General features: G+C 37.1%; 5 protein-coding genes and 1 non-coding gene across 10 annotated transcripts; 3 read left to right on the forward strand and 3 right to left on the reverse strand.

Annotated features, from left to right (window-relative positions):
* Positions 1 to 9,850: 9,850 nt before the first annotated feature.
* LOC111878691 (E3 ubiquitin-protein ligase SINAT2) lies at positions 9,851 to 12,352 on the reverse strand. 5 transcript variants are annotated; one of them, XM_023875203.2, is made up of 4 exons: positions 12,252 to 12,352; positions 10,885 to 11,190; positions 10,431 to 10,808; positions 9,851 to 10,316 (listed from the first exon to the last, which is right to left on the reverse strand). In XM_023875203.2, the coding sequence occupies exons 2-4, from the start codon at positions 11,080 to 11,082 to the stop codon at positions 9,996 to 9,998; spliced, it is 897 nt and encodes a 298-aa protein (XP_023730971.1). In that variant the 5' UTR covers positions 11,083 to 11,190; positions 12,252 to 12,352; the 3' UTR covers positions 9,851 to 9,995. The 5 variants fall into 5 exon arrangements, with proteins under 5 accessions (XP_023730971.1, XP_023730970.1, XP_042754173.1 ...); XM_023875202.2 differs by having other exon boundaries at positions 12,110 to 12,254; XM_042898239.2 differs by lacking the exon at positions 12,252 to 12,352 and adding an exon at positions 11,936 to 12,071.
* Positions 12,353 to 28,110: 15,758 nt separating this feature from the next.
* On the reverse strand, positions 28,111 to 29,275 carry LOC111878635 (probable gamma-secretase subunit PEN-2). The gene is made up of 2 exons (XM_023875145.3): positions 28,843 to 29,275; positions 28,111 to 28,410 (listed from the first exon to the last, which is right to left on the reverse strand). The coding sequence occupies exons 1-2, from the start codon at positions 29,258 to 29,260 to the stop codon at positions 28,250 to 28,252; spliced, it is 579 nt and encodes a 192-aa protein (XP_023730913.2). The 5' UTR covers positions 29,261 to 29,275; the 3' UTR covers positions 28,111 to 28,249.
* A 597-nt stretch (positions 29,276 to 29,872) lies between these two features.
* Positions 29,873 to 33,053, reverse strand: LOC111878634 (GDP-mannose transporter GONST1). The gene is made up of 9 exons (XM_023875144.3): positions 32,514 to 33,053; positions 31,692 to 31,920; positions 31,466 to 31,605; positions 31,254 to 31,383; positions 31,073 to 31,171; positions 30,830 to 30,984; positions 30,628 to 30,744; positions 30,400 to 30,497; positions 29,873 to 30,115 (listed from the first exon to the last, which is right to left on the reverse strand). The coding sequence occupies exons 2-9, from the start codon at positions 31,905 to 31,907 to the stop codon at positions 30,057 to 30,059; spliced, it is 1,014 nt and encodes a 337-aa protein (XP_023730912.1). The 5' UTR covers positions 31,908 to 31,920; positions 32,514 to 33,053; the 3' UTR covers positions 29,873 to 30,056.
* Positions 33,054 to 51,529: 18,476 nt separating this feature from the next.
* Positions 51,530 to 51,636, forward strand: LOC111878705 (small nucleolar RNA R71). Its single transcript, XR_002845856.2, has one exon. It is a non-coding gene; the product is annotated as a small nucleolar RNA R71 (small nucleolar RNA).
* Positions 51,637 to 64,532: 12,896 nt separating this feature from the next.
* On the forward strand, positions 64,533 to 67,124 carry LOC111878661 (gamma-tubulin complex component 3). Its single transcript, XM_023875178.3, has one exon. It carries the CDS (start codon positions 64,601 to 64,603, stop codon positions 67,064 to 67,066), a length of 2,466 nt encoding a protein of 821 aa, XP_023730946.1. The 5' UTR covers positions 64,533 to 64,600; the 3' UTR covers positions 67,067 to 67,124.
* A 3,379-nt stretch (positions 67,125 to 70,503) lies between these two features.
* LOC111878689 (flavonol 3-sulfotransferase) lies at positions 70,504 to 71,653 on the forward strand. Its single transcript, XM_023875200.3, has one exon. The coding sequence runs from the start codon at positions 70,519 to 70,521 to the stop codon at positions 71,470 to 71,472; it is 954 nt and encodes a 317-aa protein (XP_023730968.1). The 5' UTR covers positions 70,504 to 70,518; the 3' UTR covers positions 71,473 to 71,653.
* Positions 71,654 to 72,089: the final 436 nt, after the last annotated feature.

A 72,089-nucleotide genomic window follows, 5' to 3' on the forward strand; every position in this document is an offset into this window, starting at 1 on the left:
ATGGGTGTACACTCACACCCACCGCTTGCTTGATCGGTGGAGGGTCGTTAGCCGAACGGGTAGGATAGGGAAACCTCATCCTCTCATTAAAAGTATAATAAGTAATACAAAGTAACTACACATATTTTAAAATTTCCCAATCATAGTTACTTTAGGAAAAGTGAATTGATGCAATCCCATGAAATTACACTTTGCACCCTTGCTAAGAAGTTAATGGAGCGTGTGTGGTTTACCGGCACACTAATTGGTTCTAAGCACAGGTGGCAAAGGGTGATTCATTGTTTATCATAGTTCGATGGAGCGTGTGTGGTTTACTGGCACATCGAATAGGTGATCGTTACAATGAAGGCACCATGTGAATTTGCATGGTAATTCACACCCGCTTTGTGATCCTCGGTATCTCAGTCACAAACTAGAGGGGCATATCGAGATTTAAACATGCCATTGAATAGTTTCAATGAATCTCATCCGAACCTAGGAATTCTCAATACATTTAGGACTAATAGTTAGGTTTTATGGTGGAGAATTAGTGAATCTTCATTCACTTACCTTCAATTTATTTGCATGTTAGATTACGGCATCCCTTTTCTAATATGTAAATGTTGTTGTTGGATCCTAGCCCTAATTTTTCTTATTTGGTGATAATTAGTGATTCATATTCTAATCTATCTTTGTCCTTTCTATTTGTAGATGTCGAACGCTAACAACGCTGCTGCTAGTTCTTTCACGTTGATGAGCCTTTGTCAAAAGGTCACCTTCGATGGAACGAACTTTAGCGAATGGATAAGATACATTCTCACCATTGCTCGCTATGAGGATAAGGAGTATGTCCTCGATGAGAAGCTCGAGAAGATCAACCCTGAAATCGCTACTCCGGCTAAAATTACCGCTTTTGAAACCCATGAGCGCGATGCAACGAAAGTACATTGCATCATGATAGCCACCATGAACTCCGAATTCCAAAAGTCCTATGAGGACATGTACCCGTACGAAATGCATCAAGACTTATTGGAGAGATACCACCAAAACGCGAGACAAGAGCGTTATGAGATTTTCACTAACATGATTTCTGCTAAGATGGGTCACGGAGAGTCTCTTACCGTGCACCTGCAAAAGATGCAAAGGTATGTCGACCGCCTTCGCAAGTTAAATGTTGACTTTGGGGAAGACTTGGTGATCGACATGGTGCTTCACTCTTTGCCTCCGATGTACAATCAATTTAGGATGACCTACCACATGAACAAAGAGGAGGTCACCCTAAGCAAACTCCAAGGTCTATTGAGGGTCGCTGAGAGCAACTTCAAAGACAAGTCTGTTGCACCAACTCCCAATCCACCCGATGCTCCTATCTTGGCTATTGGTCAAGGAAAGGGAAAGAAGAGGAAGGCTTCGTCTAAGAACTATCGCAAGGTTAAAGCCCGAGATGGTGCCTCTCCTAGTGGGACCAAAGTTGATCCTGCTAAGCCCTGCCCTAACCCTAAGGAGGCAGAGTGTCACCACTGCCACAAGATAGGACATTAGAAGAGAAGCTGCCCAGAGTACCTGCAAGCCATCAAGGAAGGAAAGATCAAGCCGTCTTTCGCAGGTATATACACAATTAAATCTAACGATTCTAATCATGCTATTTCTTGGGTTCTTGATACCGGTTGTGGTTATCACATTTGTTCTAATGTGCAGGGACTAAGAAGAAGTAGGGATGTGGAGCAAGGAAGGATCAATCTAATCATGGGGAACAGAAGATCGTCGCCTGTGACCAAGATTGGAGTGTATTCTTTAGTGCTTAGGAATAATTTATGTTTAGATTTGAACAATTGTTGCTATTCGCCAGAAATGGCTAGAAACATCATTTCATTTCATGGTTTATATAGACAAGGTTTTAGATTTTCTTTTAATAATGAGAATGGTTCTATTTTGGCTTATCTAAATGGTGTCTTTTACTTTGAAGCTATACCATGTAATGGAATTTATGAAACTGTTATGATTGTTGATAACTTAGGAAATGATGTTTTGAACATAGATTCTTCCAGTAGTATGGATAAAGCATCCTTGTGGCATTGTCGTCTTGGACATGTCAACAAGAAACGCATAGCCCAACTCCAAAAGGATGGAGTGTTGGAGTCATTTGACCTTAGGGAAGATGACACGTGCAAGTCTTGTTTGCTTGGAAAGATGACTAAATCACCCTTCACGAGTACGTGTGAAATGGGTGAGGGTCTATTGGACCTAATACATACCGATGTATGTGGGCCATTTAGATCAACCACGAAGGATGGGAACCGCTTCTACGTGACTTTTACCGATGACTATAGTAGATATGGGTATATCTATTTAATCAAGCAAAAGTCGGAAACCTTTGAAAATTTCAAAGAGTTCAAGAATGAAGTGGAGAATCAATTGGGCAGGAAAATCAAGATGCTTCGATCCGATCGAGGAGGAGAGTACCTAAGTCTTGAATTCCACGATTATCTCAAGGAGTGTGGAATAGTTTCACAATTGACGCCTCCTAGGACACCGCAATTGAATGGTGTGGCAGAAAGGCGTAATCGAACCTTATTAGATATGGTTCGCTCTATGATGAGTCGTGCTTCACTACCTATCTCTTTTTGGGGGTATGCCTTAGAGACTGCCGCCCATATCCTTAATTGAGTCCCTACTAAGAAGGTTGCCAAAACACCTCACGAGATGTGGACAGGGAAAGCTCCCTCGTTAGCACATATCAAGGTTTGGGGTTGCGAGGCTTTCGTAAGACGAGATACTCACGACAAGATCGAACCTCGTAGTGAGCGATGTATTTTCATCGGCTACCCGCAGAAATCCTTTGGATATCTCTTCTATAGACCGAAGGACAATGTTGTCTTTGTTGCGAGGAGAGGAGTCTTCCGAGAGCAAGAACTCATAGGCCAAGGAGACAGTGGGAGGCAAATCGAGCTTGAAGAGATTCAAGAGTCGATAGATGAAGGAACCTCTACCGCTGGCACTCAACCCGAGGAGGAAACTCCGGTTGAACCGATTGACGAGTCCTTACCTCTTATACGTTCCGATAGAGTTACAGTTCATCCCCAGTTTTATGGTTTTCATATTACTACCGAAGGGGACACGTATATTAGTGATGGTACACTAATAAACCTTGATGAACCTAATAGCTATAAGGAAGCCATGGCAGGCCCGGAGTCTGCAAAATGGAAAGAGGCAATGGATAGCGAGATCCAATCCATGCATGATAACCAAGTTTGGAATTTGGTTGATAATGAGCCGGACGTAAGACCGTTGGGTGCAAATGGATCTTCAAGAAGAAGACCGACGTGGATGGAAACGTACACACATATAAAGTGTGATTGGTCGCGAAGGGCTTTACTCAAACTCCCGGAGTTGACTATGATGAGACCTTCTCACCAGTTGCGAAGATAAAATCTATTAGAGTGATGCTAGCAAATGCCGCATTTCATGATTATGAGATTTGGCAAATGGATGTCAAGACCGCTTTCCTTAACAGAAAGTTGGCCGAGGATGTATACATGGCTCAGCCAGAGGGGTTTGTGGATCCGAAGCATCCGAATAGAGTGTGTAAGCTTGAGAAGTCCATTTATGGACTTAAGCAAGCGTCTCGCAGATGGAATCTTTGCTTCGATGAGAAAGTCAAAGAGTTTGGATTTGTACGAAGCGAAGATGAGTCATGTGTATATGTCAAAGCCAGTGGGAGTATAGTTAGCTTCCTCGTTCTATATGTCGATGACATATTACTCATAGGAAACGACATCCCGACTCTGCAGGAAGTTAAGTCCTGGCTCGGGAAGTGCTTCGCTATGAAGGACCTCGGAGAGGCTTCTTACATTTTGGGAATAAGGATAGTAAGAGAAAGAAGTAAGAGACTAATTGGACTTAGTCAGAACACTTACTTAGAGAAGGTACTGAAACGTTTTAGTATGGAAAACTCAAAGAAGGGAGAATTACCGATACAAAGTAATGCCAAGTTGAGTAAGACTCAAAGTCCGAGTACAGAAGCTGAAATAGCAGAAATGAGCCGAGTACCATACGCTTCCGCAGTTGGCTCAATCATGTACGCTATGACTTGTACTCGCCCTGATGTAGCCTTTGCTTTGAGCATGGTTAGTAGATATCAAGGGAATCCTGGCAGAGCCCATTGGATTGCAGTGAAGAATATCCTTAAGTACCTTCGGAGGACGAAGGAATGGTTCTTAGTCCTCGGAGGGAGTGATGACTTAAAGGTGCGAGGGTATAGTGACGCCAGCTTTCAGACCGACAGGGACAACTACCGTTCGCAGTCGGGCTGGGTCTTTACCCTGAATGGAGGAGCAGTGACATGGAAGAGTTCCAAGCAGGAAACTGTAGTTGATTCAACGTGTGAATCAGAGTACATTGCAGCGAGCGAAGCGTCGAAGGAGGCAATATGGCTGAAGAACTTCATCGGTGATCTTGGAGTTGTACCTGCCATAAAGGAGCCCATGGAGATTTTCTATGATAACGAAGGAGCGGTTGCGTTGACCAAGGAACCGAGGGATCATGGTAGATCACGACATATCGACAGAAAATATCACTTTATTAGATATCGTGTAGAAGAAGGACAACTCGTAGTGAAGAGGATATCATCGGAGGATAACCCAGCAGATCCGCTTACGAAGGGACTGAGTAGGGTTAAGCACTTGTAGCATGCTAGGAGTATTGGGCTGAAGGATGATATTAGCATAGATTAGATAGTATTAGAAACGTGTAATAGATAAATGTAATTAACATTTGATGATTATATAAAGGAGTTTTATTTATGAGTAATGTTACTGTCTTATGTTAATTATTTAACTATTGTTTCACTTTGCATGTTTTGACTTCCAGAATAATTGAGTTTATTAAGAATAATCTAATTATTCAAATTGTCCACAATCGTTCATATGTTGGAAGTAGATATGAATGAAGATTGTCATGAATTGGTGTGTAGATTGTCTAAATGGTGTTAGACATAGCAAAGGGTTGCTTCAACGCTCATGAGTGCTTATGAACTAGTTTTGAGCATTGGAACAAACCCGCGCTTGCTGGAATCACCTTATGGAATATGATATAAAAGGGGTGATTGCAAGATGATAATATCATATAGTCTTAAAACCTAGATATATGGTTTGTTATTTGTTAATTGATTGTACATTGATAATGCGAAAACGCATCAGTAACTCGGTGTTATAAAACGCATTGTTGTGTATAATTGGTTAATGAATAAGTAAATGCATATAAGTCGAAGTTTATCTGTAACTTTTATCTAAGAAGGTAAAAGCGATATCTCGTCCGCTCGATGATTTGATTTGACTTATGTGTCGGGCCTGGTCATAACTGAATTGATGTGTTCGATTAAGTTCTATGCCGAATAAATCAGAGATCGAGAAACCTAAATTCTTGACTAACCATTCCATAGGATTGTCAGCATGATATCTAACAGAGGATTGTACGATCCCTTATCTAAAGGACAAGATTGATTAGATCAGAGTTTGACAGCGTCTTTGAGAGCTATGATTGTAAATCAAATTGTACTTGTGCATATAGTTACTAGACTTATCCAAGTGGGAGACTGTTGGAATAGTGTCTAAGGCTGCAACTATATTAGGCAAGTATTTGACCCGGTTGTGCATGGTCCTTTTGGGTTGCCTTCACCATAGCAACTTGATAGGATGATTTATTAAGAGAGAATAAATATTATTAATATATTTATGAGAATAATATAAAGAATAATAATATTGTTATTTGATTAATATAAGTCATAGAATTAATTAGAGTTAATTTGGTGACTTAAAGAGATTAATTAAATAAGAGGGTATAAATTGTCAATTGTTTGATAGTTAAACTTTAGACTGTAAATCCATATTGGATAGATAGTGGACGGATTCTAGAAGCTATGGATAGCTTCAAATCGTCCAAGGTTATCTAAGGAATGGATTTGGATTGCTTTAAGAGAAGATTATCCAATTAAGGTTTAAGCTGTAACCCTTAAGGAGTCTACAAGTATAAATAGACCCTATGGCAAAGGGAAATCGGCACTTCATCTAAAGTAGAGAACCCCTGGCCGAATTCCCTCCCCTCTCCTCTCTCCCAAATCATCCTCCTTGCTATTTGGTGTTTGTAAGCCATTAGAGGAGTGACAATTGTGACTCTAGAGCTCCAAGACAACAAGATCAAACAAGAGATTCAAAGGTATGATTCTAGATCTGATTTAGTATTGTTCTTATTCCCAATTAGTCATTGGAAGTCTTGGATTCAAAGCATTTTTAGTTAGAAAGCCTAGATCCAAGCATTAGGGTTTTGCATGCGCACATAGGAAAGTTCTTATGGCTAAAACCCATCAGAATATAGTAATTTACCTTTTGATTTTTTAAACTTCAAACAACTCAAGAATTAGAATCTTCAAAACCTAGAAGCTGGATTGACAAATTTTTGATTCTGATATCAAGAAAATAGGAATCATAATAAATGAATGAAAGGGAAAAACAAATTTACTTAAAATTTTGAGATGATATTTGTGAGAATATACCATTGTTTTCAAATCTTGATTTCTTCTTATTAAAAAAAATATGAATTCAACAAAAAAGAAACTTAAATTATTGCCATATAACCTCTAAACAATATCATATATGTATCATATAGATAAAAAAAAAGCGTATAATTTCCTTTAGATTTGTGTCCCTATTCCCTGAGACCCAAATTCTGATTTTCAACACCTCCGATCAACGATGGAAGGCTTTTGGTTTCGGTCTAATTTTGAAGATTTATAACGATTTAAAAAAAAAAAAAGAAACAAGAACTTAATGCTTCTTAAATTTGTCTCATGTTGTCCGAAAATTGAAGGGTTTCATATGAATGATTTTTCAGATATTATGCAAAGAATGAAAGGAGACTCTTACCAAGGAGCTCGACGTTGATTCGCTATTTAGTTGGCATCATTGATTTGTTCTCGTACCCTAAATTGTAATCAATGTTTGCGATATTGAAGGAACCTAAGAATCATTTTTCCCCAAAACTTTTAGATCCTTCGTCATGATTCTCGCTTGCGTCGTTCATTTCCTTCGTTGATGCATCACTTAATACTATTTGGGCTAAAAAATGATCCTAGGCCAAAAAAAATTTGGGCCCCTCGATTTCAATGACCATGTTCATAATCATACTTTGAAATCCTCTTGGGTCGGCCCTACCGATATGGTACTATCAAAGGGGAAGTGGGACCTAATTGTCCACATCTGCAATAGCACAATTACATAAGAAAGTTACATTCCTCCCAAGAATAGATAAGATGAACTATCTTCATCCCTGGAATGGTGGATGATGTCCACGTCCACCCAAATATATATAGATAGTGGAAGCTATCAGAAGTAATTTTCGGGCACTATTTCCAGCATTTCCCAAAGTTATAAAAACATAGCTCATGCCTCTTAACACAAAGACACCATTACTCCCCAATTCACTGTGGAAGATTATAAATGAAAGGTCATGAAGATTGTAGATGTTAAGTTTGTTGTGGTTCCAACATTTTCACTATACACTATCATCCTTGGACGAACTAGAATAAAAGTTTTCAAAGCCATCTACATGGAGTGGTTAAATTCACCACACCTAATAGAATAAGCATTATCATATGTGTTCCTGTAGACATCCCAAATTACAACGATATAATTGACCTAGATGAGACGAACCAAGGTCGGAAGCATCACATGGATACCATATAGGAAGAGGAAGAGGTTATTTAATAAGAAATATCATGATCAAACAACTAATTAAGATAGGATCGTTGCCCCTAGTACTTGAGAGAGAAAGAACTTTGAAGGCTCCTACGGGATGGAAATGGGACGGGTTTGGGGCGGGGTTGACCATCCTTGTCCCCATCCCCGAGTGTCGAACCTCGTCTCATCCCCATCCTCATCCTCGACAAATGCGGGGAATCAAATCCTCTCCCCTTTGTATTTTGGGTTTTTTCCCAGCCCATCCCCAATCTACTCTAATAAATTTTTTACCACATGTCACACATTCATTGATTTGGCTACATGTCATTTTGTGGTTATTTTCAATTAATGTTTTTCCACATGACATTTTGTGGTTTTTTTCATTTTATTAAATTTCATATAATATTTAAATATAATAATTACAATAAATGTAATAAGAAATGCATATCAATTTCAATAATTGATTTTCCTTTTAATTTCAACATTTCTAATGAAAACTTCATTAGTTTCTTTTCTTTATTTATCTAAATTATTTGTTTAAATTTAATAGATAAAATATCACATTAATTTTAATAATTCATAATTTTTTTTAACTTTTCTTATAAATTCAAACTTTTTCAAATATTTAGAATTTTCATATTTTTTTTTAAATGAACTCATGTAATACATGGGTCTTACGCCTAGTCTATCAACATAATAAACTTGACTTACACACACACACACACACAAAAAAAAGTTTAATAAGTGATCAAAACCATATGCCACAATCAGATTCTATTTACATCAATCATTAAGTTTAACAAGCATCAAAACGAAAAGTGACGATTTGGTATACAAACCTATGAACAAAGTGACGATTGATGAACTCTTGGAATTAGGAACATAATTTGGTATATAGACTATATCTTTATTAATATAATATAGATCAATTCATTTTTAGTGGACTTATTTCAAATTCAATAAATGATTGATATATATATATAGTCATCAAAGCGGGGGCGGGACGGGTTGGGGATTGTTATACCCGGCCTCGGCCCTATCCCCGGTTTTAACATAATGGGAATCCCCGACCCCGTACCCGGTACCCGTTTTGGCGGGGAATACCGGTCCCCAATTGGGGCGGGTCAACCGGGTTCCCCACCGGGTCGGATGAAAATTTCTATCCCTACTCCTACGGAATAATATGGACATCTTTGAATGGAATGCATGTCATGGAAGGAGTATTCAGAAAGTTATCATAGGATAAACTCAACCTCACCCTAGAGATCAATCCCACAAAGCAAAATAGAGTAGGGATATTGATGGAGCCTACCTTCCCTATATACAGTCATGGTTAAGAAAAAGTGGAGGGTCCTAGCATATGCGTGGACTATGGAGACCTTAACAAGGATTGTATTAAAGACTACTAAACAATGTCAGAAATTAACCAAAAGTTGTGGTTTCTAGAAGGGTTATGGTGGAAGATCTTCCTTGATCCATATAAAGAATATCATCAAATCCATATAGCTAAAACCCACGAGGACAACACATCCTTCCACACTAATCTAAGCACCTTTTCATGAAAATCGCATCAACAATGCAGGAGCTATCTATCGATATATGGTACACAATTAGGTGTTTAAACACCATATAAGGAAAAACATTGAGATCTATAAGGACAACATGGTAATAAAAAAAACATAGGGGATGATACGTTCGTTACTGACATTAAGGAGACATATTCAACATATTAAGATGAGATGAAGTCAATATTGGATTTAATGGTTAGAGAACAAGGAATCTTTGCAAACAACAAACCCCTTTTTTTTTTTTTGCTAAAGCTCTCCAAAAGAAAACCGTTTACATAATCCCCAAAACAATACATATATGTATTTAACATGCATTTGATTAAAACCATGAGTGAAACCATTTGTCAATGTGACAATTTTACTTTATTTGTGTCCCATAAAAAAAAGGTAGAATGAGGTGATATAAGGACTCGCTCTCTCTTTATATTTGTTTTGTTCAAAATAAACACCCTCTCATCCTTATCATCAAAAATAGCCTTACAAAGTTTGCCCAGTTTATAGTCTATAGTCGGATCCCATCCCATATAACAAACATAGCCAAAAAACAAACTACCAACACAACACAACATGTAAAGACAAGATATATCTTACTTTAACCCCATGAATCTTACATAACAACAACTCACATACGCCATAATATAACACAAGCATAATCACATAAATGCCCTCACATTTGAGAACCGAATGTTTCACAAAAAGTGGATTCTTTTAGTTTTTACTGCTCTTTCCATATACGTCCTATAACACGTAACTTGAGTTCTTTCCTGTTTCCACCTGAGAAAAAAAGCGCGAGTTTCCTGGGAATGATTAAACCATCTTGACTGTCGCGAATTTTCTGATGACTGTCGCGAATACTCCGCGGGACCCCTTGCCATGTTAATTTACGTCCATACCCTCCTACTTCAAGTGAGTAGCTGAAATTTTTGGCTTCATTGTCCTCACCAATGAACCTTAAGAATGATATGTAGACAGGAGCCATTCCCAGGTGAAATGCTTCAAAGTGCAAACAGAATTGTCTTCCATAACAATTAAACACCTACACATTTCATTATATATTTATTTAGTTAAAACTTTTTTCATTATGGAATCTTACTTTTCATTTCTTCTTATTACAATGAACAGACATATAAAATATAGGCTAGCAACTTACAGTTAGCATCCATGTTGCATTTTCAACTTCATGTGGATTGGATTTGACATATCGATGATTGAATGTGCATCCATCATGCATGTCCACATTGTGATCATTTTTCAAATGTGCAACAAGATTTGAAATGTCACCTGTGACCGAGCATTTGGATCCAGCATAAGGACAATTGTAAGGGCGAAATCGGCAATTTTGCTCGTGCTTCAGTTTGCTATAATAAGGGAAAATATCATGGCATCCATGGCGACATGGAAGCTCCAAAGATTCTGCTACTTTCTCCAAAGCCAAACACCTTATGTTTCCAAGCTCAGAATGACATGATGGACAACAATTATGAACTTTTGATTTGCAGTTTGAGCACAAAGTATGGCCATTTGGACACTACATGATCAAAAAGTTAGCATTTTTTTTTAATCTTTAACAAATCAAGAAGTAAAAAAATATATATATAACAAACCTGATGAATTGGAGGATACATTAACTTTGTGCACATGGGGCATTCAAGAAGCTCATACACCACATTAGTTGAAGGCATTGTATGCTTTTCGTTTGCTCTACTTGTTTTTGTGATGTTTATGCTTTTATCTGATACATCATGCCTCAAAATTTTAGGATGAGACTCAATAACCTCTTTGCAAACACCACCTCGAGTCATTCTATATCAATGAATTTTAGTGCAAATGGTTGTTGTAGTACTTAAAGCATGATGAAAAACCGGAAGTTTTTGCTCTCTTTAAAGTTTAACCACTGTTGTTAGCAACATCTGTCAAATATAACACATAAAGGGAAGTTTTAGAACATCTAGTTATGATGGAATCTAAACGTACATCATATCATGTGACAAAAGACCCTTTAACACTAAAGAAAAGGGTGATGTGATTAAGTTGGAAAAGAAATAAGTCAATAACTAGCAGAAAAACGATAGCCCAACAACTATTAATATCAAAAGATGAAACCTAACGGAAACAACAGGCAGAAAATTGATAGCTCAACAATAGTTTTATCCAAACATGAAACCAATCAGCATCTAACCACCAAATATTCTGCATTTGGCAAGACACCAAGAAAGTAGGCAAAAATGAAAGGAATCTGATTCTTTCCATGAACGAAGTCACAGATTCACGAATTTGAGATCAATCAGGTTCCATAAGAGGAACACAAAGACATGAATTTCCTTTTAGAATCAGTAAAAATCTGCAAAACAAACCCTGAATGGACCTGCTTTTGAGTTTTGAGAGACGCTTATCCAGTTGAGTAGCGAATTTGCTTTTAAATAAACATCAAATGAACCCTAAACAAAGAAAGAATCTAAAAATTTTGTAATCTGGTTTCGAAATTAAAGAATTGGGATTTTCTTTTTCCGACTACCGGATCAAATGCCCATCTGAATGATCAAGCATAAAGGGTAAGGCAGTGAACCGACACTAAATACCCTTTTCACAATGCTAATAATTATAATAAATTAGAAAATAATATCCGTTTGAGTTTTGACATTCGCAATTTCATACCCAATCTCAAATCCCATAACTTTATGACCTTTTATCTGCCTTCGAGATACCGACGATCAATTCCACAAAAACCCAATACGAAAAAAGAAATTAAATAGCTAAACGATGGAAAATACAATTAGAAACAAGGAACCCAGAATCAAAAACACGAAACGAGCGAAAAGAGGGAGATACCAGTTGCGATTATCAAGCACATTGTCCGAACGTATAATCTAATGAACCAGTAAAATCAAGATTTTGATGGAAAGTAAAGGGAACAAAATGAGCAAGAGATGGAAGAAAAAACAAAGTCATGTCCGGAAACGACGCATATTACCCGCATACAGTAGAAAGTTCAGAGGCAAGAGTCACCATTTTGTTTTCCTGTCTCCATCTATCAAATCTTTAAAATACGAGCCCTAATATATAAAATCATAATTTTCTTTTAGGTATTTTGTACGTGGCAATTAATATTCTATAGACAAAATTGCAAAAATAGACCCTGTGGTTGGCAAATTTATACGATTTTGGTCCAAAACAAAACCTTGGTGCACCACCGGTCCAAAATTGGATCTTTCTATTGTTTTTTTTTGTTCCCTCACATTAACTCCCATCCATTTGTGATGTTAGCTGCAATAAAGTCGAGGGTATTTTCGTCTTTCCACCTATAGGGACCTTTTTTGCAACCTTATTCAAAATAAAAGCATGAACTACCTCACTCTTCCATCTTCAACCTTCATGAGCTTCATATTCTTCCCACTTTGTGTTCGCAACTTCTTAAACATCAACAATTTAAATGGTGATGTGTTTCTATTGTAGGGTTGCGGTGGTTCGCACCTCCTGGACATCAACAAACCCTGGTCGGAGGTTTCTTTCCGGACATTAACAAACTTTCTGGTAAGTTTTCAGGTTCACTTGCACCATGTTTATGTTTCTGATTATCATACTTTTCATATGCACTTCTCTTTCTCGTGGTCTTCAGTTTCCCAGGTTGAATGTGATGTGGTGGTGGTGTTAATTTCATTGGACAGGTACTTTTTGGCCACATGGATCTACCCTTTATAGGGTCCACATTATAAGAGTAAGCTTCCTTCCAAGTTTGAAGCCGATACACTTTGTTGACATAAGTGTAAAGCTCCCTAACTTTGTCTCCACTATCAGCCATGTCATGTATTGTAGTTATGGCATGTCTGCATGGAATCCCATTCAACTCCCACCTTTTGTATGTATATGACATATTTGTCATGTCAACCACATGCTAGTCATGTCAAGGACCATAAACTTCATACTTTGTAGTCCCATTCCCTCTAGCCCTATAGTGGACTGAAGCTTCCATGTTTATCTCAAGTAACTTTGATGTTGTTGGAGTGAGTGGACATGGAGCTTTGGACATCACTTTCATCACATTGTAGATCCTCTTCATAAGGTATTGCTTGATGTAGTCAAGACAACTTATGATGGGCTTATCACTACCATGAATAAGCTTACTGTTGAATACCTCACACAAATTGTTGAGCAATATATTTGATCCTGCTCTACCTGTATTAAACAAGTACATTATATCAAATAAGTAAAATACAATGAGCACTAGTAAACCAAAACCTAAGGTAGGCAATATAACCTGAAAAGTGGCTTGTGGCCCAATGGTGAGGGGAGATTCTCTTCAACCACTCAAAAGCATCCTTATCAAACTTGCTAAGTTCATTCATGCAGTGTTCAAATTCCGGTACTGTGGCTGTTGTTTCATAGTGTCATAAGTGATATTTATACTCTTTTGTTTTCTATTTTTTTCCTCATGTTCTCATTAATATGTCTTAGACAGAACTGATGCTCAACTTGTGGGTACAGTTGTGCAATAGCAGGTAAGAGTCCCTGTAAAAGATTATCCCACATAATTAGTCTAACATTCATATACAAATGAACTATTAGTTATAAAAAAAAATAGTACCTTTTGTCTATCACTCATGAAAGTAAAGTTAGAATTTGAATACAACTCTAAGTCGTCTCCTAAGCATTCTAGAAACCATTTCCAGCTACTCAAATTTTCAGTCTCAACAATGGCATACGCCAGTGGGTATATGCCATTGTTTGAATCCAATCCAACTGCAGTGAGTACTTGGCCTGGAAATGGTCCGTTCATAAAAGCAACATCTAGTCCAAGAATATCTCTTAACACTGTTTTAAACCCTTTCTTTAATGCCCCTAAGCAAACATATACACTCTTAAACTGCCTTGTTTCTCTAGCACCGTTAGGCTCATTAACAACCTCAAGTTTCACAGTTGTATCCACATTAGTTGTTTGTAGTTCCATAAAACAACATCTTAACACCTCGTATTGCTTTGTGTAGTCACCAGTCACTTGCTTTGTAGTTGTTGCTTTTTCCCTCTGTAATTTGTGTATGGACACACCAACTTGAAGCCTCTTCTGAACTTCATCTTGAATGCTTCGAATGGGTACTGTAGGGTTATACTTGACCATGTCTAAGATTTTTGTGGATATATATTTCGCAGTGCAAGCCCTAAGTTTTCTAGTTTGAACACAAGTATGTTTGTCCAGTAAAGTTTTCACATACCAATAATCACTATCTTTTGACCTTGAAGTCTGCATTGACCAAGAGCAAATCACTTTATTACCCTTACCTACCCCACTTGCATTTACATTAGGTACATTACCTTTACACACAACCCTAAGCCTCATTTTGTTGTTTTTCTTGAAGCCAATATTCCTTCTAGTTTCAATGGCAAGTTTGCAGACTTGGTCCTTAATTTCCTTTTTACTTTTATACTTTTGACCCACTTGAAAAGTAACTGCATGAACTTCACCAAGAGAGCACTTCTTCTCCTTCACCAAATGTTTTAATATTGCTTTCCTCTTCTCATCATCAGTATCTTCGCTAAGGAGTCCCATTCATCATTATCAATTACTTCAACATATTTAATATCAACATCTTTATTAATACCCTCAACACCTTTTCCTCTGTCAACATACTCAACATCCAAATCAACATTCATATAGAAATCACTCATGTCCACCTCAACATCACTTATATAATTTTCTTCATCTTCAAGAAAGTCACTATCTTCCCCACTCCCTTCACTACCCCCTTCACCAAGTCATTCATAAACTCCCTCACATTTAAATTGAACTTCATCAAGTCCTGCACCAACTCCCATACTCTGATCATTACATTCATTAAAAGTATATTGCTTAAAGAAAGGATCAAAGTCTTCAAATTGAAATGGTTGGTCATAAAAGGTATCATACACTTTTGTATTTACTTCTTGATCACCAAGAGTTACACCTTGATCATGAACTTATGTATCCTGATCACCAATAGTTGCACCTTGATCATGAACTTCTGTATCTTGATCACCAATAGCTGCACCTTCATTACCAATTTCAACATGTGGATCTTGATCACCAACAGTTGTAGTGTGTTCCAAGTTGAAACACAATTTCTTACTACATGATTGACTCCCTTCAACTAACTGCAATCTCCTATTCTTATTGTATTATGGTGTTTCATGCCTTACTAAACACAATTCAAGATTTGGGACCTCTTCCTGGTTTTGGTTTATTGGATGCAAATTAACCACTGTTGAATTTGATTTTGGTAAGGGCACATCATCTGCTATTTCCTAAATTATGACCCTAGGTTTAACTCTTGGAGACATAAAGTATGTAAGTAAATTAGTTTCATTATGTTCAGTGTATACCTTGATGATCTTATGATGTCCAATGTAGTGTGCAAGACTAAGTACATCAACATCATTACCTAGAGCTCGAAGACCAAACTCCAAATCTTCATTTGGGAGTTGATAGTGGTAGTAAATGACTGGTGGTACCTCATAACCAAGCTTTAGCATCACCTCGTCCAACTCATGCACGGAGAACTCATCCATGTCTACCAGGTGCACATGGTATAATTTTCCTTCAATGTAGCTTATCCCTGGGAATTTTATGAACCTCCCTCCATGATGGAGCTTAATAGTGAACATCGTGGGATATCCTTCTATAACAAATCATGAACCAAACCAAAAAAAACATTACTTTATATTGATTGTAAAAGCTTTTTATTGTTTCAAATAAATATATAAGAAACAGAGTACGTTACCATAAATCCGGATTGCATCAAAACAGTGATTTCTTGGCCTGATTTCCCATATTTGGAGCATACTCGTGGATTCGAACTTACGATTGAAGTTGATGATCAAATGCACGAGTTTAAGGAACGATTAGGGTTTTTTGATCAAGAAAGTGGGTTTAGTGGGTAGAGAGTGAAGGTTCGTTAACTCTAACTAAGTATATCCTTCAATATGGCGGTAATCGATGACATAGAGGTAGAAAGATGAAAATACCCTCGTCTATATTGCATGTAACGGAACATATGGATGGAAATCAGTGTGAGGGACCAATAACAATAGAAAGATCCAATTTTGGACCAGTGGTGCACCAAGGTTTCGTTTTGGACCAAAATCGCATAAATTTGCCAACCACATGGACCATTTATGCAATTTTGTCTATTCCATATTTAAATTGGTTTGAAAAGATAGACAAAATTGTAAAAATGGTCCCTGTGGTTTTCAAAAATATATGACTTTAGTCCAAAAAAGTTTGGTGGTGCATCGGTGGTCCAATTTTGGCTACCTTGCGTGGTTTTGGTCCCTATGGTTTGCATTTTTTATGATTTTGGTCCATATCCTACTTGAAATGACGAATATGCTCTTCACTAATACTTTTTTAGTTTCTTTTAATAATTTTCTTACTATTTTAATTAAGAAAATGAAAAAGGAATATCACACCCCACCTCTTTTCTCTATTTCTCACCTTCTTTCTCTTTTCCCTATTTTCGATTAGCATCTCTCTCCATCTCACACTCTCTTCATTGTTGCCGACCACCACCACTTGTCAGACCATTGCCGCCTGTCGGACACCACCACCACCATTACTAGATCATCACCACTATCTATTGGATCTGCCTTGGAAAGTCCAAAAAACCCACCTCTCTCTCTCTCTCTCTCTCTCTCTAGTAATCCAAGGTTACCACCGGCAATCCATAGCAATCAATTTTGGAGAATCCTTAAATTTTAGCCAAGCTTTGAGGTGTGTAAACTGTCTGTGATTTATGTATTCATATTGATGCATGGCTACAACAACTAGATCGATATCGCCTTCGTATCCGTTGTTTATAACAGAGTTATAAATTTTGGCGAACTTGCGACATTTTACCCTCATATAGCGATACTTGGAACATATTTCATCAAGATTACAACTTGGACCACCCATTAAATCGTGGAAAACGTTTCGAACTCTTCCCCAAAAATCTCTAGACACACCACTACTTATGTCTTCCGAAACTGACATTCATGCTACTGCAAACTTCTCTTCTTCCTCTTCCGTCCAATTCTGCATTTTGGGAGTCAGGGTTTTTAAAAGATCAAGAAACACAAATGTGCGATTGTGAGAAAAGAATTGTGTGAGATAGAAGAAGGTGTATTGTGGTATTTATATATTAGGTTTATAATGATTTTTTATTTAGGTAAAAAAAAAAAGGAAGCCCTAAACTGGCCGTTAGAAGCATTAAATCGCAATTCAATTTCATTGGTCGTTGCTCTCCGTTGTATACACCACGAACGGCCACGAAGAATCAAATACGGAGAACCACGGAACCTCGGGGTGGTGTGCACGGTGGTTTTCCGTGGCCACATATACCACGGACTCATGATTCGTGTTTTGTATACAATTTGGTCTCATAGGTGAGAGAGTTAATCTTAAATAGTTCATGTTCATGTCAAACGTTATAGTTTACTTCATCTAGGTCCATAACAATTGGGACACAAGCCATGATGTTGGTTACACCGAAAGGTTTTCTAAAAGCTCACTGATAGCAGTCATGGAAGCAAAACACGGTGGCTATGGTTTTGCTAGAGTTTGGCGTCGTGAATGGGAAGGGAGAGGGAGAGGATCTTAATTGGAGAGTGAAAGAGAAAAGAGAATTGGGAAAATATATTACAACTCTTATGCCAATTACAAAGTGTATTTTCTCGTAATGTTGTCAATTCTCATTAAGGAGTATAAATACACAACAAGTATAATTACATGGCTGGATATATTTATACATAAAAGCTACTACATGGGCCTAATACGTTACAATGATATACATAAGCTGATATATACTAGTCGATGGCTAAAAATTAACTTTTAATTTGAAAAGTTTGAAAGATAAAGAAAAAGTCACGCATTTCAATTTGGATTTAGGTAGCAATTGGCATGTGACTTACGATATGATGATATCTTATTTGTTTATTACATCTGTTTGGAGATATTGATAATTTCCAGTTATGTAGATTTTGGTGTGTCTATTTGGATAACGATGTCTGAAATAAAAGGTCAAATAGAAAGTGACAGTGAAATCTTTTTAACTAAAGTTTATTTGGCCAACGTTGAAATTCAGAAAATGTTTTCACTCGCAGATTTTGTTTAAATATTTATTAAATAGTAATTTTATTCAATATTATTTGCATATAAATTGTTAAAATGAACTTTGTTTGTTTGTTATTTATAATAGTTATTTAACATATAAAACAAAAACTAATTGTCCATTTAGTAAAGCACTCCTTTATAAAGCCCACATTTCAATTTATATCCATTTTCTATAAGAAATATACATTATGAATCAAAAAATTACATAACAATGTGTGTAAAAAAATGAAATGGAGATCGTTTTCTTTTTAGCCAAAACAATATAAAGGAGAGTCGAAGTTCTCATAAATACGAATTTGTCGATATAAAAAACGTCAAGAATGGAGTTCGTATGAAGAAATTATGAATTTTGCAAAGTCTATTATTGTGTAACCCTCATAGACTATAAATTAAAAATAGAATGCTTATTGGCTATTGGGATCTAAAGAAAAGTTGTAGTACTCGTCAAACGGAATCGGGGATATAAGAAGGTCGAAAATAGAGTTCGTATGCAAGAGTTGTGGTTTTTCGAAAATCATGAATTTTTACCCGGTAATGGTGACGTCGCACGATCTAAGCCTGACACATGGCACGAGCTTAGCCTGACATGTGGCACCTCAAATGGACGAAGACGACGCCACGACGTGGTGTGCCCTCCTTCGCAACCTATAAATAGTGTCAATTTCTTGCTTATTTCTCACTCATTTCACCCCAAATCCTTTGGAAACCTTCCCGCACCTCGAGCCCTGATAATCTTGAGATCCTAGCTACTTTAGCAAGGCTTTGAAGCATTAGTGAGCCCGACAAAAAGAAGTTTTCAGAGTCGGAGTTCTACTCATAAATTTTCGAACTTTTGCCAAAATTCATAGTTGTTATTATGAACCTATAAATAAGATTTATCAGTGATTCCAATCATAATACTGATTGATCTACTTACCGGAGTGATGTCTAGGTTAGATGTAGTGAGGTGTTTAAAGTAGATTTTCCAAATAATATATTATGTATACCAAACGGATCCTACCTTCAATATAATCTTACCTGGTCATTCCTTATCAACTAGAACTTGAAGTATTCATTGAGATTATTGAGGAATCTAAATTATTGTTATTATAGTTTCGAAAAAAATATAAAACAAAGACAAAGACTGAGTGATATTTATATCCAAGTCTTTTGAAAGGAAAAGCAAAGCTATTAGGGGAAGCGCTAACCAAACCACCAATCATCCACCTTTAACAAGTGAGTGCATAGTTATTTTCATCTTACACATAGATACAAAGTATTTATTGCTTAATTGATACGTGTGTTTATTATCATATATGTGTTATATAAAATAACTTGACTGATTTTATGTGCACCTGAATCATATGTTGATACAGTATTGATCCACTTTAAATATCATACTTAAATCATACGTAGTATTAGGTAGAGAAAGGTCGTGAAAGATAAAATAATGGTGTGAGGTCATGACCATTATAGTACTATTGTATTGATGAACAAGTCATCTAGTAGAGTATAGATGACGACAACAAACTATTCTAGACATTCCAATGGAACACTGGCAAACTCGCAAATTGTAGGTGCTAATGAACTATGCGTTCATTCGATGTACTCTATCCCCCTCATGGTTGCCTTATACTCGTTGCTTATAGTGATCCTTTAGGATATGTCCCTTAATTGTTTGGTGTGATATATATATATATATATATATATATATATATATATATATATATATATATATATATATATATATATATATATATATATATATATATAGAGAGAGAGAGAGAGAGAGAGCTAGGTTCAAATGTTTCTAGCAACTATTGTGTGCATGAATGCACCAATAGGAATTTAGGAAAAAAATAAATCATTTAAGGGTATTATAGTAATCTTTGCATAGTTAATTATGGTAGATCAACAACAATTCTTTATATCACGCAAGAAGCAAAGATAAATTTAGAACATTAGCCCTAAATTGAAATCACCATCGTTCCGCTTCTGCTTCTTCTTCTACGTGTGTGGTCTCAATGATTTTTATCTGTTCAATTTTCATCAACAACAATATCAACAATATCAGTAGTCATACCAACCATAAACAAAGAATCAAGATTCGTTTTTTGAATCCGGGTTTCATAAAGCGGTATCGATGCATTCTCAATCTGTTGCGGCTCATATTCAAACCTAGAATCAAGAAACTGAAAGATTCATTAGTTTATAGGTAACCTATCTTGGATTATTCACCAGTTTTTCTATAATTTGGGTGTATTCTCAAGAATTTTAATGACCTCTGTTCTCGTACGTCGTTCATCGAATCATCATTCATAAAGGTTTTAATTTTATATATTTAATGAATTTATTGCTTAAACTCTTTTTGGAATTTCTGATTATGTATGAACTAAGCATAGTTTTTTCTTTTTTTAGTTCTAAACCCGTTCTTGATTTATTTCTTAAGCCCTTTTTGGCCTTTTCTACAGATCTATACATTACGGGGTACAATGTACGTACTTTATGGCTTTCTTGATTGCATATTGTATTTGCATTTAAATTCTTTTGTGGTATTGAACACAATTGTATGGTTGGGGAAAATAGAACGAAAGCTATTGGATTTAATGACTTTATTAGTTTTGTATGTTGAATATGAGTTCTTATGTTTAGGAGGTGGAATATGGGTTCTTATGTTTAGGAGTGAATTCTTGAATATATCACAAACAACCCCACCAGACTCTTTATATTAATATTTATATACTTAGAATCAATAGAACTTTTAATACTAGACTAGACTTAGATTAAATATGCTTTGTTTCTACATAGTCAAATCGATGAAAAAAGGACCTGGGGTTATTATTTCTTACTAATTCCTATTTTTGACATTAAGTTTAATCAAAATGTTATGTAAATTCGTGTGTATGTTCAACACTAATGCAATGAACAATCAAAACATGGCCACTGTTACATTTTTTACAAGTCAATGATGATCAATTTCTAGAAAATAAATAACTTGATGGTGGAGTTACAACTTTTTATCTTATCACTCAATTGTGAAAGACATTGTAATTTCAATTATTTCCATGTGATATTTGTATAATAGGTTTTATTGCTTTTTTGTAGGTATTCTATGTGAAACTAGCTTATTGCTTTTTTTTGTAATTTCAATCATTCTTACCGATCGATGCTATTCTCATAGAATGTCATTTTCGTAAGAATTTGCAATATTCTTTTAGAATAAAGAAGGCTTTAGTTTGAGAAAGGCTACTATTCTTTCAAAATGAAGAAGTTAAATATTCTTCACATGTAATCCTGCAAATTGATCAGACCTAGACAACAAAAAAAGACAGGGAAGCTTTAATTTTATTCTTTTACAATGATTGTTCTCTAAGAATGAACTCGAAATTTATTCTTTAATTTTTTTTTCATATCAGAAGTCAGACACATGTTCATTCTATGAGAATATAAATATTACATAAAACATGTGTTACTAGTAATTCTGACAGAATATATTTATATATGCTTTAGAATGTTTATGCATATAGAAGAAAAGACTATGATTTAAGTGCATTATGTAATGTATTCTGTTAGAATTTATTTATATAAATACATTCTGTTAGAATGTCTTTGAGAATGTTTGTTAACAACAAGTATATTTGTTTAACTGATAATACTAACGACTAATGTACCTTATTCTTTCAGAATTGCATGGAGAAAGAATTCAATATTGATCGTACAAGAGAAATATTTAGAATCGAGTTCAACAACAAGTATATATGTGAAGATCAAGTTGATTATATGAACCATTGAAGAGGATCAAGTGTATTTATTCAATAATTGTATATTCAAGAATGCTATTGTTTAAGAATTTTATTCATTTTTTATGATATTCTGTTAGAATATTTATAACTATATTAAAATGTATAAGAATATTAGTCTGTAAGAATATATATAAATTTGTATTTAATTTCAGATGTACGTTAAGAATAAAATCATAGACCCAAGTTGGATGTATATGAATAATATCTTATTCTTAAATCAGGTCAATTATCAAATATAACTGCATTGAAATTGTATTATGCAAGAATAAAACCAAAAATATATTTATTAGTTTATGGTTGGCATTCTGTCATTCTGACAGAATAAAATCATATTTTTAAATTTGAATTAATTTAAGATATTCAGATTTTTAAAAATAAAGGAATTAATTATCCCTTAATGAAACATCCCAAAAATACGACCCGAAAATTTCATTTTTAATATAACAAAAATCATAGAACTGAGTATCACATAATAAAACCATACGTTGCGTATCTCAAAACCATACTAAAATACTGTGAGAGAAACTGTGACACAACTGTATCAAAACATATCTAAGAAACTGAATCAACTCCCAGGACAAAAACTGAAGCGGTGGTGTGTGCGATGTCATCATCTCGAGCTCTTCCCTTTACTTGCGGAAGTACCTGAAACCAAAACTGAAACCATAAGCACGAAGCTTAGTGAGCTCCCCCAAACTACCACATACCACACAACAACAAATAAAGCACATACTGGGCCTTGCCCACTGCATCAGACCGAAGTCTGGAACTAGCTGCATCGGACCGAAGTCCGGAACTGACTGCATCGGACCGAAGTCCGGAACTAGCTGCATCGGACCGAAGTCCGGAACTGACTGGGACCTTGTCCCCTGCATCGGACCAGAGTCCGGAACTAGCTGCATCGGACCGAAATCCGGAACTGTCTGAACATAGCATAACATAAACACGTATTTGCTAACATAACACATATATTGCATCGGACTGAAGTCCGGAACACATAACACAAAACATGCTTGAATCACAAAGACATCAAGCACTCTAACTACTGCATCGGACCGAAGTCCGGAACTACTGCTAACTAAACGGGTCGGCATTGTGGCTGTAGACCCGTTCCTACTGGAAGGAAACTCACCTCGTGAACTGTCTGCTGAGTGTATGGCTCTAGAAGCTATCTGTTGCTGCTCTGGTATCTCCCTGGCTACAATTCCATAAACACACTCAATCAAATGCTAATCAATGTATTGGGGTAAAATGACTCTTTTACCCCTGGTCAAAGTCAACTCTTCCGGTCAAAGTCAACCTACAGTTGACCTGACTCGCCGAGTTGGGCCGCTAACTCGCCGAGTCCCTATTCTCACTTCTCAACCCTACTCGCTGCTACTCGTCGAGTATGGCATCAACTCGACGAGTTCCTTTTCGATTCTAAAACTCAGGCTATCTGCATCCGACTCGCCGAGTCGTATGAACAACTCGACGAGTTGTTCTTGAGCTAAGAAGATTGCCTTGGACTCGCCGAGTTGTATGAACAACTCGTCGAGTCCCTCCATTACTGAGTCTGACCTCCAACTCACTGAGTCCACTCTAATACTCACTGGTCCCCACTCGGCATCACTCAAAAGGGGAAAAATCGGGGACTCGCGACTCGACTCGTCGAGTCGCATGCATGCAGCTACTCTAAACTCGATTCTGCTTGAATCCAGCGCATAAAACTTATAGATCTGGGTTCCCTTAGCTCGATTAACACGTAAAGATTCTATCTTTACGTGCCCATATGCACCCATGAAGATTAAAAGGCTCAAAAAGCACAATAAAGGCTAGATCTAGGGTTCTCAAGCAAGGAAACTTCGAAAAGGCACTAGATCAGGGCTCTAACACTCCTAAATGAACAGATCTAGGGATATCTCGACCCAACAAGGCATCCATACAATTATAAAGCTTGGAAAATACATTAAACTAGCCTTAGAGGTGTTCTAATGGAGGTTTTAAGCACAAACAGGATAATTCCGATACATACCTCAATGAACTCTGACTTTGGCCTTGGATCTTTGCTCTACACTTCCTCTTTTTGGTCCTTTCTTCTTTTTCTTCTTTAATCCTTCAAGAATCCACACAAAAACACTTAGATCATATAAGGGATGGTTTAGGGTTTCTCACAAGCTCTCGGAGGGTGAAGGAGGCGAGTTTAGGGGCACATAACATTGCTTAAATAGTGAGCAAACCCGGGGATTTAGGGTTTCTTCCTGGCAGGCGGACTCGCTGAGTCCCGAATATGGACTCGCCGAGTCGCTGACTTACACGTGCTCGAAATCTCGTCCCTACTCGACGAGTCGGGCTATAGACTCGCCGAGTCCCTCTTGAAAACTTCAAAATAAATATCATGGAAGCAACATACCAGAGACGGGTCGTTACACTTAAATTCCGAAAATTTCCTTTTTTAATATAGGTAAATTGACCAAAATACCCTTATGCTGAAAATCATGTGATTATATAGTGTATGTTACCCTATTGTAATATCATAGACTCTCAGATCATGACCTTTGATTCTATTTTATCCGATGGTCTAGATCTGTGCATTCTGATACACAATAATTAGTAGAAACAAAATAACCTAAGCATATATATATATATATATATATATATAAGATTTTAATTGTATTATTGTGGGTTGAAAACCTTATGTGCTCACCATGCTTCCAAATCTGACTCACTTAGTTTCTTTGTATCACAGGTAGTGGTACGAAGGCACATAGATAATGATATTTATATCTATTGAGAGATTTAAGTAGTTTATAGCAAGGTTGTGAAAATCGGTCGACGGTAACTCGGCGGTCGACTGACATTAAGCGATTAATCGGACTCAGCGGGGATTAATCGGGGACCCTAAATTCTTAATAAAATTATTTAAAAATTAATATATCTAAAAAATATAAGTATTTCAAAATTTAAAATTTTGAAAATTTGAAAATTTGAAAATTTTAGTATAATATCTTAAAATTGTAAAGCTTACAAATTTGAAAATTAAAAATTTTGGTGTAATATTTGAAAATTAACAATTTTGATTTTTTAAATATTTCCTGCCTATGACCGCAAATGGCAGCCTAGCCCGTGTTTGACCGATTTTGATCAATTTCAGCCAAACACCCTAATCGTAATCGGTTAAAGGTTGCCAAACAATTAATCGTCGATTAATCAGCCACCAAGGCCGATTTTTGCAACACTACTTTATAATCATTAGTATAATAAACAGTTCTAAAACTTGTAACGACTCGTTTATGCTTATGTTTCTATATTAGTGTTGCCATCCAAAGTTTTTAATATTAATGAAAAGACGTTTCTTGGAAAATGTTTTGGATTTCATTTTACAATAAAAAAAATATGGTTTGGGACGAATTTCGCACCAATATATTCTTTTAAAAAATACTTTGTTTTAAGTAATCATAAAGAAAAAGTTTTTTTTTCGGGCCATGAAATTATAGATGTCACATGTCAAATTCAGAGTTGGATACTTGTCTTTGGATGATTGGAACAAATGAGATTTATGTGGTGTTTGTTTTTGTCCGCAGATCTTTCTAACCTCTTCTGTCTGCATGGCGCAGACCGCGCGCAAACATCAGCATTTGCAGACTGTTTGTTTTTTTGAAGTCTGCAGATCTAAAAATGTTTGCACGCCATCTTCTTGACGCAGATGTGGACCTGAGTCTTCTAACATATTCAGATATCTTCTAACCTAAAAAAACACATATACTTTATTATTATTTTTTTTAGTTTTTTTGAATTTATATTTATTCCAACTTTATTGGAGATAAACAATTTGAAGAAAAAAAAAAGTTACAATAATTTTAAAAAAGAAGTTCGACGACACAGGCATGATATTTTTGACAAATTTATAAATAAAATTTTATTATAATAATGGTCGTTGAAGTTGTTTATATATATATATATATATATATATATATATATATATATATATATATATATATATATATATATATATATATATATATTAAAATTTTATAAAACATTATTTAATAAAACATCGTTAATTTCTTAAAAAAAAATCTATGAGACGTTTTTAATCGATTTAATTGAAAAAATCGAAGTCTATTTCCATTCATTTATATATCAAATTCTTTGATTTCTAATTACAATGTTTAGGCATAACTTTACGACCAAAATTGTTGGTTTTTATTAAATATATACATTAATTTATACCATTTTTAGTTTCACTTTTTGTACAATAATACATAAAAATTGAGTTAAATTTGTTAATTATTTATAACAAAGTCATAAATATACTAAAAAATCACTTTGTAGTTTAAAAAAATCAGTTTATTTAGATTTTAGTTTATTTTAATACCCTGCAGATGTTAAAAGAACAAACATTCTTCTTTTTTCAGACCGCAGACGTTTGGTCCACCTCTTCTGTTGCAGAGGTCTACAGATGTGATCCGCAGACTGCAGACATTTTGCATTAGAAAAAACAAACACCAACTTAGTTTGGAAGTTGTCAAGGGCTTCATTGTCCATGGTTATCCCATATATTTTTATGATAGCCTCATTGCACCATGTTGAACGAACAACGTCAAATTGGAAACTCATCATCAACTTCAACTCTACTGGGTTGGTGATGGTAAAGAATGTTGTGGAATTATGTCCATTTTCAGGGACTTTCGGTAGCTGGCCTGGCATGGATACCTTGAGTAGGATCTTTGGTTGTCGTAGGATGACGGAAGCAAAATGCAAACACCTTAACTCATCATTACTTAGATATCTCTCTTTCATCTTGGTTTGATAAAAATTTAAACACGAACAGCTTGGAACTTTGAAACTATTATATGAGCACACCATCTAACAAAAAAGTAACAAGTCCAAACCATAACATTTTTTAAACGGTCATTCGGCAAGACTGATTTTCGAAGATATATTTCAAAATTGCTGAAAAAAATATACTTTCATGAGTATCGATCCGATTCCTATGAGTTTTTACACTTGTGTTGTGTGAAATTTGTACAAGTTCTTTGTTACACTTTTTTTTTTTGGTTTGTATGGTTTCCCCAAAATGTGTTATACGGTATTTTTAACTCCTATATAACATTTGTATCCGCAAAATAATAGTTTAACAGTTTCAGAACAAAATATAAATAAGTTTCAAACATATTCTTCTATTATGAGTTTCAAAATTGTTATTTTATATGAGTTTTGACCTTGTTCTTTATTATAAAGATTCTTTAGTAGGTATCGTGTTAGAAATATGTTATATAGGTTTTAAAAGTTATATAACTCCAAAATAATAGTAGTTAATATATATATATATATATATATATATATATATATATATATATATATATAGAGAGAGAGAGAGAGAGAGAGAGAGAGAGGAAGGTAAGTTCATTGAGAAAATAAAAAAGATTGAGAATAGGAAAATCATTCTCAATGAACTTACCATTAGCCAGTTAAAAAGTAGTTAGAGAGTAACTTATGAGTGTGTGTATATCGCCTTTTAAAAAATTAGATTTCCTGATAAATAAGAGGGAAATATAACGACCATTAGCAAGGTATTCGCAGATATGAATAGTGTTACTCAATAGATGTGACAGTTAGTTGTTATAATACGAATCCACTCAAAAATCAAAAATCAAAAATCAAATCGTTAGGCTTTAGGATCATTGGACATGCTCTTAGGGATGAAGTCACAAATTATTTAACATATACTTTCATTTCTCTTGCTTAGGTTTTAGTTTTTTTACATATTTATTGATTACGTTTTGATAAAAAAAATAACCAGTCATCAACTTTTCGGTTAAATATAGCAATACTAAATACCTTGCAAGTGAATAATAGTATAATACACTTTATAAATGATTTAGATGTATTGTATTAAGTATTAACCAAATATGTTGATGACATGACTAAAAAATTCAAGCTATATGTATTTAAGTGACTTCTGAGACTACTTGAAGTTGAATAATACAGAATTCAGAATATCTCTTGGAGTTTCAAACAACATGAGTTATGAGTCTAGTGTTTTTCCAATTCCCATTCCAGACTTTACAATTCCAATTCCAATCACTAAATCCAACCTGTCAAACCATATCTGTCAGCAACATTATACATTACCAGTTCATCCCATGTATGCCCGAAAAGACGTTCACCTCCAATGGTGAAGGTGAGGGCCCACGAAGCTAGCATGGCTGTAAATATCGTCACTCCTATTGCTGATCCTACCACATCTACACAATCAACAAAACTAGTTTTTACTTTCTAACATAAACTTCAAATCTTCTAACCATTCAATTTCCCAGTAAACATGGAGGTATGTATTCATGAAAATATACTTCATTTTTTACCCTAGAAAAGCACAAAACCGATAAATTGCTCCATCTGTCCAAAAGAAAGAGCTGAATTTTGATGTTTTTGATGTCAAATCTAGTTAGCATTCAGTAGCAAAACCAATTGCAGATGAAGTTTTTCTTAAGATACTTTTTCAAATTCAAAATGTAAATCTGGAATAGAGACAGTTGGCCTGACAATTTTGTGCCATTGCAGACGATGTTGATAAATCAAAATGAAGAGCGAGATTCAATTTATTGTAACGAGAATAAATCAAAATGCGGTTATAGTATACGAGGATTTCCCCCAAATTGAGAATGAAATCGACTTACAGGGGCGGATTCGGGGGAAAGAGCGAGAGTTACGAAGAACCGGCCAGAAGTAGTAGCAATTAACGGCCCATAGCATTGGTAGTAAAATGAATCCAAATCCGAAAAACTTACGAGCGTAACCAACGGAATCTTGCTCCGACAACCCCAATGGTCCGTCGATCGTCGGCCACTCAGCTCGCAATGATGAAGCAGTACTGATAGGGTTAAGGTTACCGTTCCGATCGTCCCCGCGAATGGGATCGGTACGAGGAGTTATCAGTACGGCTGCTTCCGACGGAGTCACTTCCTCCGATGACCTTTCCATTCTCTCTCTCTCTCTCTCTCTCTCTCTCTCTCTCTCTCTCTCTCTCTCTACGCCGTGTACAGAAGAAGAAAAAGAGGTAGAAGAGTTTGACATATACCCCCCTGATCTTATCATTTTGTTTAAAAGGCCTTCATAAATGTCAGTGTCTACAAATAAAGTCCTAATCTTATGATTATTTTTTCATAGAAGGTCTTCATGAAACTCTGTAGTTCCAAATAGACCCTAATCTTTACCATTTTCTAACAACTTTTAAAGTATAGATATTCTTTGTTATGTTGTTTTCATGTGTAAATTCCGTGAATTTATGCCCTCAAATTGCATACATATATGTTTGTGACACTATCAAATCGCAACAGTTAAGTTCGAAAATTCGTAGAGTTGAATATATGGAATTACACATAATAGATGAAATCCATGTCATATTTTATGAATTTTACATGTTATAACATGATTATAACAAGAAATTCACACGGCATTACTTGAAAATCCACATTTAATAGCATGGAATTCATGGGAATTGCCATTTCACGACATATGTTGAAATTCACATGACATTCAGGATTACACATAAGATGTTGAATGTAATTTGAAATTCATGTGCCATAAGATGTTGAATTTACTTTAATGTTGATCAACTATGTACTTTTAATAATAGAAGACGCTAAAATAAGTATTCAATTTTGCTTCGTATATTTAGCACCCTAGATTTGTACAAAAAAAAAAAAATGTCGCAACTTTTTGTTTTTTCACAAACATCATCAGTATTGAGTATTGTTTTAGAGTACAAAAATGCCTACAACAACATATCCCCCCTTAAATAAAAACAATAATGACACACACTTAAAACAATTAAATAGCCCTATTTGTTTCCATTTCTCCAAACCAATGTATACTTTAAACCCTTTGTTTTTCAAGATTGAGTTCTATCCTTAATCTTTGCTCTCGCAAACAACACTCCTGCAACCAAACCTAAAACCAAAACAAAAATTGAATTTAATAATATAATATCACAAGTAACAATTTTAAATATAGATTATTATCATACAAATAATAAACAAAACATGAAAAAGTTGAAAGTTGAAAAAACCAATTTTCACTACTGAAACTTTAACACCACATTTCGTGTTGATGAATAGAACACCACCAACCATATTTGGTGTTAGTTATACTATATTACCATTCACCAACACCACAGTTGATGTAAAAATTTGGTTATAATATGAATTTTATTTTAAAAGGAAAAAATGGCTAACCGAATAAAATGCTGGCAGAATTCTCAACGCTAGTAGGGACATGAAATAAAACTATGCCAGCAACCGAGAGCGGAATCTTATTTAGTGACCCTACGAGACTGCAAATAACAAAAAAAAAAATTAAAATAATTTTTTCATCTTAAAACCATGTAATGCCCAACAGGTTTGTACTGCATCTGGCACAACAGGCACTGGGACTGATGTCAATAGGACAAAAACTGCAATTACCTGTATGTAGTGGCCCCCGTTTGGTGAAGAAACCACATGGAAGTGAAGCTAATAGCTAACCCAAGAAATCCACTAAACGTCATCACCACCCAAAATGTCGGCATCCTCAAAAGGGGTCTGCAAATTACCAAAAAATATTTACGAATCCAAAAAAAAAAAAAAAAGATTAAAAATATACATGGTGTAATAAAAATAAACTTACGTGGTATAAAGATAATCCACCTCATTGAATACAAAAATAAGCACAAGCCCTAAAGGCAACGACAGTGTGTTGTTGAGTAACACCATTGAAAACTCATTCAACTGTCCAGATTTTGTCACTTGCTTAGCTGTATCCATCACTCTCCGAAGTGTTAACTACACAAAAATAAAAAAAAATCATCTTCCTGTTACACATGACATGACACAACAGGTTGTACTGCATCTGTATCTGGCGTGCACTTACAGAATATGATGCTGTCAGAAAACAATTAATAATCTGCCATGTGTACCCAACAGCATTAAAAGCCAGATCCGTTATCCCTCCAGATATTGCTGATATTATCTACACACACACACAAAAAAATATATATATCATTTTGATTAAAAATTTAATATTATAAAAATAATTAGAGGAATAAACATACCATCAAGAAAAGTGCAGCCCAGACTCTATTGTCATGGTGCTTATTAAACAAATACATTTCACCAACTGCAGTTATCACATTGGTGAAATTCTTCAACACAGTAACCATGGCAACATTAATGTACCTTAAACTGCAAACAATATTATAATTCATTTGAATTATTATTATTATTATCAAGATAATAAAATAAAAAAAATGATATAATTTGATACCTAAACATGCTTGTGACTAACATCCCAACGAATATAAAATTCACAGGCAACCAGATTTTTATCAATCTCCATGTAAGTGGTTCTGTTGATATTACACCAAGTATGCTCAAACTAGAGACTATAAGTACAGATACAAAGTTCTGAACATGAAAACAAAAAGGACTTATTAGAGAAATAAGAGAAGATGAAGGACTAATGATGTAAATAAATTGTAATAATATTGAACCTGGTAGAGCATTAAGGATATTCCAGCATTGAAATCATAGCTGGAGAGGACGTATTTGTTAACAAGTATCATGCTACATGATGAAAGACAATATGCAAATCCAGATAATAAGGCTTGATTGTTGACTTTTATTCTACTACTCTTTTGGCTTCTTTCTTTTTCTTTATCAAATTTTCCATTCTCCACATCAGCCTCATCATCACCAACATTTTTCATTGTAAGAGTTGATCTGTATGAATATAAAATATCATAAAAGAACAAAATGTTGAGAATATAAATGCTGATACTTCTTGGCCCAAAAGACAAAAACTTTAAAAACCTTCAAATTTAAGAGAAGAAAGGCTAAAAATAAACAAAACCAACAACAACTACCAGTCTACAACACACTATCTTTTTCTAGTAAAAAATGTCTAGAAATGTTAACCTTAAAATTGATAACCAATTGTTTTGTTTCAATTTCAAATAAGGTAATTATAACATTTTAACTATGCATTTACATATAAAAGAGCATTATTGAGCTATGCAAACAAATCTTATTTAGTGCTATAACGAACTCCCAAGCTCAAAAGTATACCATTTACAAATAAGATCACATAATTTACAGACGAAAGGTCTAAAAGAAGGAGAAAGACATCTACTCAGGTACTCAACAATCCAAACAAACAATCTAACTTTGCGAATCTAAAAATAAGATGTTATTGCTCAGATATCCACGAAATTAGAGTAACCTCAACCTAAAATCAACCGAATATGATAACAAATACACGGGATCATTAATGAAAGAAACCAAGATTTAAGAAGGTGAAGTGATTGGCTGTTTACCTGATTGAATTTTGCAGAAGATCAAGATTAACACACAGATAATCGAGAGATAAGAGACAAGATGCAGTTTTTGCAGAAGTTTACGAAGCGATAATGGCTGATGAGGAGTGATGCATTAGGCAATAGGTATAGAGAATGAATTATTTCGTGTCTTCATCGTCGTCCCTGATCTCTTCAAATGTTTGGTGCTTCCTAATCATATCTCACTAAATCACTAAACCGTAAGAAAGGTAAAGGATTGATGCCCGCCACCCCTTTGATGCACCGGAGAGAAGAAAAAATGAAAACCGCGCCTCTTCTTGAAGTTGCCGTCTCAGGAGAAGTCAACGATCCTTGTGATGACCGGCGGTATGGCGGAGTTGATGAGGTCAAAGTGGTCTCCGGCGGCCGAGGGTGGTGGCTATTCCTAAATGGTGTCGCCTGTATTTAGGAAAGAAATGAGACCAACATGCGATGCGATTATTGAGTGGAAGGAAAGAGGGATTTATGAAGAACGAAAAATCAGGGATTGGGGATTTAAACTGCGAGTTGAATTTCATGATAGGGACAAGTTGAACCAACGCATAACATATGTTTTGATGCTTCGCTTCCGTTATATTTTATTATCTCCAACTTTATATTTTATTAAGGGAGCTTTAATGATTAAGTTATATATATGATTAACTCAAGTTTTATCAAAAGATATAATTTTGAATATGATAAAGTAGAGGCATATTATGATTGAGTTGGTTTGACTGAATTAGATATAATCTTGAAACCTAAACAAATCAAAAACTTAAAATTTGAATAGGATACTCAACCTTTTATCAAACTCAATAAAAAATATATCAAACAACCCTTGACTATATGTTAACCATATGTTTTCAAACTTATTTTGCATTTATATTCAAACTAGAACTCCATGAAGATTAATGAAAATATAATATAATAATTTAAATTTCATAAAATTATACTAAAAACAAATCTAATAGCTTCAAAAAGTATATATATATATATATATATATATATATATATATATATATATAAAATGCGAGTTTCAGTCAAAGTTTGAGTTGGTCAACACTTTGACTCTGAGATATTATCATGTTATTGTGGAGTTTCATCAAACACACTTCTTTAGGCATTGCTCCACTATTGAGGAGTTGGGGGTGTATCCATTTGATCACGAGTCGCTCCCCTTTGTTGCGATTTAGATTTATTCTTGAAACTATTAGAATTGATTGTAAATTTAAGATTCATCTACTTGTAAATTATAAGGAATGCTCAATAGTTTTACTTGGTTAGGTACTTAAGTTTTTTCATTTAAATGTTAATCATCAAAAAATTCATAGTAATAACCGGTAAACAAGTAACAAACTGCATCGGAATCTCTTTTTAGATGGAAAAACTAATTATTTTAATAACAACATTCATAAATCTTATGGTCATCACATTATTATATATAACTTGTTGAACTTTAATGAGGAGCTCCACAACCCACAAAAACATAATAATAATAATAATAATAATAATAATAATAATAATAATAATAAAACATTATCGAAGAAATGTGTTTTATTTAAAAAATTTGGAATGTCATTGTCAATACAGAAACATAAGTATAAACGGAGACTTACAATGTCTCAATAATCTAACAATCTATATCTCCTTGAATCTGTCGTGTATGTAACTTTGTATTGCTTCCTGTGATACAAAGAAACTAAGTGAGTTAGGTTGGGAAACCTAGTAAGATACGTAGGGTTTTCAACCCACAATATTGTAATCTTTAATTATATATTCTTCTGCATTCAAATAACTCAATTACCTCATTCTCGTTATCCTCACTTTCTAATCATAATATGATGATCTCGAGAGATCTTTCCTAAAGGATCTCTGAAGGCAGTATGATAACTGTTGTGATGTGTCTTCGAGCTTAACACCGTATGTGGTGGTTTCGCATGAGTTAAGCTTGAGAATCACAGCAAACAAAGAGACGAGGTTAGTCGTCGTCCGGGAGGGGGTCCCGGAACGAGACTCCAACGATCTAGTCAGTAGTTGTATGAGAGAATTAGGGTTCAGTTTGATATATATATATATATATATATATATATATATATATATATATATATATATATATATAGGGGGGATCCCTCCTTATAGAGAAGAAGGGCTTCCTTTATACTTGTCGTCGTCGGAGCATGTCACCGACAATACTTTTTGTCTTGTCTAGACTGCCAGGACGTAGAGGCGCCCCATTGGCGGGTTGTGCACCACTAACGGTTACCTGTTATTGGTGTAGAACCACCTAAGAGCAGCGCTCTGAGCGTTCCACTTGTTACTCTAGGGAGTGGTTGGTGTTGTTTTGGCTTGTTATGGACTGAAGCCAATTGTTCTGAGTTGGACCTTGGCGCTAGAACGCCAGGGCAGAAGTATGAGGTTGCAAGGGTGAGGTCCCGGCCTAGCTCTTAAGCTAAGTAGCGACCATTAGCTAGGGCGTCCTTTGTATAACTGTCCCGTTATCTTTGACGTATTCCTAAAGGGATTCAATAACAAGTCCCCTAGGCTAGTAAACGTCAGCGTTAGCCTTGGGTAGTTGAGTTGTTCTAACTTAGACCAAGGTACGCGTCCGGACGAGATGGTTTTGACGTCTACTGATGTAACAGAGTTGACTGCGCAAATGGTTTCATCACTGTAACCTTTCGAATTTCCTGCCTTTCATTTAAAGCTTCCTTCATCAGAGATAGTTTCTTTTCTTCGCTCTTCTATTCTTTGAACGATTCTCTTTCTTATTTGCTTCTTTCTTTTCCTTTCTTTGTGACGGATAATGGCAGCTCCGGATACTTGGATTGTGTCCTCTCCAAGCTAGTTTGCAAGTCTGCAGGAGCGATTTGGTCTCCTTTCGGAGCATGAGATGGAGTACCCTCTAAAAGGGGCTATTATAACTTGTCCGCCGGAAGGAAAGTACGGAGTCCCCGTACCAATCTTTGAAGCGGGGCTCCAGCTGCCAACGACCGATTTCTTCGATGACATTATGCGCCATTACGACTTCTCCATCAACGATCTGACTCCCAACGTTGTCAACAAGATAGTCGGCTTTGAGATTGTGTGTCGAGCTTTAGGTGTGCTTCCCCAATTCTAGGCTTTTAAGTATTTCTTCAACTCATCGACCTAGTCTGGCGTGCACACATTCTCTCAACAGTGGGGCATCCACATATTCATCGTAAATCAGAAGACCCCCAAAAATAATTGGCAAGATAAATGGTTATGGGTGAACCGTTATTTGGTCGGCTATGGCTATCCCCGTAAGATCAACTTTACTGATCGGATATATGTCCTACGGGGAGCCAGAGAAATTGTGGCCAACACGTTGAAGACCATTTCTTTTACTGGGGAGGACTGGGAAGACTATATGCTAGATGTCATCAGTATAAGCGTCGCCTGGAGGGCGCGTGGAGCGATGCCTCGGTTCTTAGTTAAGAAGGACAGTGAGTGGCTCTCCTCCCCCCCCCCTTTTTTTTGCTTTTGGTTTCTTTAGTGTGTATTTCTTTATGTATTTAGGCCGATGATATTGCCAATTTCCCTAATTATGTTATTTTGTGTTTCGATTGCAGGTCACTAGAGGGTTATCCCTTTCGAGATGGTCTTGAAGGGTCGGTTCCAAGGCAACTGTCAGCATCGGGAAGTGCCTTTAATGGAGGTACTTCCTCCACCGGTCAGCGTTGATCGTGTCTTAGGGTGGAGGATGGCAAACAGATGATTAAGGAGCAGATTGCCACTAGAAAGTTCATACCTGGTGAATCGAGTGCCCTTCTAGAACACAGTCAGACGGTGCACACTGAGGTGAAGTCTTTTCTTGAGACAGACTTTACCTCCTACCTCCGCCTTGGCAATCTCGACATAAAGGGTCTTCACCAGCTGTGTAGCGATCCTGACGTTGAAGAAGACATCCTGAGGGTGGTACTTCCGGGGTTGGGCCTTCCACCACTCCTCTTGGTATGTAATTCATGCTCTTTTCCTTGCTTCTCAGCATTTGGAATGATGTTTGTACTGCTTTGGAATTGTTTGTACCTATGAATTCTAAGTGGGTGTTTGGCAAAGCTTATTAAGGGCTTATTTTTTATGAGCTTATTATTCATGAGCTCAGTTTATTTTCTTAGTGTAAGCCATAATAAGATCTTAAGTTGGAAATTAAATAAGTCTGAAAAAATTAGCTTATAGGAAATAACCTCGAAAAATAAGCCCTTAATAAGCTTAGCCAAACACCCCCTAAATTTGTTTGGGGCCTTGTGTAGCCTTTTTCTCAAGTCCGGGGTCTATCCGGCATAGGACTGTTCATTATTTGGATAAAATTGAATTGTCCAATTGGACAAATTGGATTGGACTATTTGGTTCGGATATTTGGATTTTTGGATTGGTCTTCGACAAAACCAAATTACTATTTTGGATTTCGGATTGGTTTTGGTTTATAAAATATGAACCGAATAATCCAAAAAAACCGATTAACAATTTATTAGTTATTTATTTTTAATATAACTATAACTATTTATTAGTTTTATAATATATTTTTTCAAATAAGCTCAAAAAGTTTCATCGAATAAAAAACATTAATATGCATTTTCTCTTAAAAGTTCTTTATCTATTAAATATTAAACTATAATATACATTCTTAGTAGTTTATAAATTTTAAATCACAACTAAATATTTTTTTGCTTCATCTATAAAAATTGGATAATATTATAATTATGTCATTTTAAAATGTTTTAGTTTTTGAAAACCGAATAATAAAAACCAATCCAACCGAATTGTAACTAGATCGGATCGGATCGGATTTGAATTTAGTTTGGATTATTCGGATCCATATTTTGAAAACCGAAATCAATTTAGATTTACTTAATTGGATCGGATCGAACCAATCCATCCAAACGAACACTCCTAATCCGACAGACGATATACCCTTTTTTTGCGTTATTTGTTCTTTCTCTCTTGTTTGGATGATATGCATGCAATTGGGCCATTTGTTATGCCTTTGGTTGTTGTCCCGATGGTTTGTGTTGTTTGGCGATCTAGCCGTGTTACTGGACTTACCCAACTTACGACTCTAGGACTTATGTTTACTTAGGGTCCTTTGGATTTATCCCGGGAGCTCGTGCTAGGAGCTCGGAATTTGCCCTTTCTTTGGGTCATATATCACTATTTCTAGACTGGGGCTTTTTGTCTAGTTTGCTCTCTAGGGTGTCCTTTTTAACTAAGGTTTAATGATCACCATTTTAGGACTTTACTCTAAGTCCTAGGCCTTGGGAGTTGCACCCCGGCCTTAATCATCTAAATCAAACCGAGTTCATCACCTTGAGGCTGTTAGGACTTAGGTATTTTTTGTTTTAAGGGAAAGGTTATGAGCCTTTGAACCCTTTATTCATGTCATGAGTGAGGTTTGTGGCCTTTTAGGCTTAGTTGACATGTTTAGGAAAATGTTATGATCCTTTGAAGCATATGTTTGCATTCTCACAACGGTTTCGCTCAAATCGTGGATGATCAGTCTTTGCTATCAATTGGTAAATGTGTACAACCTCTTATGTGAATGGTATCAAGCTTAAATAGTAAAAAACATTATGATAGTTTTTTTTATAATCAACTTTCTTCATTTCGTTGATAGTTTTTGGAAACAGCTACATTGTTTGGCGAGTAAAGAAAGGGAGATGCTTACATTATAACTTAACCCAAGCCTAGCTTTTGGGTTGGCCCTCTAGGATGTGATTATTTGTTTGGAGTTTGATCACATTACCCTTGGCCCGGATGTGCTTAGTATGGGATTCTCCCCTTGCTCTAGGGGTGGTGGTGTATATTGTGTGCGCCCCAGGTAATGGGAGTTTGTCCTTAGGCTCTTGTGGCGTGAAGTCCCCCTTGGTATACATCTTCAGTCCTTCTTGTACATCTCTTGGCAGTGTTTGTCTTGTTGAGCTTGTTTGTGTCTGAATGTTGCTTCATCTTGTTGGTGTTATTTCAAGAGTTGGATGTTCTCAGCGACCTGCTTGCAACCCCAAGTGGTGACATTGTTGTCGTGTCTCTTGTCAGGTTGTAAGGCACTTCTCCGACAAGAGTTAGTCCTATGGCGTCTGTGTCCTGGCACCCTGGATATTCCTCGGGTGTATTTCCTCTAGGTTTAACCGTGTTTCTGGGCATGTTAGGGCTTAGCATTCTTGGCTGAGATGTCCTTCTGAAGGCAATTCTCAGGTCCCCTCACGCCTCTGTTCTGTCGGACTGGTTCTTCTATGGGGGCGAGTGTTTTTCTTTTCCTAATTGTGTTCTCCTTAACACAACTCTCAGGCCTCCTCGTGCACCGTTGTTTGGGGAATTGACTGGGAGCGACTCATGTAGATGGTGATCTGAGCACGAAGTGAACCCGTCAAAGGTTTTCGTGGCCTCAACGATTCTTTTTGGGTTGGCCTCTTTGTCAAATGATGTTGTGTCGACGTTCGTGGTTTCCTCTTGGGGTGTTCGCTTTACCTTGGGATCCTTGTGTGTGTGTGTGTCACTCTTTTCCCTCTGTCTCGGTGTCTTCGGACCTCTTGGCTTTTAGTTTCGTGGGTGATAGGAGGATCGTTGGGGGTTGGAAGGCGTCTTACCCTATTTTCCTATTTCTTACACGGATTCGTCTCAATCTTTTCTTCATTTATTGTGTTACCCTTTAGGTGTGGTTCTTGGACCTTGTTCTGTGTTTTCACAAAAGTTTAGGGGCCTGTTTGGTGTTGCAAAGCGGCGCATCCTCACTCAGGATGGGATGGATGATACATTCATGCTGTCATCCATCATGGTTTCTTATGGTCGGGTGGTGTGTAAGTGAGTTTAAAGAAGTCAAGCCTCGATAAGTGTTCATGCCAATTGCCTTTGCATCCTCCGACACAATTGTGTTGTTGTTACTGCGTCGTTCTACCCACCCCCCCCCCCCCTTCTCAGATTTCTTTATTCAAGGAGTTCTTTCGCTTTTCGTCTTGGTGTTGTATGATGATCATCGTGAGCGGATGCTTCTTCGTATGGTGGCGCGTTCTTCGTTTCTTTGGCACGTGCATTGTTTCCAATATAGCGATGCCTTGGTGGCACTATGTGCATGGGTTGAAGGCGACGATTGTGGATGACCCTATGTTTGTGCTAAACTTCATCGTTCCGTGTATTGTCGATGGTATGGCCTGGAGTTGGAAGAGCATTGGCCATCAAAGGAGCATGTCATCTTCGACTGGGTGTCGTACTACCGAGAACTCTATTAACCTTGTGGTTGTTTCTTTTCCATCATGGCTGACTAAGGTAAGTGGGAGGTTTATGGTGCCTAGCGGCCATAACTAATTTCATGTGATCCTGACGAGTGGACCCCTGGTTGAGGGTTTGAGACCTTCTTGCCAGAGGGCTGGGAGTTGGCAGAAACAGTGTTCATAAAGAATATCAGTGCTACTGTCGTTATCGATTATCACTCGACGAATTTTCTTTTGATGCACGTAGGTTGTTACCACAAGTGGGTCCCTGGGGTTCCAACTTGACATTTGTGATGGTAATAATTGAGGATGTTTGTAGGTAGTACCTTAATATTGTCTCGTGATGGTAAGAATCTCCTTTAATTTGGTGTTTGCCTCCATCTTTTCAATCTCAGGTATTCCTCTGGTTATTGTCGAACTTGGACCTCAAGTCCTTTGCGATAGCTATAAGGTCACCCGTTAGGTGTTTTTCATCCATTTCCTTCCTCAGAATCGTGCACTCACCGGTTTCATAGGTTTTTATCTTGTGGTACTCACAATATTTCCCTTTTTCTTTGTCCACCTTTGGAATTTTTTTCTCAACTACATGCACCTCAACTTGGTGGCTCCGAGGCTCGTCCTTCCTGAAAGGGCGAAATCTGCATAGTGGGTGTCGTGAGTGTCGGTTGTGCTTGTTGTGGCTTCTGTCTTGGTGATCTCGGTGATTGGGGTTTGCGTGGGAGCTTGCTTCTTCTTGCTTGATACACGTGTTTTGTGATGGCCTTTTGTGACATCCCCATTTTCACGGCCAGAAAAAGACCGATTTTGTTTATACTTTATAAAAATCAGAGTACTTCTTTTCATAAAAATGTTGCGGAATTTGTTCCCAGAAAAACATGATAAATACGTTATCAAAACATTTTCGAAGAATCGTATTTTATTTATTTTAAAACGTTTAGGATGTCATCGTTAATACAGAAACATAAGCATAAACAGAACTTACTAGTGATCTAAATCTCTTTAATCTATCAGTGTAATGTGACTTCATGACAACACTTGTGACATAAATAAACTGAGTGGGTCAGGATGGGAAACCTGGTGAGTACATAGGGATTTCAATCCCACAATGTTATACCATATATATAGTTTAAAACTCACAAAATATACCATTTCACCACATATATATATATATATATATATATATATATATATATATATATATATATATATATATATATATAAACAACTCTTATCCCACCCCGTCGATCCTCACAACGAGACTATCCATATTCTTGGACCTAAGGTTAGCCGTTTTACCTAATCCATACTCCCGGATCAGAAATGAACGACTTTACCTAATCCATACTCTCGGACTAGGGACAGATGACTAATCCATACTCTCGGATTAATGATGAATGATTATGCCTAATCCATACTCTCGGACGGACTAGGGACAATGAATATGTCTAATCTATGCTCTCGGATCAATGACATATACTAAAGTTCTATTCTCAGGGTATAAGCCACTCGTACTCGTAAGAAAATACTACCCAATATTCCTCATAATTAATTTAGGTTTACTCTTCATCCTAAATCATCATATATAATCAGGTGTGTTCTTTAACATGTATTTTAGGCAACATCAATTAACTTGCATATAAACATATAATTAATACTTCAATCAATACTTGTATTAAAATCATGTTCATGAAAGGGACTATGCACTCACCTGGGAAGGTGGTGACTCAGCACTCGGACAACGCTTCGATACTCTCAAAACAATTTCCTTCGATAAAATCTAGTATCAATACCACTAGGGTTTAGTCTGATGATGTGTGTAAATTCAACTAGTTTTATCCCTACTTTTTATTAATAATTTGAGCACACAAAGGCAGTGAACCTGTCTTTAAGTGGTATAGATTGATAAGTAAGGTATCGAACTCAGGGAACGGAAATTAAACTAATAGCTAATTTTAACTAAAACAAATAATAAAAGTAAATGGTTTTTCTCTAGTTTTGCAAGACTAGAAACTTAACAAATTGAATTTAACTAATTAACTAAAGCAACAACTATTCACCAAATTTGATAAAGATGTTTCTATTTAGGTTCAACCAATTCACTCCTATGGTTATTTAAGTTAAGATAGATTAATTGCTATTGGTTACCAATGATAATAGTTAGGTTCATGTTCATTACTCCTAACCCTTAGACAATTAACTAATTTAAGCGTTGATCAAGTGTTTAAACTAATTAATTCCCTAGATTAATTATTTGGGTTAAATAAGATTTGTAATGGTCAATTAAGTTATTAATTCAATTAACCTCTTGTTGGTGGTTTCTCAACAAGCTCACACATTAATCTTCCTATTTTCTTATTAATCTTAGTTTCATAATCATTACTTCCAAGCATACGTTTTAGCATTCACATAGACATATGAGGTTAACAATTAAGTGATGTTCATGCAACCTAATTGCCTTCCAATTAACAGAAGATAGTAGTGATTAACACATAAGGTTCTTTAACAAACTTAATTTAACAAATCACCAATAGACAATTAAACAAGAATCAATAATTAAACCATGGGAGTTCTTTGGTATTCCCCAAACAGAAACAGAAACGAGTTTAGCTCATAGTTGCAGTAGAAACAAACAAAGAAACAAAGTTTAAGAAAGCAAACATGTTTAATTCCTAAGTCTAAGTGGTAGAATTAACCTAATTGCTTGAATTCTTCCAACTCTTGAAGCTTAGGGTTCCTTAGCGCCTTCTGAACCTTTTAGTCGCAGTTAATCCTTCAAAAATCGCCAGGGCTTCTATCCCAAGTGATCAGGATTCGTCTTATAAAGATATCTCAAAACAGAGGGTACTCGGCGAGTAGCAGAATAAACTCGCCGAGTAGGTGTATAGTTATCCGTCTTGGATCAGGAATCGTATCTATCTTCTGGAACAATCGCGTGTACTCGCCGAGTAATACCGAACTACTCGCCGAGTAGGTCATTCTTGGCACCCTTTAATCTTCTCTTGCTTTCCTTTTCTCCTTTTTTCATCCAAGCATACCTTTTGGCTGAAAACACAATTCAAAGCACTTTAAGTACCTTTTGTCCAGATTATTCTCATAATTAACCAAAAATAACTAAGAATATATGTTAAATAATTAACTAATTATGCACATATCAAAATACCCCACACTTGACTTTTGCTTGCCCCCAAGCAAAATTATGTTTTAAACACATTAAAATTACATTAATAACTCCAATCCCTCCCAGCCATTATGCCAAGACCGCAACGCATGCATTTGTGTCTAATTCCTAAAAACCCCCCATACTCCAAATACTCACAATCCTCATAAACATTCGCCCACTCACCCCGAACTATGCTCATTTTATGCAACCCTCCGAATCCATCCTCAGAAAACCTCTTTAACCTCAAGGTATTTTTAATTGAGCAACCCAAGCATACATAATCTAGATAATTACAATTAATGATACCACATTGGAGCTCTTTGGAATTCTTCACTTTCTTGATAATTTGATCTTTGATCTCTTTGAATTCACCAACTTGTATTGACTTTTGGCATCTTCAACTTTTTTTGGATTTTTGGAATTTTGATCTTCATATTTGACATTTGACTTTGATGCTCCAAAAATTCTTCAAACTTTTCCTTGTAATTCTCTCTCTTTTTTTTTTTTTTTTTTTTTTTTTTTTGACATGTATTCCTCATTCATTTTTTTTTTTTTTCACTCAAATCCCTACATGCTTAAGCAGGGGCGCTCAATCTCAACCTTTATTGGCTAATGATAAAAATTTTCCTGGATACATTTCAGGTTTAGGCTGCTAAACATATTGCATCCTTCAAACTAAGCAAGGTCATGTTTTTGTCTCATGATTTCACTAGAATAAGGAGGCCACAAATGCACTAGAACGTATATAGGCTCAACTAAACATTTGGGTTCTCATGCAATTATTAACACAACTTTAATATGGAATCCTAATTTTTACCAAAATTTTCTAATTTAAGACCTAAGCATTTTAAATATTCAACAAGTTAAACATTAGCCTAAATTAAGATTCTAAGTGTTCTAAGATGTGACTAACCCCCTACCCCACACTTATTTATTTGCAATGCCCTCATTGCATATTATAACAACTAAAAATGCAAATAGAGAGAAAGTTGGAACAAACTCCCCTGGGGTAGCAGTCGCTAGGTTGACACTCTCGTCTTCAACTCCATCTTCTAGTGACTTTAACCATAGGAACAGCTCATCCATGGCATGGGTGTCATAAGTCTCGTGTGGTTGATAGCTCGAAAACTCCAAGGAAAATTGGTTGTTGCACAAGTCGCAGCAGTAGTGCACAAAGAATGTATGAATGGCACATGAACAATAACCAGAACAAAGAAAAATTCCTCCTGCAGCAGGCTACTCGGCGAGTATGCGAGCAAACTCGGCGAGTAGGATGTATCGGACAAGCAGATCGCACAGAAGCAGATGTACTCGCCGAGTAGTATTAGTGCACTCGGCGAGTAGAGCATATAATTCCAGAAATTGTCTGATTGCTGGCTTTCTTTACTCTAGCATTGTTATGCAAATATAAATGCACTCTCCAAGAACTCTCTAAACAGCAGCACTCTAATAAATTCTCGATTAGTACGGACTCGATCCTAGGAACAGAACTCTATAAGCACTCCTAAAGACCCTCATTCCTTGCTTGACCATTCCTAAATAGCATGCATCCTAGCTTCAACACCTGAAAAGAAAACTAAAAGTAATACTAAAATTCAAACCACTTAACCAAGGTTACATGTCCACAATTGTCCTTAAAACAAACATCATAAACAAAACAAATAAAAATAAAATCTTCATTCCTCATCGTCCATCCCGGCTCCTCCAGCTCCACTTCCACCTTCTCCACTCCTTCGTTGCATCCGTTCGTCCCAATTCATTATGTACGGATAACCGGGTCCCGGCCGCGGGGCAATGTGCATTTGTTGGAAAAGATAGTCGAAAGATTGATTGGTGTAATTAACCCCTCGCCCTATATCATCCAAGTATCGTCGATACTCCATTTGATTCCACCCTTCGTTATCCTCCACCGGAATCACCGGTGGGTCTTCACGTACCCGCTCGTTCCTTGGCCTAACCCGCCTTCCGGGCTCTTCCGGGACCGCCGGTTCATCTTCATTTGGAATAGTAAAAGAATCACCAAATTTCTCCACTATCCGAGCCCTCCTATAGAGTGCAGTGTTGAATGGAGGAGGGTGGATAACCGTTAGCATTCGGGCTTGCGGTAATTCCAAAATCCCAAATGATCGCGCGAGCCTCGTGATGAACATACCCCCATTGATCTTCGAGTTGATTTTTTCCTTAACTGCTCCCTCCGCAAGAAATTTAGCAATGCAATATGGGAGATCGCAGAAAACATCGGGGGTGATGATACTCCACATATAAAACAGATCAAGGGTGGGGACCTTATCCCCATCCTTTCGCATGTTGATTGTACTCGCGACGAACCGGTGAATAAGTCTATGGATTGGCGAACGAATATGACCTTCCTGAGCAGTTGAAGGTATATAGACTCGGTTAGCAATTGTATTCCACCATGTTGATGCCACCACCCCCTCGGGAAGTTCTTTGTAGGTATTTTCCAAGAAGGCTTCAAAGTATTCCGTCATCGTCATGTCTTGATCGTAGATGCCCAACCGCCAAGAGAGCTCAACCATGCTGCATTGTCGCATCTCCCCTCCCAAAGAAAATGAGATCGTGTTGGGATTGTAATATTCACTCCCACCTCGGAATGAAATAGTAGCAAAGAATTCCCAGCACAACTCCGCATAAACTGGCTCTTGTATTTTAAATAATTGCAGCCAACCATCACAAGTGATGTTGGCATAACCCAAGTTACAATCTTTTACCAAATATCGAGTAAGTTCCTCTTCCAAGCCGACATTACCCATCCATCCCCAATCCACTGCAGTGGGCAAGTGAATTTCTTTCTGTCGCAGCGCTTCCAGCTTGTTTAGGGCTCGAGTTTTGGAGGATTTAGAGGTAATTTGTTGAAAAGATAACCATGGCATATCACCATGGCCTCCTCCTCTTGATGATTGTCCTCTCCTTGCCATGCTCCCTGTAAAAACATAACAAAAACATAACAACAAACAACACCCCATTAATAACACAGAAAATTTTTCATCTCTGCAAGACCTACTCGCCGAGTACGCGAACATACTCGCCGAGTAGTATGAACACTCGGACAGATTCGAAATCGAAGCTGTGTAATCTGCGAATTAGTCCAATTTATCCATAGGGGTTTGTCGTAATTGTGTTTCTAACCACATATGTTGAAGAAATTACACCAAATATCCCCTAATTCATGAGTAAATCAAAGCCCTAGAAATTGTGAAAAACTTCCCAAATCCGAAAATATACCAAATGTGGGGAAATAGGTGACAAAGACTGGACCTTTCATGAAATTAAAGAGTAAAAATGTTACCTTGGTGGTTGAATTAAGAGAAAAAGAAAGGAAATTGACTAGATCTTGAAGAACTCTTGAGAGATGGCTTGAGAGAAACTGCTCGGCGAGTATGGGGGTGAAGTGTTGAACAAAAGCAGTTTTTTTACAGAATTTATTTTACTGAGTTTAAACCGTACACTCGCCGAGTATAATGGATATACTCGCCGAGTACGGACGCGTGTTGTGAAGTTTTAGCTGTATACGAGCATCTACTCGCCGATTATAATCGATATACTCGCCGAGTATATGTCTCAGATTGAAAAATTTTAAGTTTTTGCCAATTTCACTATGTGATTTTCTTTTTTTTTAGCCTTTCCACCCCACACTTTTAGTAGAGCTTGTCCTCAAGCACTTAGAGAAGTAGAATGAATGAAGAGAAATGAAAAAATAATACGAAAAATAAAGAAAAAGGGAAAGAAAATGCAAACGTGAAACTCGGGTTGCCTCCCGAGAAGCGCTTCTTTTGATGGAGTCATTAGCTGGACTCCGCCCCTTCTATGTTTTTGCAATTCCGCACAGCAGGAGCTCCTCCATTCCTTCATTGCGGGGGACTCCTTCTTCATATTTCTTCACTCGATGGCCATTGACTTTAAATGGCGTGCCATCTCTTGAGATCAATTCAATAGCCCCATGAGGAAACACCGTCTTAACCACAAATGGACCATCCCACCTTGATTTGAGTTTGCCCGAGAAAAGTTTTAGACGGGAATTGAAGAGTAATACTTTTTGGCCTTCATGGATGTCTTTGCTTTTGATTCTTTGGTCATGCCATCTCTTGGTCTTTTCTTTATAGAGCCATGAACTAGAATAGGCCTCATTCCGGAGTTCTTCAAGGGCATTCATTTGCATTAAACGGTTGGTCTTCAATTCTTCCATGTCAAAGTTGCATCTTTTTAGCGCCCAATATGCCTTGTGCTCGATTTCAACCGGTAAATGGCATTGCTTTCCATAAACTAACCTATATGGTGTAGTACCAATAGGTGTTTTGAAAGCGGTACGAAACGCCCATAGCGCGTCATCCAATTTATCCGACCATTCCTTGCGATTGCTTCCCACCGACTTCTCCAAGATGCGCTTCAAAGCTCGATTGGTAACTTCCGTTTGCCCACTCGTTTGCGGGTGGTATGATGTGGAGAACTTATGGGTCACCCCATATTTCTTGAGCACCTTGTCCAATTGATCATTGGCAAAGTGTGTGCCACGGTCACTAATTAGGGCCTTTGGAACACCAAACCGGGAGAATAGTCTTTTCAAGAACCGTACCACTACCCGTCCGTCATTTGTAGGTAACGCCTGCGCCTCCGCCCATTTTGACACATAATCCACCGCCACGAGAATGTACTTGTTTCCTTTGGATGTGGGGAATGGCCCCATGAAGTCTATGCCCCAAACGTCGAATACCTCGCACACTTGAATGCTATGTTGTGGCATTTCATTACGGGAGGAAATGTTTCCCACCCTTTGGCAAGCATCACATTCTTTGACATATTGGGCTGCATCTTTGAAGATTGTTGGCCAATAAAACCCAATGTCAAAGATCTTCTTCGCGGTATAGTGTGCGCCATGATGTCCTCCCGTGGGTCCGCTATGGCATTGCTCTAGTATTTTTTGACTCTCCTTTCCGAACACACATCTTCTTATAATCCCGTCCGCGCAACTTCGAAAGATGTATGGATCGTCCCAAAAGTAATATTTGATTTCCGAAAAGAATTTCTTCTTTTGCTGACTACTATACTCCTTCGGGACGTAATTTGTGGCTAAGTAGTTAGCTATATCCGCGAACCATGGTTCCTCTCCCACGGACACCATAATGTATTCATCCGGGAAGTCATCTCCATCTTTATCTTCTTGCAATGCCGGATTCTCGAGTCTAGATAAATGATCGGCAGCTACGTTCTCCATTCCCTTCTTATCTCGTATCTCTATATCGAATTCTTGAAGAAGCAGCACCCATCGTATTAGTCTTGGTTTGGCATCCTGTTTGGAAAACAAATACTTGATAGCCGAGTGGTCAGTAAAAACAGTGGTTTTAGATAAAACCAAATAAGGGCGAAATTTATCGAAAGCATAAACTACGGCTAACAGTTCTTTTTCAGTAGTGGTATAATTCTCTTGGGCAGGATTCAAGGTCTTGCTTGCATAATAAATGGGTTGAAAATGCTTGTCAACCCTTTGTCCAAGGACGGCTCCTAGTGCATAGTCACTCGCATCACACATGATCTCGAAGGGTAAGTTCCAATTTGGTGCTATAATGATTGGGGCATTAGTTAATTTTTCTTTTAAAAAGTCAAATGCCTCTAAACACTCTTTAGTGAAATTAAAGGGTGCATCTTTTAACAATAATTGTGTTAGAGGTTTCGTAATTTTAGAAAAATCTTTAATAAAACGCCGGTAAAAGCCTGCGTGTCCCAAAAAGCTTCTAATGCCCTTCACATTAGTTGGCGGGGGTAATTTAGCGATGGTGTCTATCTTTGCCCGATCCACCTCAATCCCCTTTTTAGAGACTTTATGTCCCAATACTATACCCTCCTTGACCATGAAATGACACTTTTCCCAATTTAGGACCAAGTCGGTTTTCTCACATCTAGCAAGCATCGAGTCAAGATTTGTAAGGCAGTCATTAAAAGAAGATCCAAATACAGAGAAATCATCCATAAAGACTTCCATGAATTTCTCCACCATATCATGGAATATGGCGGTCATGCACCTTTGAAATGTCGCAGGTGCATTGCATAAGCCAAATGGCATGCGTCTATAGGCAAAGGTCCCACTGGGGCATGTAAAGGTGGTCTTTTCTTGGTCCATTGGGTCTATGGGTATTTGGAAATACCCGGAAAACCCGTCTAAGAAGCAATAATAGCTATGGCCCGAAAGTCTCTCTAACATTTGGTCTATGAAAGGAAGGGGAAAATGGTCTTTGCGAGTGGCATCGTTTAGCTTGCGATAATCGATACACACTCGCCAACCGGTTACCGTTCGCGTTGGAATTAACTCATTCTTCTCATTGGTAATGACCGTCATTCCTCCTTTCTTGGGCACCACCTGGACCGGACTCACCCATGGGCTATCGGAGATGGAGTAGATGATTCCTGCATCCAAAAGCTTTACCACCTCCTTCTTGACGACTTCTTGCATGTTCGGGTTTAATCTTCTTTGATGTTGCACCACCGGTCTGGCTCCTTCTTCTAAGTTTATTTTGTGAGAGCAGTAGGATGGACTTATTCCCTTTATGTCGGAGATGCTCCACGCAATGGCTTTCTTTCTTTTCTTCAGTACCCGTACAAGCTCTTCCTTTTCTGTTTTGGAGAGATCTGAGGCTATAATTACTGGCTTCTGATTTCCTTCTTCCAGAAAGGCGTATTCCAGATGGTTAGGCAGTGTTTTGAGCTCCAATTTAGTGTTTATAGTGGAGTACTCGCCGAGTGCAGGTATGGTACTCGGCGAGTTCATGGCGGCATTTGCGACTGCTGACTTTTCTTCAGGTGTACTCGGCGAGTAGTTCGGGTCTACTCGGCGAGTAGGGCTTTCAGCTTGGTTTTTGAGTTCTTCATATTCTGCTTCCTCCAACAGTCTTTCAATCTCTAGTAAATCTTTCTCTGGATCAAATACTTCTTCAAAAGCTGCAACCTTGCTGGAATCTTCAGGTATGTCTCCTTTCAATAACTCGTCAAGCATGTCGATTGAGAACGCCGTGTCGTCACTACTCCTTGAGTACTTCATGGCTTGGTCTACCCCGAATGTTACTGAGTCATCCCCAACTCGCAATGTGAGTTTTGAGTCTCTCATGTCTACGATGGCGCTAGCGGTGTTGAGGAAGGGTCTTCCAAGGATGATTGGTACTTGCGGATCCGCCTCCATGTCAAGAATGATGAAGTCAGCCGGGAAGACAAACTTGTCTACTTTCACTAATAGATCTTCACATATGCCTCTTGGGAAAGTAACCGTCTTATTTGCTAAATGAATTGCCATCCGAATTGGCTTTGGCTCCGGGAGGTCCAGCTTTTTGAAGAATGAGTATGGCATAAGGTTTACACTCGCTCCCGAATCCGCTAAAGCATGAATTGCTGCCAAGTTGCCAAATTGGCAAGGTAAAGTTAAGCTCCCCGGATCACCCTTCTTCTTTGGTAGTTTGTTTAGCATGGCTGCGGAGCAATTCTCATTCAATACTACTTTCTGCACCTCTTCCATCTTTCTTCTATTAGTGAGGAGTTCCTTAAGGAACTTTGCGTACTTGGGCATTTGCACGACGGCTTCGATGAAAGGAATGTTTATTTGAAGAGTTTTAATATGATCAAGGAATTTCTGATACTCCTCTTCCTGCTTCTCCTTCTTGGCTCGGGCTGGATACGGCATTGGAGGTTGGTAAGGTTTGACGGGTGGCTGATCATGCGGTTTTTCAGATGTACTCGCCGAGTACATCGGTCCTACTCGGCGAGTAGATCTCTCAGAGTGTGAATGTTGGTTCTCAGCTTGTGCTTCCGTTTCTTCCTTCTGTGAGTCCTTATTCTCTTCAGTACGAATGGGAGCCAGGGGAGTAATAACCTTCCCACTTCTTGTGGTAATAATGTTCACTTGCGCGCCTCGTGGGTTGTTCTCGGTTTTGCTAGGAAGTTCACCCGGTGACCTTTGGTTTAATTGTTGAGCGAGTTGCCCAAGCTGAGTTTCTATATTATGGATGGATGCTTGCTGATTCCTGAGCATTGTTCTTGTTTCTTGGATAGCAGCATCGTGGTCACTGTGTCTTTTCTCGGAAGCAGCCACAAATTTAGTTAGCATCTCTTCCAAGCTTGGCTTCTTCTCTTGCACCGGCTCCTCTTTTTGGTAGAATCCTCTCCCTTTTTGCCTATACTTCTCCTCCTTGGCCTTCTTGTACTCTTCATAAGGCAGCCACTCCTTCTTTTGTTTTCGCCAGTCTTCTTCATACCGGTCACCGCTCGAATAACATACTTGTGCCTTTTTGTTGCCGTGCTCATCTAAATCACAATCCCTAGTGAGGTGAGGTCCATTGCAGTTTTCACAACCCACCCGTATGGCATGGATAGTTTGGTCCATTTTATCCATTCTTCTATCCATGGTTTTTAACATGGCCATGACCGCGGATAAATCTTCAGTAGCAGCATATGCGGTTCCCCTCGTGACATCATTCCTTGGGTTGTGGTATTCTCTAGAGTGTTTAGAGAATTCTTCAATTAATTCTTTGATTACCGGGGGTGGCTTCTTCGTAAGTGGCCCTTGTGAGTCTAGCAGCTGCCGGGTTGTAACATTGACTCCATCATAAAAGATGGACACTTCTTGTTGGCTATTTAGATCATGGTGTGGGCAATTTCGTAGCAAACTTTTGTACCTCTCCCATGCTTCATATAGAGATTCTCCAGCTTGTTGTTCAAAGTTTGCAATGGCCTTCTTGAGTTTGGCTATTTTTGATGGTGGGCAAAAGTGATCTATAAATTCTTCCTTCATTTTGGCCCAAGTAGTGACTGACCCGGGAGGAAGTGATTTGAGCCAGTCTTTAGCAACACCCTTGAAGGTTACCGGAAGCATCCGAAGTAGTTGAGTTTCGCGGGTTACATTTGGAATGTTGAAATAGTCAGCAACATCATTTACTTCGTCCAAATGTTTGTAGGCATCTTCGTGATCTTTCCCATAGAAAGGTATTTCTTTAAGCGCAGCTAGGATATGACCTTTTAGTTCGAAGGTAGCAGTTGCGGGAATTGCGGGTTGCACAAGTCCCGGGCCATGATCGTCGCGCATCCTCTTCTTCCATTCCCCCATGGGAATTTCATCAATGTTAGCCATAGTGAATGCTAACTCTTCCTCCTCTTCTTCCTCGGTCTCGTATCCAATATCTTCTTGGATTGGCTCCTCAATTGTCAAGGAAGCGCTAGAAGCTCCTGATTTACTGCTCTTCTTTTTCCCAAAAACAGTCTTCAAGTTGGACAATGGTGATTTCTTTGGTGTGCTTGAACTCTCCACGTCCTTCCCTTTGTTTCTTTTCAATTCGGATTCGGGGTCTTCAAACGGGGGTACCAGTGGCGTGTTTGCTCCTCTGGTCATGAAAGTCCTGAAATCAATCAAATAAAAGCGTAAAAAGAACAAAAAAAAATTATTGCAAACAACTAAAAGAGAGAAAAAAAATTCTAAATGAGCTGTTACTCGCCGAGTAGTCGCGATTGCACTCGGCGAGTAGCAGTGGTTTTTCAAAAAAATTTTTAAGTTTTAAATCTAACTAAAACAGATACTAAAACCTAATTGCTATTTACTAAACTGCAATAACTGAACTTTATGCAAGTAATCTCACACAAAGGATCGAAAAAATTAGGAATTAGCTTAATTATTTAGAACCGTTCCCCGGCAACGGCGCCAAAAACTTGATGTGTGTAAATTCAACTAGTTTTATCCCTACTTTTTATTAATAATTTGAGCACACAAAGGCAGTGAACCTGTCTTTAAGTGGTATAGATTGATAAGTAAGGTATCGAACTCAGGGAACGGAAATTAAACTAATAGCTAATTTTAACTAAAACAAATAATAAAAGTAAATGGTTTTTCTCTAGTTTTGCAAGACTAGAAACTTAACAAATTGAATTTAACTAATTAACTAAAGCAACAACTATTCACCAAATTTGATAAAGATGTTTCTATTTAGGTTCAACCAATTCACTCCTATGGTTATTTAAGTTAAGATAGATTAATTGCTATTGGTTACCAATGATAATAGTTAGGTTCATGTTCATTACTCCTAACCCTTAGACAATTAACTAATTTAAGCGTTGATCAAGTGTTTAAACTAATTAATTCCCTAGATTAATTATTTGGGTTAAATAAGATTTGTAATGGTCAATTAAGTTATTAATTCAATTAACCTCTTGTTGGTGGTTTCTCAACAAGCTCACACATTAATCTTCCTATTTTCTTATTAATCTTAGTTTCATAATCATTACTTCCAAGCATACGTTTTAGCATTCACATAGACATATGAGGTTAACAATTAAGTGATGTTCATGCAACCTAATTGCCTTCCAATTAACAGAAGATAGTAGTGATTAACACATAAGGTTCTTTAACAAACTTAATTTAACAAATCACCAATAGACAATTAAACAAGAATCAATAATTAAACCATGGGAGTTCTTTGGTATTCCCCAAACAGAAACAGAAACGAGTTTAGCTCATAGTTGCAGTAGAAACAAACAAAGAAACAAAGTTTAAGAAAGCAAACATGTTTAATTCCTAAGTCTAAGTGGTAGAATTAACCTAATTGCTTGAATTCTTCCAACTCTTGAAGCTTAGGGTTCCTTAGCGCCTTCTGAACCTTTTAGTCGCAGTTAATCCTTCAAAAATCGCCAGGGCTTCTATCCCAAGTGATCAGGATTCGTCTTATAAAGATATCTCAAAACAGAGGGTACTCGGCGAGTAGCAGAATAAACTCGCCGAGTAGGTGTATAGTTATCCGTCTTGGATCAGGAATCGTATCTATCTTCTGGAACAATCGCGTGTACTCGCCGAGTAATACCGAACTACTCGCCGAGTAGGTCATTCTTGGCACCCTTTAATCTTCTCTTGCTTTCCTTTTCTCCTTTTTTCATCCAAGCATACCTTTTGGCTGAAAACACAATTCAAAGCACTTTAAGTACCTTTTGTCCAGATTATTCTCATAATTAACCAAAAATAACTAAGAATATATGTTAAATAATTAACTAATTATGCACATATCATCTGACGTTAACCGCGATAAATTAATAGTCTAGCTATTACTATTATTATTATATAAGCGTTAAATAACACTCAATATAACTCATAATAATAGCCCAAATACTTATTATAAGGTCCTAATAACATTACTATATTGAAACATAAGCTATACTAAAGATAGTGTAGGCATAACTTACTTATAGCGGGTTTTCTTGAAAACCGGGCTTCACTGGAGCAGCGTTCCCGAGCCGAAAGGATCTTTTCTCGGGGCTTCGGGAGCCTCGGGGCTTCCTTCGGTTGCTAGGGGGTTTACCTAGGCTTTTAGGGGGGTTAGGGGGCTAGAGAGAGAGTCTAGAGAGAGAAATAATAGTTTGGGAAGGTGTGAAGAATGAGGGAACCGGAAACCTCTATTTACAGGGGTGCTGACTGACCTACTCACCGAGTTGGTGCATGTGGCAACCTTCTGGTGGTGCCACGTGTCCAATTCTGGTGGTGCCACGTCACCCCCTATCGCGTATCAGCCTTCAAACTTAGAAAAACCATAACTCTCGCATATGAGCTCCGTTTTCGACGTTCGTTTTTTCCACGCGTAGGTAAAAACAAGATCTACAACTTTCATTTAGACTCCGTCGGCTAATTCTCGACCGATCTCAAATTTAACAGTAGGACATAGACTGTTAAATGACCACGAAGAATTCATAACTCCTTCATACGGACTCCGTTTTCGTCTATCTTTTTACCGTGAGTTCCTATTAATGAGATCTTCAACTCTCATTTAGGTCACGTAAGCCAAAAACCGCTCGAACTAAAATTTGAGCTTCGGGCTGTACACTGCTAAGCCGAAACTTTGAAAAATCATAACTTCCTCATACGAAGTCAGATTTGGGCATTCTTTTTATGGATTTTCTCGTTTTAATATACTCTATGACTTTGGTTTAGACTAATAAGGCTAAAAATTCTTCTATCGTCAATTCACTTTTTACGCTTCCCGGTGTCGTGCCGGTTTTGCCGAAAAACTTCGACGGGTCATAAATTCTTCGTTACAACTCGGATTTCGGTGTTCTTTATATGTAAGGAAACCTTGAGACATATTCTACAATTTGGTTAAGACTATTTATTATAAATAATCTTTTGTCAAAAAGTCATTTTCGCCACTTATCGCCTCTAAATTGACTAGCCCGGATCTGCGGGCGTTACAATTATCTCCCCCTTAAGATGATTACATTCTGGAATCATCAACGAAATAGGACAATATAATGATTCCATATGTTATGTCTTCATCCTAGGTAATAATCGTAACTTCCTTGTTTCTTCGAATGAATATCTAACTCTTGGACTCCATGACTGCAGGTGGTGCTCGATCTTGCACTTGCTCGTTAGACTTTCAATCATGACCTTCGTGTCACAACCTCATTCTTTATCAGAGACTCCTTCTTCTTATTAACAAACTTAGGATAAGTTAAGTTGATTACTACAATTGACCGATGTGTCATATTCTAATGACCTATCATCGTATGTAGCAACGCTTAGACTCAGGTCTCTTAGAGTCAAATTCCGAAATGGAATATGTCTTCCTTCATGGTCTAATGTGATATAATCACATTTTAACATGTAGCAATTCTATCTACCAACTTCTTTAACAACGAGCGCGATACTTCGCTTTGATTTCAATCGTTTGGTTTAAGTCGGACGCTACATCAAACTTGGTTCTCTGAACCATGTAACCTACTAATCGTAGTCGGACTCAATGTGATATGACCACTAGGGTCGGAATATTAACAATCTTCTTAGTCATTACCGAAACGATGGGTAACAACATACTTGAATAGAACGAAATCAATTACTAGTTTATTGGTAACCTTGTGACTTTCCCTGATCCAAGTATGAGTCCTGTGCTTCCATTAGTATAGGCCTCTACTACCATTCACACCTACTCATACTCGTCCCAAGTATTGTCCCGCAGTTTTCCAAGTCACCACACAAGAAAATCACATAACAGCTTAACACATCAAATATCAAAACGAAGGTTTATTACTCCTTGAAACTATTACATAGGTGTTCAAGTTCACCCTAGACTATGCCTCTAATAGGCTACATCATATGATTCTATGGTTACTTCATAACTCGACCTTCGGATGTCAAGCCTTCACTCCTGAATCCTCGCATTGTCATCTGCTTCGTCAAGGATTATTTGAAATGCTTTCGCCTTTGGTTTTGGCAGCACATTTGGCTTTGTAGCCCCCCTTTCCTTGGGCAGTCTTGCTTGAAGTGTCCCTCTTCACCTACACTTAAAGCAGACTTCTCTCTTGGTTGTGCATTCTCTAGCATAATGACCAGTCTTCTCGCATTTAAAGCAGGTCATCTCCTTAGAGCATTTCCCAACATGCTTCTTTCTGCACTTGTCACACCATTGTGTTCCTTCTTCAAACTTCTTTGAACCAGACTTCAAGAATTTTCTCTTCTCGTCGAACCTTGAAGACCCTTCAAACTTTCTCTTCTCGCCAACCTCAACCTTGTTGGCAACTCTTCCCTTAATCATATTCTCCATAGACTTGGCATCCCAAATAGCTGCCTCCAGAGTATGTGCCTGACGCACTGGCACCGCGTACTCCCATGGAAGTCCCTTTGCGTACTTATCAATTTTCGCCAGCTCATCCGGAACAAGACGCAAGGCAAACTCCATCTTTTCTGTGAAGTTGTTCATGTATTCATTGATTGACATGCTTCCTTTATTCAAGGTTAGGAACTGGTTCTCTAGCTCGAGTAATTTTTGAGCTGAGCAGTACTTTTGTTTGAATTGCACCAGAAACTCTGCCCATGTCAGTTGCAGGGGCTCATTGGGGCTCAAAGTCTTCCCTAGGGTATTCCACCAGCGAACAGCGCCTCCTCTGAATTGACGTACTGCAAACGTGGTTTGTAGCTTGCCTTTGCAACCACATGTCATGAAGGCCAATTCCATCTCTGAGATCCAATCCATGACCCCGATCGGATCTTCCTTCCCAGTGAAAGTCGATGGCTTGCAAGTTAGAAAATCTTTGTACTTGCATCCATTCCTCTCGACTCCTTCATCTTGATTGTTCCTCCTAATCACCGGGGGATCAGCTTGACCAACGGTTCCACTGTAGTTCTCCACCTCAGTCTGCCCTTCGTTCAACTCGGGCCGTTCGATCTGAATAGTCGCTTCCTCTCGATTTTGCTGGAGCAAACGTCTGGTTTCCTCCATTTGACGATCCAACATCATTTGGATCAATGCTTGCACTCCGACCATCTTTATTGGCTCAGCAGCGGCTACCACAACTAGTATTTTCTCAATCACTGGGGGCTGATCTCGGTTCCCATTTGCATTCACGTTTCCGCTACGGGTCCTTGCCATCTTGATCTATACACCGAATAAGGTGAATCTAGATCTTTATTTAGGATTGACATTTAAATCATCATTATCTCTCCAAAACGTTTATATGCTAGTTCTAATATCGTATTTAAACTCTTAGAATCCTAAACACATAAGGTTTCCAGATCCGGTCGGCAACAGACCATAGATCCGAACAAATAATAGCATGTCAGGCACAAAGCATTTAACACATAAAAGCATTTTAGGCATAATTCATAAATTAATCTAGTGTTCACACCTCACAATCATCGCTTAGCATTCTAAGTTAAAGATCTACAACTTTCATTTAGAATCTGTCGGCTAATTCTCAACCGATCTCAAATTTAACAGTAGGAGGCGTTTAGACTGTTAAATGGCCGCGAAGAATTTGTAACTCCTTCATACGGACTCCGTTTTCGTATATCTTTTTACCGTTGAGTTCATATTAATGAGATCTTCAACTCTAATTTAGGTCGCGTAAGCCAAAAACCGCTCAAACTAAAATTCGAGTTTCGGGCTGTACACTGCTAAGCCAAAACTTTGAAAAATCATAACTTCCTCATACGAAGTCAGATTTGGGCGTTCTTTTTATGGATTTTCTCGTTTTAAAATACTCTATGACTTTGGTTTAGACTAATAAGGCTAAAAATTCTTCTATCGTAAATTCACTTTTTACGCTTCCCGGTGCCGTGCCGGTTTTGCCGAAAAACTTCGACGGGTCATAACTTCTTCGTTATAACTCGGATTTCGGCGTTCTTTATATATACGGAAACCTTGATACATATTCTACAACTTGGTTAAGACTATTTATTATAAATAATATTTTGTCAAAAATTCGTTTTCGACACTTATCGCCTCTAAATTGACTAGCCCGAATCTGCGGGTGTTACACCTTTAGGTTGGCTTCCTTCCGTTCCTCACCTTCGATTTGTCAGAGGTATTTAGTATTTTTCGACTCTATATTTGAGCTTGTCTCTCGACTGAGGTACCCCTGCATATTTTTTGATAAATGCCCGGGGAGTAGACCTTGGGCGAAGGCGCCAGTTGCAAGGAACTCTTCACGACCTAGGACGTTGAGTGTCACCGATGTGAATCTATCGTAGTACGCCCGTATCGACTCTCCTTCTTTTTGCTTGCATGTCATTATGAAGTTTGCATCTCCCTTCCCTTTTCTTTAGTTGTATTAAGTTGTTGAGGAAAAAGTATCTTAGCTATTCGAAACTTGCGATGTTGCCCGGTCGCAGCGTCTTGAACAACTTTTTGGCGTTTCCGGATAATGTTACAGGGAAATACATACACATGAACCATTTATCCATCCTTAGTGATGTTATCGTCCACTTATAGGTATCGATGTGCTCGTCATGGTCAATTTTTCTGTCATACTTGGGTATATTTGGTATTATTGTCGAGTGTGGGATCTCATACTACAAGAGCTCCTGGAAAAAGGCAGAATTGGTGCTTCTCACCGGGTTTTCCATGCGAGCGTATGGAAAACCACCGTACATCGTAAACTGTTGAGCATAATACAGGCTCTCATATGCTTGATTGTACATTACTGCTTGCGAGATGTATGGTTGTTGCTGGGAGCTCAATTGCATGCTTTGCTGTAGTTGTGATATTTGCTTTGGCTACTAGAGTATGTTCGGAATTAACCCATGAGGTTGTTAAGCGAAGGTGTTGATATGATGCGTCAATGACAAGTGAGGGTTGGACTCTTTGCGACGGCGGTGTTTGGTGGTTGGATCTGTGTGACTGCTGGAAATAGGGGTTGAACATCGGAGGTTGTGGAGCAAAAAGCAGGATATGCGACATTCCTGCTACTGGGTAGAATTGATAGTTTGACATTGGGTATTGTGTGGAGGACAGTATGGTCCTTAGGGACCAAGCGTTCGCCCCTACCTGTTGTGGTAAGGATCGTGGCTGAGAAACTACCAGTTGCGACTGCTAAGTCGACAGTAGGTTCAGCGGTTGCGATTGTTGAATCATTGTCAACTAAGGTCTTGTGATCGTGGTTGCTCTGTTGTGACAGGTGATGGTCGCCATAGGGCAATGATTGTTGCCACTACGGTTCCTGTTATTGGGTCTGGTGTTTGTGTTTCTAGCGTGTGGGTGCTAACTTTTCCATCTGAGGCAATGGTTGTGTGCCATCAAGCGATGATATTGATCTGAGTGGGCTCGTACCCCCCCCCCCCCACCCCACCTCGCCGCCGCTGTCGGACGTCGCAAGTGTCTTTCCCATCATTGTTGTCTTTTAAGGTCGTTTTAAGGTTATGTAGCTCTGAGCACACGCCTGGATGACATAAAATGTTGTGATATGTCTTCGAGCTTAACGTCGTCTATGGTGGTTTCTCCTGAGTTAAGCCTGAGAAGCACAACAAAGAAAGACCCGACGTTAGTCGTCGTCCGGGAGGGTGTAACTCCATGTTTCGGATTGTTGTGTGATTCAAGATCATGGACCGCAATTCAATTATATGTAGACTTTGTTGCTTTTAAGGAAGTAAGGTTTAAGCTTTATTGAAAGACATTATTGTTGGTAATGGGATTAAGGCCTATGAATCGTGTATTTGGAACTGAGGATGGACTGGGGAATGTTATGTGTCAGGTCGCTTGTGAGGTTTAGGGTTTTAAGTTCGACAGGTGATGAGCCAAAAGTATCGACATAGAAGTGTAGAGATCTTTAAGACCTTTTCATGGATATAAATAACGTCGAATTCAGAGTTAAAACGAAGAAGTTATGATTGTTCGAAGTTGGAAAGGATTTAGGGAAAACGGAGCTCACGACGTGATCAGTTGGAGCTCACGACATGTGAAGTGATTAAACAGAACTGTTGATTTAAATTGTGCTCACGACGTGAGCATTAGGAGCTCACGACACGAGAACTATGCAACCCAAGCCCATGAGTTTTAGGGTTTTCAACATATATAAGGGTTGGTTCCGTGTTTTTTAGGCATTTTATGAGCCTCCGTCATATCTAGATCATCTTGAGAGAAACCTTAGCCCCCCTTTCACCATTTTGAGCCTCCTGTCTCCTCTTCCATCCATTTTATGAATATTTTGGTGCTTTGAAGAAGAAGAAGAAGAAGAAGAAGAAGATGTTCTTGGTGCTTAGATCCAACAAGCGAGTTCCATCACCACCTTAAGAGATCATACCTTGGACCATGGTTAGTCCTCAAGTTCCAACCTTTATGTGTTATTCTTCTAGATCTATACTTTTATGTTTGTTGACTTTGACTTTGATCGTTGACTTTGAGTGTTGACTTTTAGTCAAATTGCTAAGAATAAAAAGTTACAAACTTACAGAAGATAGACACTGAAATAACTAAAATTATATATAAATGGGATGAATGGTTGGATCATCAGAATTTGACTCTACTAAAAATGGTGCCCAATAAAATTCCACTGTCGCATTATAATTTTGCATGCATCCACATCAAAGTATGAATTTCTAAAATAAAAAAAGGGAATGCAAAATAAAATAAGAAAAGAAAAAAACCTCAATTTTGAAAATAGAAATAGAACCGCTTTTGTTCAATCTCTTTCTTTCAGAAGGAATAACGGTTTAAGCCAAACACGCCCTTGGTTCCCATTGATTTATATTAAATGAATAAGCCATAATATTATTGTTACTCATTTTCTATAACAATCGTTTTTCCATAAACCTACATTAAAAAACTATTATCAACATAATCCTACAAGTATTATGTTTTTTTTAATAAAACTAACTAATTAAAGATCTGACATTTAAAACCCAAAATTGTTACCATCAGAACATATCAATCAAACTTCAACTTTTTTTTATAACCTTATTTAGTAGATGGACAAATATTGTAAATCATGTTACAACAAAAATAACTAAAAAATTAAATAAAAAAATATTGGTGATACAATATCTATTTTCCGGATTTAAGAAATTCCAAATAGGATTAAAGACTACATTTAAGTATTTCATGTTTGTGTATATTTTCTCAAGTCCCAAAGAAAGTATAAAATACTCACAAGCATAATCATATGTATGCCAAGGTGGAAACATGCTTAAAAATCTGACCCCATGCCCCGCAGGGACAATGTTCCACAAATTATGAACCTAAAATGGTATATAAGCATAATAAACATGCAAATTTGAGACAGGAGATAAAGAGACATTTGTACCTCGTGTAAAAGATTACTATGTATATGCATTACTCTTTTTGAATTCCTAATGGTCCCACTTGTGTAATTAAGAGCAGCAACATCCTCACACTTGATGGGTTCATAAGTAGTTTAGCAAAACACAATACAAGCTATATATAAAAACTACAAAAAAAAAGTTCATAATTTAAGTCCCTGAGTAGATTAGGACAAAAAGAAAACAAATTAAAAAACCTTAGCATTATTAGTTAACATTTGTGTGAATAACCATGTATAGAAAGAGTATGAGAACCGATGTTGCTTAAATGTACTTCCTAACCGATCTCTTGGTTGTTAAACCTCCCTCGCATGAGGTTCAAACCCACACTTAAATCTCAAAAAAGATTAAAACTTAACAAAACAATAAGAGTTCAAAATTGGGTTGGAAGGGGAGGAAAAAAAATACATTTGTTGAGGACATTTCGTCGAATACTTTGCGTGCGTTGTGATGTCCTCCCCCCCCCCCCCCCCCCCCCCTTCAATTTATTCAAAAAGAACCAATAAGGGATTCAAATGCAGGGAAGATATGCGAGAGAGATGCATATTTGCAAAATGGGAGTAATTTAATTCCATTGTCATCTACAATAAAAAAACCGATTGCAGAAGACGTAGACTGTAACACTAAAAAATCACTATAAATTTAAAATTTTCAAAACCAGCCATGAATCAATATTGTTTACAAAAAGATTCATTGTTTCAAAAGCATTATTTCAAATCAGAGCTTTTCCCAAGACCCGAAGACATAAAAACAAAAAGTCGTGTATGGTCACGCCTTCACCTTCCCACGATCCTCGGAAGTACCTGAAACCATAAACTAAAAACGTAAGCCAAAACTTAGTGAATCCCCAAAGTACCACCACATGAACATATAATCAAACATATAATGAGTCCACAACCTCCCGATTAGATTACCCCCGTCCCATAGCCTTTCGGTTGGTATGCCTCGACCCACAATCTTTCGGTTGGCTTACCCCATACATAACGGGTCCACAACCTCCTAGTTGGATTACCCCCGACCCACAACCTTTCGGTTGGAATGCCCTGGCCCACAACCTTTCGGTTGGAATGCACTCGTTTGTTGAATGATAGCACAAAGTAGTACAGTCTCAACCCCACCATACCATGTCGACATATACATAACGAATAACATATATCCAACAACATATAATTATATAACAAGTTAACAGGCTAGCCGACAGATCTAAAAATCACCACCATATAACAACATCATATATACCAGGATACATAACTAAAGGGGTCGACATTGGTGCCTTCGACCCACAAGAACAGTGAGGAAACTCACCTCTCGGTCGAAATGCAAACTGAATAAAACTCTGCTCTGGAAATCGGCTCAACGATCACCTAACCAAAACCAAGAACCTAAGCTTTAATTAACAGCCTAAATACCCAAAATACCCCTAGGTCAACTTGGTCAAGCTCTGGTCAAAGGTGAAAGTCAGCAAGTCAACCTAGCCGAGTCAACTCAGGCCTCGTACGCGGGACGTACTCGAGCCTTGACCGAGATCGGGTAGTTGACCTTGTACGCTCGGCATACGCAGAGGTATGCACGACGTACGCACCCAGGTCACACTTTCCATATTAAGAGCTTAATACTTTGACTTATTACATCCAAATGCAGATCCAAAGCCAAAATACCACTAAGAGTCATAAAGTTTCCAACTTTATGACTTTGCATGCCCAATAAGTTCTTAATACACAAAATCCCAACTTCTTAACACCTTAAGACCATCTAGAGCATACACGGGGAAAAACTAAGCATCAAGACCATATTTTTATGACTCAAGACCCCTCATTAGGTCTGAAAGGACGACATATTCGATTAAGATCATGCCATGCTCAAGAATCATCATAGTTGGGACCAAAAATGGCCTAAATGAGGAAATAGACAGATCTACAAGATAAGATGATCAAGCAAAAGACATTTTATCTCCTAGAGGTTGCTAGCAAGGAGAGAATCCCAAATCTAAGTTGCTTCCAAGCTTCAAGGTCTTCCCACCACCTTCTTTTTCTTTAAGAATATCACCAAAACACAAAGATGAGCTCAAGATGCACTCTTCTCACTTAGGGTTAGCTAGAGAGACGTTTTCTCAGGTGGAGGCTGGTGAAGGAATGAGAAATGAGGTGATAATGATGCTTATATATGGACCAAACCATAAAAATTAGGGTTTGGGGATTTATCACGTAAGCCCTACGTATGCGGTGTACGCCCAACGTACTAGGGTCCGTCCTAGTATGCCTAACGTACACCCAACATACTAACTTTTTGGCCAAAATCATTAAAATGCCACAATGGGTCATTCTTGCAATCTTTCAAAAGCACAAGGGTCAAAATGCAATATTCTTTGATACATAAGGTTAAAATTGAAAATACTTCATCATCGGGATGTTACACAGACAAGAAGAGAGGTTATAAGAGGAAGAAAAAACATGAAATTGAGGATTTGGAAGATGAAAAAAAAGAGCAAACCTCAAGTTAATTCCTTATACTTTTCGATTTATGTTCCAAAGCCTCGGTAGTAAGATCATCTATATCATGTTGATGCACCGAATAAACTCTATTGTTAATTCCTACAACAATAAGTGAAATCGACCTCTTATATAGCCAAGACAGTTAAAGAAAACTGTCTGATTTCTAGCAATCAATGTAATCGTGTGCTGCAGTGTTTAACATTTCTAAAATCAAATCAAGAAGAGTGGAGTCGTAGGCTTCAACCGATCAATGATGAGCGAAGAAAGAGGAAAAGAAGAAACCGATAAAAACCTTTAAATAGGAAGTTATTGCGATCAAGATTTTATCTCAAAAAGATCGTACAACTAAAATTGGGAAGACGATTATCGACTCCCCAACGTTAGTAATATTAGTAATTTCCGATTAATTATTTAATTGTTTTAGCTTATTTATGTCTTTTAGTTTGCTATTTTTCTCTCTTGTATCTTACCTTGCCTTAGTTCTTGCTTTGTGTTCTTTTTTTCTTCTTCTTTTTTTTTTTTTTTTTTTTTTAACTTAAAAAAAAAAAAAAAAAAAAAAATTGTCGTTCATAACTATTGATTTCCGCGCCATATGAAAACCCTCGATTCGATCCAACCTTTAAAATATCTCCTTCCTCCCTGTACCCAACACATCAATGGAAGACGACCGCCGTGTCGGAGATCTAGTCGGGGAACTTGTCTGCCATTTACAAAGCGATTCTTCCTCTCCACACTCTAACTCAAAACCTAAACCTAACCCTAACTCTGAAGATGTCAAGTACGCCATTCGCATTCTATCCAGCCGAATGACGCCATTGACAGTGACTAACGAAGCCGCTATGGCTAACTCCATAAAGAGTCACATGGCTAAACAAGGTAAGTTATCCGATGCGTTAACTTTTGCAGATCTTTATTCTAGATTCGCTTCTAAAACTGGACCTGGGAGTGTTAAGAACAAGCGCGCCGTGCTTTATTTGCTCAAAGTCATTTCCGAAGATCGAAGTAGCAACCCTAAATTCCAAACGGATCGGAGCTTTGCTGACTCTGACACCAATGGGAACGATCCCAGTGATATAAAGGACAATTCGAAAGGTCGGAGTGATAATTTAAGGGCATTGCGTGATCACAACTCGAAAAAATTGAAAAATGGAGGGGTTTTATCTATTTCCAGAGACCCCGATGATATGCGGGATATGGCTTACAGAGAGTTTGCTATATTAGTAGAAATGGAGAGTGATGTTTCAGAAGAGGTTTTGGTGAGTGATGTGTTGTCTGTTTGTCAAGGAATCGATGGCACGTATGTGAAATTTGATGATACTGTTGATGGATATGTTCTACCAGACTCTATCAAGGTTCCAAAAGCTACTAGAATCATGATTCGGAAGCTATGTGAGCTTGGATGGTTGTATCAAAAGGTAATCAGATATATTTGTGAGAATATAGATGGTTTTCCCAGTGAAAATGTCGGAAAGGTTGCTGAAGCATTCTGCTATGCATTACAAGATGAGCTATTAGGGTATGATAAGTTGCTGACAACACTTCAATCACATGATCTTTCTCTGAGGAGACTCTCAGTCTGGTTAGTTGAGCCAATGGTGAAGATGAGGCGAATGGCTGTTCTTGTGGACAGTTGCAGGTCTCTAAAGGGTGGAGCAATGGCTGGAGCAATTCACTTACACGCCCAACATGGTGACCCTCTTCTTCATGATTTCATGAAAAATTTACTTCAAAAACTCTCTTCTCCTCTTTTCGAAATGGTAAGGAGTTGGGTCTTGGAAGGTGATCTTCAAGATTCATACTCTGAGTTCTTTGTCTCTGAACAATCTGTCAAACCAGAATCTCTCTGGAGGGAAGGTTACAAAGTCAACTATCTCATGCTTCCTTCTTTCATCTCTCAATCTCTTGCTCATCAGATTCTAAGAACAGGTAAGTCCATTAATTTCCTTAAAGTTTGTTGTAATGATCATACTTGGGCTGATTTAGCAACAGAAAACACATCTTCCACATGGACAAATCCCAAGAGAGGGGGTCTTGGATATGGTGAAACTAATGCACTTGAATCTTTAGTCACCGAATCATCAAAAAGAATAGATAAACATTTAATGGATGTAATTTTCAATCGATACAAGTTTAAAGAACACTGTCTAGCTATCAAAAGATACATCCTTTTAGGTCAAGGTGATTTTGTTCAATACCTAATGGAAATCATCGAGCCAGTGCTTTTAGACCCTGCAAAAACAATCAGCTTACTTCATCTTTCTGGGCTATTACAAAAAGCAATTTTGTCATCTAGTGCACAACATGATGATCCCGATATTCTAGATAGATTAACAGTTAAGATGATGCCACATGGCACAACAGATGGGGTCCATGACATTGGGTGGGATGTGTTTTCTTTGAATTATGATCCAAGGGTTCCATTGAACACCATAATTACAGAATCTGCCATGGGTGATTACTTGAAAATCTTTAACTTTTTATGGAAGATCAGAAGGGTAGAACATGGAATCCTTCGTTCATGGAAAACCATGAAACCGAATCTGATTACTTATTTACTGACTAAGTTGCCAAAGGGTGTAAAGTTCCAGATAGTTTTAAGAAGATGCCAAGTTCTTTGGGGGCAAATGAGTCATTTCCTTACAAACTTGCAGTCGTACATAATGTTTGAAGTGTTGGAGGTTTCATGGGCTAAGTTCTGTAACGAAATGGAAATAGCTAAAGATCTTGATGACCTAATTGGTGCTCATGATAAATATTTGTCATCAGTTATTGAAAAGTCACTTCTTGGAGAAAGTTGTGAAGGTGTTAATAAGACTCTGTTGATGTTGTTTGATGTGATGTTGAAGTTCAGTGGTGTTCTTGATAAGCTTTATGAAGGAATATTTGGATTTGGAAATGATAAAAAAGGTAAAGGTTCAAAAGGAACAGATTCATGGGTTAATGAAGGGAGAAAAGCTGTAACACAACGTGCTGGTGATTTTATAAATAATATTGGACATGATTTAGATGAGGTGTCGAAAGAGTATTTTTTGTTATTGAAGGGGTTTATTTGTCAATTGCCTATGCAACAACATGTTGACTTGAAATTCCTCATGTTTAGGCTAGATTCAGGTTATTGCTAACTATAAACTATGTATGTTGACTCACTTATTGTTTTCATAAAATAATGTTTTTTTTTTCTTTGTTTATAGACAGGGACTATTTCTGTAATTTACCCTTGTTTTCATATATCTCAAATGTATGAAGTTTTGTCACTTTCTGTTGATTTCTTAATGGAATCGAATACTGAGTGAATGAGTATAATGTTTTTTTTTTTTATAGTTTATAGACAAAATTACGTAAATGATCTTTGTTGTTTACAAAAAGTCATTATTCCGGTCTTTAACTTTTTTTTTTCTTGACAAAGACGCTCCTTGTAGTTTTGATTTCTTACGTGGCTGGTCCTTGACTCGTTATTTTGTGCTTGCTTTTGATAACAAAAGATGATAAACAAAACCAAAAATTGCATAACCATTAACCAAAAAAACAAAAGCCTTTGGTATCTATAAGTACTGGAAACTAATCAAATTGATGATTGCTCGAAACTGATCAAAACTTGAACACTTCAAAAAATTTGGAACGTATTAAAACCTACATAAATCCATCAACAAGCGGTCTTCAAAATTGATAAAATGAAATGGAATATAACTAGTTTTTTAGAACAGTTAATAACAAAATGTTAACAAAAAAACACAATATTTATATGCCCAATCAAAAAAGACACAACATAGAGCAGAAAAAAAAACATGTGTCAAACGAAAAAATCCGTGTCATAACGTGTCATGGCACGTTATATCATGCCTTGCCACCAGTGGCAGATTTAGTATATATCCCGGGGTAGCCCAAGATACCCCTAAAAAAATTAATGGTGTAATTTTTTTTAGATTTTTTTTCTTATTATGTATTATGTGATTTTTTTTGTCGTGATACCCCTTTACTTGATGGGGATACCCCTTTACTTTGATTCTAGATCCGTCACAGCTTGCCACACACCACACCTAACAACAATTCCATGAGGCTTTTCGTAACCGCAAAGTCGCGCCTCACGCCATGACACACGCCATTGTCTCGGTTCAATAACCTTACTCAAAACCGATTTGTACGCGAGATACCATCTTTTCTCAATCAAGGAAAGAAGTGGTGACGAAGGAAATTGGTTTTATGATGAGACTAATAAACTTATCTGGTTTGAACTGGTTTTTAGAGTAAATTGCATTGTGGTTTCATAAAAATCTGTATATGGTTTACTAATATCATGGTTTTGGCCCATAACCTATATAAAAGGGACTATTTTTATTTTTATGTACTTAAATTTGATTTTTTCTTATCTAAATAATAAAAAATAGTTATTTTAATATTATGACCCACTCACCCAGCCCCACACCGTCCTTCTCCTCTTTGCTCTCTTTATCTTACCCAGCCCCACACCGTCCTTCTCCTCTTTGCTCTCTTTATCTTATATTCCTCTGTGACCACCATCACCAGTCAAAAGGTCATCATGGTGTTTATAGGCGATGAGGTGTAGGTTGCGATGGGGACTGTGGGGTGAGATGAGGCGGAGACTTTTTAAATCTTATATTGCTACAAATTATAAATGAATAAAGGAAAAGAAAAAGAAAATATATTAGAAACGAGAGTATAGTCATTTTACATAAGGGTGTGACTTGGTCGTTTTTTTTGGTTTTCTGTTTATACAATTCAGTTTTATCGTTTTTTTTACATCTTAAAACCAGTGTTGCAGAAATCAGCCTAATCAGCCGATTAATCGCTAATCGGACCTCAACCTATGAGATTTATTGCTAATCGGTCACTATAATCGGATATGGTCAATACAGGTCAAATTCGGACCTAATCGGGTTTGGTCAACGCAGTTCAAAGTCGGACCTAATCGGCCCTAATCGCCGATTAATCACTTTTTTTTGTAGGATTAAAATTAGATTTACAAATTTTTGAATAATTTTCTTAATAATTAATGGTCCTCGATTAATCTCCCGATTAATTCCCGCCTAGCCGATTAATCCCTAATCGCTAGTCCACCGATTAGCGATTTCTGCAACCATGCTTAAAACTAACCATAACCAAACCAAATAAGACTTGGTTTAATCGGTCTTAGTTAATTCGGTTCGGTTTACCGGTTAAACCAAATCAAATTTTGCATGTAATAATAAATATTAAACTAAAAGAAAAAAAACTTAGTAAAGCTTTACCAAATGAAAAAAAACGTTAATACATAACATATTAAATTCAATCTTCATGATATATCATCTTGAGGTATGGATGTAGCCACAAGTTATAGATATGAGTTAATATAGCTTTAGTCGTATACGAAGAGAAAAGAAATGACCAAAGTCTAATTGACGTTTGACTAATTCGTTGTTGCTTTTTAATACAATATATAAACAATTATAAATTCATAATGGTTAATAATTAAATAACGAGTTATGGAAATATTTTTTTAGTAACTATGTATCAATTTAAATATAAAATGTTAATTTACAGATATAAATTACAAATATATATATTAATTAAATAAATTTTTTTGGTTTTTTTGATTTAACCAAAATCATGAAAATTTAACAAAAAACAAACCAAATAAGATATCCTTATTCGGTTAACTAAACCAAATTAACCAAAAAAACAAAAAACCAAACATTATTTGGTTCGATTTGGTTATTTTGTTTCGGTTTTTTATCACACATCTGATTTTACATTAGCCAATGACCAAAACTTCAAGATTTGAAAACCGGTGACCTATCCACTTCAATATTTCGAATGTCAAATTTGACCAAACAACATGGGCTATTTCTGTAATTACTCTTGTTTTTATATATCTCAAATGTATAGCTAAAGCTTATGAAGTTTTGTCACTTTGTGTTTATCTCTTTAATAAATAAAAATCTTTTTGCCACATGTCATATTTATATTGATTTTGCCACATGTTATTTTGTGGTTAATTTCAATTAAATTTTCTCCACATGACATTTTATGGTTTCTTTTTTTTCATTTTATTAAATCCACATAATATTAAATTTAATAATTATAATAATTGACTTTCTTTCTAATTCCAACATTTCTAAATTAAACCTTCATTAGTTTCCTTTGTTTATTTATCTTTTTTTATTAATTTACAAGAAAAAACACTTTAATTTTAATAATTCAATATTTTTCTAACTTTTTATTATAAATTTAAATTTTTTCAAATGTTTAGAATTTTTGTATTTAATTTTTTTAAATGAACTCATGTAATACATGGGTCTTACACCTAGTTTCTTAATAGAATACAGAGTGAGTGATTATAATGTATTAATGAATAATGATCACTACCTAACCGTGTTAAACTAGTCAATTAAATAGTTACAATATAAGATTATAATCCCGACCCCTTCTTATTTAAATATAATAATGACAAAAATTATGTATAAAAATATAATAATGACAAAAATTATGTATAAATCAATGCACTATGAATGCACCATTTAATTAAACTCATATTATCAAGCAAACCTTCCTAACTAATTACCAATTCCCGAAAGCCATGGAAGACATGATCAACTTCAAAACACTTCCACAACACAGTAGCAGCTGGTTGAAAGGAAGGTACACGTTGTATAAGTACAAAGGCTTTTGGAACTCTCAAAAGTTCCACGAATGGGCTTTTTTAGCTCATAAAACCTTCAAACCCAACCCAAGTGACGTAATCATCTCAAGTTGCCCTAAAACAGGCACAACATGGCTAAAGGCCTTGACTTTCGCCATTGTTACTCGAAACAAGTTCGATGAATCTACCAACCCTTTGCTCACAACCATTCCCCATGAATGCATCCCTTTGCTCGAAAGAGAATTTGAACAAATCGAATACAATCGGATAAACAATAACCCTGATTTCATCCCCTTTATCGCTACACACCTTCCTTACAACTCTTTACCCGAATCTGTTGTATCTTCAAACTGTAAGATTGTTTACATATATCGTAACACAAAAGATGTCGTTGTTTCTAATTACCAGTTCTTTAGAAAAGCGTGCAAAGTAGCTGAGGAAGAAGCGTGTTTTGAGGATGCGTTTGATGAGTTTTGTCAAGGGATTTCATGGTATGGACCTTATTGGGATCATATTTTGGGTTATTGGAAAGCGAGCTTGGAAAGACCTCAAGAAGTTCTTCTTATGAAATATGAAGATATGAAGAGAGATGCTAGAAGCAACGTGAAGAGGTTGGCTGAGTTTATTGGGCATCCGTTTACAATCGAAGAAGAGAAAGAAGGTGTGATTGAATGTATTGTGAAGTTGTGTAGTTTTGAGAATTTGAGCAATTTGGAGGTGAATAAAAGTGGAGTTCATAGTCCAGTGGGGTCTAATGGGGTTGAAAACCACCTTTATTTCAGAAAGGCTGAAGATGGAGATTGGGAGAAGTATTTCACCGATGAGATGAAAGAAAAAATAGATGAATTGATGGATCAGAAGATGGAAGGCACCGGTTTAGTGCTGAAATAAGAACCTCATTATGAACAATTGTCTTAATTGATGTGTGTTTTTCTGTCTTAATATATATGTCGTGGACAATTCTCGTTAAGTTTATATATTTTCTGTTGTTACAAGTTTTTGAATATCGAAGGTTTTGTTAAAAAAGATTCATACCCATAAGCAAGTATACAGTTTTTATTTGGATACTCAAGTGCTTATGTATATATTTAAGAATGTGTTAAATATTGATTCTTAATATTGAATATTGATCATACAGCTAAGGTGATGACTTTTTCTTTTCTAGAAACACAATGATTGGTGAGCTGGAGAAAACGAATCAATTAACTCATATACATACATATACGCGCGCCAACTGTTTGAAGGTGATATGATGATTCTGAACTCCATATATCCAATGCGTTTGACTCCTGTATGAAATAGTTTCTTGATGATTCATACTCCACACTTTTGCACAAATATGTTGACTTAGCATAGCTACATATAGTGGGGGATCAAAACCCAAAAAGAAGAAAAAAGAGGGATTGAAATGATCAAGTGTAATGCCATTTTGGGTATGTTTTGTTTTGTTTTTTAACAGCCTTTAGAAGAAAAAAAAAACTTTTTCCAACTCTATAAAACATTTTTAT

Source organism: Lactuca sativa, chromosome 9 (assembly GCF_002870075.4).
Source record: "Lactuca sativa cultivar Salinas chromosome 9, Lsat_Salinas_v11, whole genome shotgun sequence".
Lineage (NCBI taxonomy): Eukaryota > Viridiplantae > Streptophyta > Magnoliopsida > Asterales > Asteraceae > Lactuca > Lactuca sativa.

Coding starts and splice junctions, on each gene's coding strand:
- LOC111878634 (XM_023875144.3), bottom strand. CDS start 31,907: ATGAAAAATGTTGGTGATGATGAGGCTGATGTGGAGAATGGAAAATTT. Junction 30,745..30,829: donor GTGGATTATCTTTATACCAC/GTAAGTTTATTT, acceptor GGTAATTTGCAG/ACCCCTTTTGAGGATGCCGA. Junction 30,116..30,399: donor TTCTGCCAGCATTTTATTCG/GTTAGCCATTTT, acceptor TTTTGGTTTTAG/GTTTGGTTGCAGGAGTGTTG.
- LOC111878691 (XM_023875203.2), bottom strand. CDS start 11,082: ATGACTCGAGGTGGTGTTTGCAAAGAGGTTATTGAGTCTCATCCTAAA. Junction 10,809..10,884: donor TGTATCCTCCAATTCATCAG/GTTTGTTATATA, acceptor TTGATCATGTAG/TGTCCAAATGGCCATACTTT. Junction 10,317..10,430: donor ATGCAACATGGATGCTAACT/GTAAGTTGCTAG, acceptor TGAAATGTGTAG/GTGTTTAATTGTTATGGAAG.
- LOC111878635 (XM_023875145.3), bottom strand. CDS start 29,260: ATGATAAGATCAGGGGGGTATATGTCAAACTCTTCTACCTCTTTTTCT. Junction 28,411..28,842: donor TTTCCCCCGAATCCGCCCCT/GTAAGTCGATTT, acceptor TTGATTGTGTAG/ATGTGGTAGGATCAGCAATA.
- LOC111878661 (XM_023875178.3), top strand. CDS start 64,601: ATGGAAGACGACCGCCGTGTCGGAGATCTAGTCGGGGAACTTGTCTGC.
- LOC111878689 (XM_023875200.3), top strand. CDS start 70,519: ATGGAAGACATGATCAACTTCAAAACACTTCCACAACACAGTAGCAGC.